Raw genomic sequence first — 71,881 nt, 5'->3', positions numbered from 1 at the left:
CTGCAGTTCTCTTTTCTCATGTACCGGCGACAACATGCCCAGATCTGACACTTGCTGAGCCGACGTCCTCCAGTCAGCGACTCGAAGGTTTCATAACTTCCATATTTATTCAGGACTGCGGTCAGTATTCTCAGCGCCTGGACAGTGAAGATGAAGAATGGTCAGAAGGCGGACGCTGGACACGCCACGTCTGCAGAACGAAGAATTCACTTTTATTTTGGACATTTCTACTAAACTGAAGCTCCAACAGAAAACAAAGTTGGGGCTGCGTCAGCGTGCGAGGTCGGGTCAGCGTGCGAGGTCGGGGCAGCGTCAGCGTGCGAGGTCGGGGCTGCGTCAGCCTGCGAGGTCGGGGCTGCGTCAGCGTGTGAGGTCGGGGCTGCGTCAGCGTGCGAGGTCGTCGGTGCGTCAGCGTGGACATCCACCAGTCGCCAGTATTTATCCAGGTTCCAGCCCAGAAGTACAAGATTTTGTATAGTGATAATGAGAGCATTCAGCCCTCGCAGCAGCTGTAAAGTGAGTTGTCTGCAGTATCCAGTGTAAGTCTTGTTCTGACCTCTATTGGCCAATATAAAATTGCAGAATTTCAGGAAACATTTCCTACACATGGTTAATATCTCTGATCCTGCACACTTGGGATTCTGGTAAGACTTGTATGCTGGGCCTGGTCCTTCTACCTACCTGGACCAGAAACTGGTTGGACGCCTGACTGTATTTGTCCAGCACGCGGAGGGGCATGGGCTCCCGATACTGGAACTGTGGGTTGTAGTTGGAGAGGAAGAATTGATTGCGTTCCTCCTCCACATTGGCGGGTCGAAGAGCGACGAGCAGGCAGGAGGTTCTCGCCACAACCTTGTCAGCAGCAGCTGCTTTACTGACGGCGGGCAGGGACCCGGCAGGGCTTATTCTCCCCCGAGCGCTGCTGCTGAGGGCGCAGGAGCTGTCACTGCGACGCATCCAGCTACACGTCGTGCCCATGTACACCGCACATTCTGAGAGCCTCCGCCGGACCATCGGACCTGACGAAAGGCTCCTGCTAGGACCACGCTGAGCAGAACCGGGAGGAGACGCATGGAAGCCGTTTATCTTTGAGGAAGATGTCTTGGAGCGCACATCCCCGCAGAGGTGGAGGACATCGTGTTACAGGCCCGGGAGCGACACCATTCTCCCCCCCTCAGAGCTGCCACAAGGTGAAGACTGGAGATGAGGACCTATGATCAGGGACCACCTGGAAGAAGAGTAATAATAGTCATTATGAGGGCAGAGATCAGCGTCTCACAGTTATACCAAAGCTGCTCATCAACCAAGATTGTGTGCTGTACTTACTGGAAACAGTCAGACCTCAATGCTACTGATCTATATACACATACATCACACTGACCCTATATATATATACACACATACATCACACTGACCCTATATATATATATATACACACACATATACTAACCCTATATACACACACACCATATATCACACTGACCCTATATATATATATATATATACACACACACGTACCGACCCTATATACACACATACATCACACTGACCCTATATATATATATATATATATACACACACATACATCACACTGACCCTATATATATATATACACACATATACTAACCCTATATACACACACACCATATATCACACTGACCCTATATATATACACACACACGTACCGACCCTATATACACACATACATCACACTGACCCTATATACACACACCACATATCACACTGACCCTATATATACACACACGTACCGACCCTATATGATAATTACCTTTAGCAGCATATTCCGTCGGCGCCGGAAACACCACGTGATGTAAGACAATCGCCGGCCCGGGCAGACAACAATTAGTAGCTCTCGACTTCCGGTTGTCTGACTTCTAGGGGGTGGAGTTTTCTCCGGGACGTCATGTATTTACGTTAGAAGGGAGGAGCTAGGTCAGTGACTTCCCTTCACACATGCGGAGAGGCGCATGCGCACTCCTATCCTCTGTGCTGCTGCTTATTCCCCGGGGAGCGCCCCTCCCCCATAGTCTTCATTCACCGGGCCGGATAGAGGTACTGCCCATAGCAACCTATCAGGCCACTGCTTTCATTTTATAAACGGATACAGTAAACTGGAATGTGATTGGTTACATAGTTACATAGTACGGCTGAAAAAAGACACACGTCCATCAAGTTCAACCAAGGGAAGGGAAAAGGGAAGGAAAAATTTCTACACATAGGAGCTAATATTTTTTTGTTCTAGGAAATTATCTAACCCTTTTTTAAAGCCATCTCCTGTCCCTGCTGTGACCAGCTCCTGTGGTGTCTCCTGTCCCTGCTGTGACGGCTCCTGCGGTGTCTACTGTCCCTGCTGTGACGGCTCCTGCGGTGTCTACTGTCCCTGCTGTGACGGCTCCTGCGGTGTCTCCTGTCCCTGCTGTGACGGCTCCTGCGGTGTCTGCTGTGACGGCTCCTGCGGTGTCTCCTGTCCCTGCTGTGACCAGCTCCTGCGGTGTCTACTGTCCCTGCTGTGACGGCTCCTGCGGTGTCTACTGTCCCTGCTGTGACGGCTCCTGCGGTGTCTACTGTCCCTGCTGTGACGGCTCCTGCGGTGTCTACTGTCCCTGCTGTGACGGCTCCTGCGGTGTCTACTGTCCCTGCTGTGACGGCTCCTGCGGTGTCTCCTGTCCCTGCTGTGACGGCTCCTGCGGTGTCTACTGTCCCTGCTGTGACGGCTCCTGCGGTGTCTACTGTCCCTGCTGTGATGGCTCCTGCGGTGTCTACTGTCCCTGCTGTGACGGCTCCTGCGGTGTCTCCTGTCCCTGCTGTGATGGCTCCTGCGGTGTCTCCTGTCCCTGCTGTGACGGCTCCTGCGGTGTCTACTGTCCCTGCTGTGACGGCTCCTGCGGTGTCTTCTGTCCCTGCTGTGACGGCTCCTGTGGTAGGCTATTCCATAGATTCACAGTTCTCACTGTAAAGAAGCCTTGTCGCCTCTGCAGCTTGAACCTGTTTTTCTCCAGACGGAGGGAGTGCCCCCTTGTTTTTTGAGGGGGTTTTACAAGGAACAGGATTTCACCATATTTTTTGTATGTGCCATTAATATATTTATATAAGTTAATCATGTCCCCCCTTAGTCTTCTTTTTTCAAGGCTAAATAGGTTTAATTCTTTCAATCTTTCCTCATAACTTAGATTCTCCATGCCCCTAATTAGCTTCGTTGCTCTTCTTTGTATTTTTTCCAACTCCAGGGCATCCTTTCTATGAACTGGAGCCCAGAACTGAACTGCATATTCTAGATGAGGCCTCACTAATGCTTTGTAAAGTGGCAATATTACATCCCTGTCCCGCGAGTCCATGCCTCTTTTAATACACGACAATATCCTGCTGGCCTTTGCAGCAGCTGATTGACACTGCATGCTGTTATTGAGTTTATGATTTACAAGAACACCCAGATCCTTCTCAACAAGTGAATCCGCCAGTGTAGCGCCCCCTAGGACATATGATGCTGCAGATTATTACCCCCAGTGTAGCGCCCCCTAGGACATATGATGCATGCAGGTTGTTGGTACCAAGATGCATAACTTTACATTTATCTACATTAAACTTCATCTGCCAAGTGGACGCCCAAACACTTAGTTTGTTTAAATCTGCCTGTAATTCATGAACATCTTCCATAGTCTGAACTATATTACATAGCTCGGTGTCATCTGCAAAAATAGAAATAGTGCCATTAATCCCTTCCTCTATATCATTAATAAATAAGTTGTGGTACCTGTTCCATTATCTCCCGCTCCCTTCATCCACACAGACGGGTCAGGATCTTCACCTTTAGCGCCATAATCTCCTCAGACCATCGTCTCCGCGTCCGTATCATGGAGGCCATAGAAGAAGTGTGACCTTCACATAAACCTGGGGAAGCCACGGCGACTACTACAACGCTGAGACTCCGGGGGCCAACATGGTGGGAGTGGTAGTTACATTGCCACAGGCATTACCCAGCTGTCTATAGACCCTGAATGTGATATCAGCCCTGACCCCGTCTTACAATGCAGCTTGAGCGTCAGTGTTCACTGTTATTCTGTCATTGTATTCATGAACCAGAAGGCTCAGGCTGAAAAGAGATTGAGGCCCCTCCAAAATAGAGGAGTGCCGGCCGCAACAAAGTGAAACTATATAGACCCTGTGATGATCCCTGTTCCGATGCTGCGGCTCTCATCTACGGGGTCCCGGAGGGCTCACCCTGTGATGATCCCTGTTCCGATGCTGCGGCCAGGGCCGCCATCAGGGGGGTACTGGGGGTACTGCAGTGAGGGGCCCGGGCATAAATTAAAAAAAAAGGGGCCCGCACTCTGCCGCTGGAATTAATATACTCACGGCAGTGTGGCTCTTACGATTTCATTTCGGTGAAAGGAACAGGTCCCATCACGAAGGAGGGGCCCGTTCATTACATCAGAATAACCGTAAGGGCCCGCTGGAGAGTGAGATGTGCCCGCCCCTCCTCCTCCGCAACAGTGTGACAGCGTGTGGGGAGGAGACAAGGGGTGGAGACATCACAGCAGCGGGAGTTATGAGCTCAGCCTCGGAGGATACGTCCAGCAGCAGCAGCAGCAGTCGTCGTCTTCTTCTTCAGACACAGTGAGTACTAAGTTATGTCTGTGTCCCGCTTCTGCTGCCCGGAGCCTGCTGAAAAGATCTCCTCCTGCCCCCATAGAAAGTAAATATCTTACCCACCTCTGTATTATGTTAACACCGCAGCATAGGATTGTATCAGCTCTGCGGCTCTTATCTCCCGTCCTGTGTAACATGTGGCAATAAACCTGTCTTCTCCCTCTGTTTACACAGGACAGGAGAAAAGAGCCGTTGTAGAGCTGAGTGATACAATCCTATGCTGCAGTGTGAACTAATACAGACGTGGGGAAGATAATGGGGGCAGGGAAATGATAATGGGGGCAGGGAGATGATAATGGGGGCAGGGAGATGATAATGGGGCAGTGAGATGATAATGGGGGCAGGGAGATGATAATGGGGCAGGGAGATGATAATGGGGCAGGGAGATGATAATGGGGGCAGGGAGATGATAATGGGGGCAGGGAGATGATAATGGGGGCAGGGAGATGATAATGGGGGCAGGGAGATGATAATGGGGGCAGGGAGATGATAATGGGGGCAGGGAGATGATAATGGGGGCAGGGAGATGATAATGGGGGCAGGGAGATGATAATGGGGGCAGGGAGATGATAATGGGGGCAGGGAGATGATAATGGGGCAGTGAGATGATAATGGGGGCAGGGAGATGATAATGGGGCAGGGAGATGATAATGGGGCAGGGAGATGATAATGGGGCAGGGAGATGATAATGGGGGCAGGGAGATGATAATGGGGGCAGGGAGATGATAATGGGGGCAGGGAGATGATAATGGGGGCAGGGAGATGATAATGGGGGCAGGGAGATGATAATGGGGGCAGGGAGATGATAATGGGGGCAGGGAGATGATAATGGGGGCAGGGAGATGATAATGGGGGCAGGGAGATGATAATGGGGGCAGGGAGATGATAATGGGGCAGTGAGATGATAATGGGGCAGGGAGATGATAATGGGGGCAGGGAGATGATAATGGGGGCAGGGAGATGATAATGGGGGCAGGGAGATGATAATGGGGGCAGGGAGATGATAATGGGGGCAGGGAGATGATAATGGGGGCAGGGAGATGATAATGGGGGCAGGGAGATGATAATGGGGGCAGGGAGATGATAATGGGGGCAGGGAGATGATAATGGGGGCAGGGAGATGATAATGGGGCAGTGAGATGATAATGGGGGCAGGGAGATGATAATGGGGGCAGGGAGATGATAATGGGGGCAGGGAGATGATAATGGGGCAGTGAGATGATAATGGGGCAGGGAGATGATAATGGGGCAGTGAGATGATAATGGGGGCAGGGAGATGATAATGGGGGCAGGGAGATGATAATGGGGCAGTGAGATGATAATGGGGGCAGGGAGATGATAATGGGGCAGGGAGATGATAATGGGGCAGTGAGATGATAATGGGGGCAGGGAGATGATAATGGGGGCAGGGAGATGATAATGGGGGCAGGGAGATGATAATGGGGCAGGGAGATGATAATGGGGGCAGGGAGATGATAATGGGGCAGGGAGATGATAATGGGGGCAGGGAGATGATAATGGGGGCAGGGAGATGATAATGGGGGCAGGGAGATGATAATGGGGGCAGGGAGATGATAATGGGGCAGGGAGATGATAATGGGGGCAGGGAGATGATAATGGGGCAGGGAGATGATAATGGGGGCAGGGAGATGATAATGGGGCAGGGAGATGATAATGGGGGCAGGGAGATGATAATGGGGGCAGGGAGATGATAATGGGGGCAGGGAGATGATAATGGGGCAGGGAGATGATAATGGGGCAGGGAGATGATAATGGGGGCAGGGAGATGATAATGGGGCAGGGAGATGATAATGGGGGCAGGGAGATGATAATGGGGGCAGGGAGATGATAATGGGGGCAGGGAGATGATAATGGGGGCAGGGAGATGATAATGGGGGCAGGGAGATGATAATGGGGGCAGGGAGATGATAATGGGGGCAGGGAGATGATAATGGGGGCAGGGAGATGATAATGGGGGCAGGGAGATGATAATGGGGCAGGGAGATGATAATGGGGGCAGGGAGATGATAATGGGGGCAGGGAGATGATAATGGGGGCAGGGAGATGATAATGGGGGCAGGGAGATGATAATGGGGGCAGGGAGATGATAATGGGGGCAGGGAGATGATAATGGGGGCAGGGAGATGATAATGGGGGCAGGGAGATGATAATGGGGGCAGGGAGATGATAATGGGGGCAGGGAGATGATAATGGGGGCAGGGAGATGATAATGGGGGCAGGGAGATGATAATGGGGGCAGGGAGATGATAATGGGGGCAGGGAGATGATAATGGGGGCAGGGAGATGATAATGGGGGCAGGGAGATGATAATGGGGCAGGGAGATGATAATGGGGGCAGGGAGATGATAATGGGGGCAGGGAGATGATAATGGGGGCAGGGAGATGATAATGGGGGCAGGGAGATGATAATGGGGGCAGGGAGATGATAATGGGGGCAGGGAGATGATAATGGGGGCAGGGAGATGATAATGGGGGCAGGGAGATGATAATGGGGGCAGGGAGATGATAATGGGGGCAGGGAGATGATAATGGGGCAGGGAGATGATAATGGGGCAGTGAGATGATAATGGGGGCAGGGAGATGATAATGGGGGCAGGGAGATGATAATGGGGGCAGGGAGATGATAATGGGGCAGGGAGATGATAATGGGGGCAGGGAGATGATAATGGGGCAGGGAGATGATAATGGGGCAGGGAGATGATAATGGGGGCAGGGAGATGATAATGGGGGCAGGGAGATGATAATGGGGGCAGGGAGATGATAATGGGGGCAGGGAGATGATAATGGGGGCAGGGAGATGATAATGGGGCAGGGAGATGATAATGGGGGCAGGGAGATGATAATGGGGGCAGGGAGATGATAATGGGGGCAGGGAGATGATAATGGGGGCAGGGAGATGATAATGGGGGCAGGGAGATGATAATGGGGGCAGGGAGATGATAATGGGGGCAGGGAGATGATAATGGGGCAGGGAGATGATAATGGGGGCAGGGAGATGATAATGGGGCAGGGAGATGATAATGGGGGCAGGGAGATGATAATGGGGGCAGGGAGATGATAATGGGGGCAGGGAGATGATAATGGGGGCAGGGAGATGATAATGGGGGCAGGGAGATGATAATGGGGGCAGGGAGATGATAATGGGGGCAGGGAGATGATAATGGGGGCAGGGAGATGATAATGGGGGCAGGGAGATGATAATGGGGGCAGGGAGATGATAATGGGGCAGGGAGATGATAATGGGGCAGTGAGATGATAATGGGGGCAGGGAGATGATAATGGGGGCAGGGAGATGATAATGGGGGCAGGGAGATGATAATGGGGCAGGGAGATGATAATGGGGGCAGGGAGATGATAATGGGGGCAGGGAGATGATAATGGGGGCAGGGAGATGATAATGGGGGCAGGGAGATGATAATGGGGCAGTGAGATGATAATGGGGGCAGGGAGATGATAATGGGGCAGTGAGATGATAATGGGGGCAGGGAGATGATAATGGGGGCAGGGAGATGATAATGGGGGCAGGGAGATGATAATGGGGCAGGGAGATGGCATTGGGTAGGGAGGGAAATGATGCTAGAGTGGGAAGGAGATAATAATGGAGGGAGGATGGCACTTGAGTAGGGATGCACGATGCATCAAAACTTTGATACGGTTTCGATACCGTGCACCCCCAAACGGTTCAATACCGTTATTTCATGTATTTCGATACTAAGCTGTGCGGCCGCACAGCTCAATATTGTAATACATGAATGTATGAGAGCGGAGCTGTGGCTGTTTGATACAGTTACGGCCCTGCTCCGGAGTCCTGACATGTGCGCGCCGCCAGGATGATGCAATGCGGCCAGCGCTGCACTAATGAGTGGCGGCACTGAAAACAGAACATGGCGGGCGCACTACAAAACATGGGGAGGGGTAGAGGAAGGAGAGAGTATACCTGGGCAGGGGGAGAAAGCTTATACTGGAGGCAAAGTTAGCAACAGTCCTGAATTTGCATGTTCTGTCTTCAGTGCCTGAACCACCGCTCATTAGTGCAGCGCTGCCCGCATCACCTCGTGCTGACCGCGTGCGGGGCGGGGCAGGGCAATGGTTGTATTACACAGCCACAGTCCCACTCTATAAAGGCAGAGATCAAAGAAACCTCTCATCTCCGCCGCTATTCCCCTGAATGCTGCGATCAAAGCTGACTGCAGCATTCAGGGGAAAATAAGAAGGGGGGATGCCCCTTGGATCGCGTCCAGGAATCCCTGTGACGCGATTGAGGGACATACCATATATGGGCAGACAGCCAGGGTCCAATGAAGGACCCCAGGACTGTCCTACCATATTTCCTGTTAGGGCATACTCAGGTCTGTCCTAACAACTGCCTGTGTACTATCCGTATATAGATATATACCAGTACATTAAAGTTTACAAAATAAAGTAAAAACATAAAGTAATGTTAAATAAAAAAAATATACACATACACCTTTTTTACAAAACACATTAAAATAAGTCTCAATACATATAATATACACACATTCAGTATTGGCGCGGCCGTAATAACCTGCACAACAATTTTTTTGCGTCATTTATGATGTGTACGCTGTAAAAAAATAAAATAAAAACTTCTTTCACTTAATAATGTGAGGCACGGGGTGTGATGAATTTAACCTCCATGTGCCTCACATTAATAGTAATTAACCCCATCATGTACCTCACACATTAACCCATTATAATTGATGAACATGATGGGGTTAATTACTATTAATGTGAGGCACATGGAGGTTAAATTTACCCTCACACCTCGCGCCTCACATAAGAAATGGAAGAACTGTTTTGTTTTTTTATTACTTTTGGCAAAGTATCGCTTTGTTATCGAAATCGCAATACTACACAAAGCATCGGTACCGAAGTCCAAATTCTGGTATCGTGACATCCCTCCACTGGAGGAGGCATTATACAATGGGGGGGGGGGGTAATAATTGGGTGAAAAGTGATGATATCTGAAGGGATGGGAGAAATTATACATGGGGAGGGGTAGAGGAAGGAGAGAGTATACCTGGGCAGGGGGAGAAAGCTTATACCGGAGGCAAAGTTAGCAACAGTCCTGAATTTGCAGGGACTGTCCTGAATCTACAGATGCAGTCCCGGCAAATTACTGTCCCAGACGTGTCTCAGCCACTGCCATATTCAGAGCAGGAAAGTATCAGCTTCCTGCTCTGCCATTCACCCATCCAGGAGCGGAATCCCCGGCCAGAGAGTTGCCGACACTCTGGCCGGGGATTCCTCTCCTAGAGGTAGCCCCTGAGGTCACTGTCCATATATGGACAGTGAGGTCAGGGTCTCCTCCTGGACTGGAATCCCCTGTAGAGAGTGCCACACACTCCCCTGTAGTTAGCGCCAAACATACTCCCTGTAGATAGCGCCACACACACACTCCCCTGTAGATAGTGCCACACACTGCCCCCTGTAGATGGCACCAGACAATCCCATGTAGATAGCGCCACACCCACCCTGTAGATAGCGGTACACCCACCCCTGCAGATAGCACCACACACACCCGCCTGTACATAGCGCCACACACACACCCCAGTACATAGTGCCACACACACCCCTGTAGATAGTGCCACACACCCCCCTGTAGATAGCGCCACACACAGCCCCCTGTAGATAGCGCCACACACAACCCCTGTAAATAGCGCTCCACACCACCTGTAGATAGCGCCACACACACCGCCCTGTAGATAGTGCCACACAACCCCCCCCCCTGTAGATAGTTCCACACACTGCCCCCTGTAGATAGCTCCAGACACAGCCCCCCTGTAGATAAAAGTCTAAATGCTAAACTCTGGCCACAGGTAGGGGTCTGGTGGAAAGGTGTCTGAATTACCTAACAGGTCTGGTCTAGGATCTGAATTTTTTTCTGGTTTGGTGTCTGAATTAATTTTGTTGTGTGGTTTTTACACAGATAACGTGTGTGCAGCGTGTGAAGAGAATGCAAAAGCATCATACAGACATGCCCGTGGCGGTGGGAGATCTTAGGGACTACATTTTGGTGAGTGACTCTCCTGTGTATAGGGCTTCAGTGCAATGATTTTTGTTTATATTGCCCTCCTACACCCTGACAGATTCTATACACACACACACACACACACACACACACACACACCTCTTCCCTGTCACTCCACAGAGCCCCTGTGAGGTTGCGTCTCCCCCCTGGCTACCACTGCTACCTTCAGTTCTCCCAGCCCTGGCACTTAGTCTCTCCCCTTTGCCCTCCGACACCCACCTCCTGTCTCTGCCCTGCTCCGCCCCTTTACATTTCACCCCCCCCCTCCTAATAACGAGGGGGGCGGGGGCCCAGACTCATTGGCAGTATGGGGCCCAGAAATTCCTGATGGCAGCCCTGGCTGCGGCTCTCATCTATGGGGTCCCGGAGGGCTCATCCTGTGAAGATCCCTGTTCCGATGCTGCGGCTCTCATCTATGGGGTCCCGGAGGGCTCACCCTGTGAAGATCCCTGTTCCGATGCTGCGGCTCTCATCTATGGGGTCCCGGAGGGCTCATCCTGTGATGATCCCTGTTCCGATGCTGCGGCGCTCATCTATGGGGTCCCGGAGGGCTCACCCTGTGATGATCCCTGTTCCGATGCTGCGGCTCTCATCTATGGGGTCCCGGAGGGCTCATCCTGTGATGATCCCTGTTCCGATGCTGCGGCGCTCATCTATGGGGTCCCGGAGGGCTCACCCTGTGATGATCCCTGTTCCGATGCTGCGGCGCCCATCTACGGGGCCCCGGAGGGCTCACCCTGTGATGATCCCTGTTCCGATGCTGCGGCTCTCATCTACGGGGTCCCGGAGGGCTCACCCTGTGATGATCCCTGTTCCGATGCTGCGGCGCTCATCTATGGGGTCCCGGAGGGCTCACCCTGTGAAGTCCTTCTATTACCGCCTCTGCCTACGTCCGGGCCCCCCTGGTCTTGTGTCCTTCCTCAGCGTTGGGGCAATAACTTATCTCCTGGTTGCGCGGCCCCCTCTTCACTGTCCTTAGGGGTGTTACAGCGGAGTAAAAACTTTCTCAATCTCCAGTCGGACTTCACATCATTCAGGGTAAGAAGGTTTATTTTGTGCCCGGAGCCCTGACTTCCTGTTCAGAAGTGACATCATCATTACAGCAGGTTCTAGCCGATATGACGGATGTGACACCGAGACGAACGCACAATAGTAGATGTTACGAAACATTGGGTGAGGGAAAAGGGGGGCAAGACTGTTATTATATTTATGTTGAGGTCGCCTTCAGTAGGCGGTGACCTCGTAATGAGAGTAGGCGGTGACCTCGTGATGAGAGTAGGCGGTGACCTCGTGATGAGAGTAGGCGGTGACCTCGTGATGAGAGTAGGCGGTGACCTCGTAATGAGAGTAGGCGGTGACCTCGTAATGAGAGTAGGCGGTGACCTCGTAATGAGAGTAGGCGGTGACCTCGCGATGAGAGTAGGCGGTGACCTCGTGATGAGAGTAGGCGGTGACCTCGTGATGAGAGTAGGCAGTGACCTCGTAATGAGAGTAGGCGGTGACCTCGTAATGAGAGTAGGCGGTGACCTCGTGATGAGAGTAGGCGGTGACCTCGTAATGAGAGTAGGCGGTGACCTCGTAATGAGAGTAGGCGGTGACCTCGTGATGAGAGTAGGCGGTGACCTCGTGATGAGAGTAGGCGGTGACCTCGTAATGAGAGTAGGCGGTGACCTCGTAATGAGAGTAGGCGGTGACCTCGTAATGAGAGTAGGCGGTGACCTCGCGATGAGAGTAGGCGGTGACCTCGCGATGAGAGTAGGCGGTGACCTCGCGATGAGAGTAGGCGGTGACCTCGTGATGAGAGTAGGCAGTGACCTCGTAATGAGAGTAGGCGGTGACCTCGTAATGAGAGTAGGCGGTGACCTCGTGATGAGAGTAGGCGGTGACCTCGTGATGAGAGTAGGCGGTGACCTCGCGATGAGAGTAGGCGGTGACCTCGTAATGAGAGTAGGCGGTGACCTCGTAATGAGAGTAGGCGGTGACCTCGTAATGAGAGTAGGCGGTGACCTCGTAATGAGAGTAGGCGGTGACCTCGTAATGAGAGTAGGCGGTGACCTCGTAATGAGAGTAGGCGGTGACCTCGTAATGAGAGTAGGCGGTGACCTCGTAATGAGAGTAGGCGGTGACCTCGTAATGAGTAGGCGGTGACCTCGTAATGAGTAGGCGGTGACCTCGTAATGAGAGTAGGCGGTGACCTCGTAATGAGAGTAGGCGGTGACCTCGTAATGAGAGTAGGCGGTGACCTCGTAATGAGAGTAGGCGGTGACCTCGTAATGAGAGTAGGCGGTGACCTCGTGATGAGAGTAGGCGGTGACCTCGTGATGAGAGTAGGCGGTGACCTCGTAATGAGAGTAGGCGGTGACCTCGTAATGAGAGTAGGCGGTGACCTCGTAATGAGAGTAGGCGGTGACCTCGTAATGAGAGTAGGCGGTGACCTCGCGATGAGAGTAGGCGGTGACCTCGTGATGAGAGTAGGCAGTGACCTCGTAATGAGAGTAGGCGGTGACCTCGTAATGAGAGTAGGCGGTGACCTCGTGATGAGAGTAGGCGGTGACCTCGTAATGAGAGTAGGCGGTGACCTCGTAATGAGAGTAGGCGGTGACCTCGTGATGAGAGTAGGCGGTGACCTCGTGATGAGAGTAGGCGGTGACCTCGTAATGAGAGTAGGCGGTGACCTCGTAATGAGAGTAGGCGGTGACCTCGTAATGAGAGTAGGCGGTGACCTCGTAATGAGAGTAGGCGGTGACCTCGCGATGAGAGTAGGCGGTGACCTCGTGATGAGAGTAGGCGGTGACCTCGTGATGAGAGTAGGCAGTGACCTCGTAATGAGAGTAGGCGGTGACCTCGTAATGAGAGTAGGCGGTGACCTCGTGATGAGAGTAGGCGGTGACCTCGTAATGAGAGTAGGCGGTGACCTCGTAATGAGAGTAGGCGGTGACCTCGTGATGAGAGTAGGCGGTGACCTCGTGATGAGAGTAGGCGGTGACCTCGTAATGAGAGTAGGCGGTGACCTCGTAATGAGAGTAGGCGGTGACCTCGTAATGAGTAGGCGGTGACCTCGTAATGAGTAGGCGGTGACCTCGTAATGAGAGTAGGCGGTGACCTCGTAATGAGAGTAGGCGGTGACCTCGTAATGAGAGTAGGCGGTGACCTCGTAATGAGAGTAGGCGGTGACCTCGTAATGAGAGTAGGCGGTGACCTCGTGATGAGAGTAGGCGGTGACCTCGTGATGAGAGTAGGCGGTGACCTCGTAATGAGAGTAGGCGGTGACCTCGTAATGAGAGTAGGCGGTGACCTCGTAATGAGAGTAGGCGGTGACCTCGTAATGAGAGTAGGCGGTGACCTCGTAATGAGAGTAGGCGGTGACCTCGTGATGAGAGTAGGCGGTGACCTCGTGATGAGAGTAGGCAGTGACCTCGTAATGAGAGTAGGCGGTGACCTCGTGATGAGAGTAGGCGGTGACCTCGTAATGAGAGTAGGCGGTGACCTCGTAATGAGAGTAGGCGGTGACCTCGTGATGAGAGTAGGCGGTGACCTCGTGATGAGAGTAGGCGGTGACCTCGTAATGAGAGTAGGCGGTGACCTCGTAATGAGAGTAGGCGGTGACCTCGTAATGAGAGTAGGCGGTGACCTCGTAATGAGAGTAGGCGGTGACCTCGCGATGAGAGTAGGCGGTGACCTCGCGATGAGAGTAGGCGGTGACCTCGTGATGAGAGTAGGCAGTGACCTCGTAATGAGAGTAGGCGGTGACCTCGTAATGAGAGTAGGCGGTGACCTCGTGATGAGAGTAGGCGGTGACCTCGTAATGAGAGTAGGCGGTGACCTCGTAATGAGAGTAGGCGGTGACCTCGTGATGAGAGTAGGCGGTGACCTCGTGATGAGAGTAGGCGGTGACCTCGTAATGAGAGTAGGCGGTGACCTCGTAATGAGAGTAGGCGGTGACCTCGTAATGAGAGTAGGCGGTGACCTCGTGATGAGAGTAGGCGGTGACCTTATACTTATAAACATTCTATATATGGTAATATCCCAACACTCCACATATGGTATAATGACAGGAAAGGTGTCGGCTTTGGTTTCAGCCAATCATCTACAATATGATAATGACTCTGATTCAGCCAATAAGAATTATTTCAATGCATTATAATAATTCTTCACCCTCCGAACCCCCGGTGGCCTGAACCTTGTCCCATGGGAAGACACACATCTCAGATACACAAGTTAATGTTCTACTTCTTATCTCACTAGAGAATGGAGACTGCAGAGAAGTGTAAATTAATTAAACAGAGGCCTGAATCCAAGGCTGAGAGATGGTAAACAGTGTCATTGTCCATCCACCAAGGTTATTTGATCTGCTCCTTACAAGAGTAATAAAACATTCAATTCAAGAACACATAACATAGAATTGCTTCAGGACGCTGCTGATATTTACTTTTTACTTATTAACCTCAAGATGGCTCCTTCAGGCCAAAAGATAGATTCCAATGATCCAAAATGGACGCCGACCATACAAGATGGAGTCCATGCAAAATGTTATCTTTGAAACCTATTCTAATCACCTTCACAAAAGCAATAAATGTTCACACATATAAAGATCATTCAAATATTTTTGACAATTGAGTAGGGAAAGGAAATCCAATGCAATGTCCCCTTTAGTTGCCATGGAAAGTTCTCTATATCTTTTATGTTCGGATATTGTTTATTGAGTCATTTTTATTTCTTTTTATTGTACTCTTAATATTTATACAAGAATAGTTGTTGTAAATTTCTTTATATATTGTATTTTCCATTCCTAGTGATTCTAGACCCCCTTCTGTGTGACGGGCTGTGTCTATATCACCAGGACTGGGGGGGGGGGGGGGGGGCGCTCAATAGAAAGGAAATGATCGTTTTTATATTTATAATTTTTGTTTTTTTATGTATTAGTTTTTGTTTTTATTATTGACAAAAAACCACATCAGGTTGCCGAGATCCACATCAGGTTGCCACTCAGAACAGTTTAAGCCAGGCAACCTGATGTGGATCTCGGCAACCTGATGTGGTTGGGACTACGACCGGTCCTGGTGAAGGCCCAATCCCTGCAACTAACTGACTAACAGGACTAAGGGATTCCCCTATACATGACTGCCGCAGAACGCAGAACCCACAGACGTTACAGAACGCAGACGCTGAAGAACCCGCAGACGTTACAGAACGCAGACGCCGCAGACGTTACAGAACGCAGACGCTGAAGAACCCGCAGAAGCTGCAGAACGCAGACGCTGACGCTGAAGAACCCGCAGACGTTACAGAACGCAGACGCAGACGCTGAAGAACCCGCAGACGTTACAGAACGCAGACGCTGAAGAACCCGCAGAAGCTGCAGAACGCAGACGCTGACGCTGAAGAACCCGCAGACGTTACAGAACGCAGACGCTGAAGAACCCGCAGACGTTACAGAACGCAGACGCTGAAGAACCCGCAGAAGCTGCAGAACGCAGACGCTGACGCTGAAGAACCCGCAGACGTTACAGAACGCAGACGCAGACGCTGAAGAACCCGCAGACGTTACAGAACGCAGACGCAGACGCTGAAGAACCCGCAGACGTTACAGAACGCAGACGCTGAAGAACCCGCAGAAGCTGCAGAACGCAGACGCTGACGCTGAAGAACCCGCAGACGTTACAGAACGCAGACGCTGAAGAACCCGCAGACGTTACAGAACGCAGACGCCGCAGACGTTACAGAACGCAGACGCTGAAGAACCCGCAGAAGCTGCAGAACGCAGACGCTGACGCTGAAGAACCCGCAGACGTTACAGAACGCAGACGTTCCAATGCAGCTCAGAAATGACTCCAGTTTTCCAGGTCGGCAGAAGCTGAGGGGGACGCCTCCATCTTTATTTGATGGCTCCGCGTGCCCCTCTCCACTTCCTGTTTACCGCACCCTCAGCTCACGTTGACCAAAGATTCTCTGCCATCTGAGCCGCTATAAATACCTGTAAACTAGGATTCTGGCCAAAGTGGATGACCTGAAATAAGACTTTAATATCCTCAACCACGATCTTCAGAAACGACGCAAAAGAACCACAGGATCCGAAAGACCTAGGGGACGCTCAGAGGCCCACACCAGATGAAATATCCACCTGGCATCACCGCTGCTCAACCGGGCAGATGACTTTGTTTAGTCAAAAGGGATTCTCAATGTCCGAATTGTGGGTCTTGTGGAAAGGGACGACCGGATCACCATCCTGGACACCCGGCTGAAAGAGAACTATTTACTCCTCTTCCTTCACCATCAACAGGGCACTTCGAGTCCCAGCATGACCAGGCCCACTAGACGACTTCTTGCCCATCTGCTACACTTTAGGGACCAGGTCACGGTCCTGAGAGCTGTCCCTATCATAGGAGACATGATCTACGCTAGCTCTAGACTGTCCTCCCATCCAGACTTTAGGAAGCAGCGCACCAGTTTTCATTTAGTTCATAGGAGAAGCGTATTGTAACGTCATGCTCTACTCTGCAGCAATGAGAGTGGTGGACGGCAACATGACAAGAATCTTCACCTCCCCCGCTGCAGCACTAGACTAAGGGTATGTGCACACACACTAATTACGTCCGTAATTGACGGACATATTTCGGCCGCAAGTCCCGGACCGAACACAGTGCAAGGAGCCGGGCTCCTAGCATCATACTTATGTCCGACGCTAGGAGTCCCTGCCTTGCTGCAGGACAACTGTCCCGTAGTATAATCATGTTTACAGTACGGGACAGTTGTCCTGCAGCGAGGCAGGGACTCCTGGCATCGTACATAAGTATGATGCTAGGAGCCCGGCTCCCTGCAATGTGTTCGGTCCGGGACTTGCGGCCGAAATACGTCCGTCAAATACGGACGTAATTAGTGTGTGTGCACATACCCTAAGTCTCCGGGCCCCTGACCTTTGGGTATATGACCATGGACCTAAACCTCTACATGGCAGCGCTCTGTAGACTTTACTGATTATTATTCCTGCCAAGGGGGAAAAAAAAAAAGCCAAAGACAGCAGGAAAAATAATGTTCTATGTCATGTCGTTATCTTACCGTGACTCTGAACCGGACGCGGGTCCCCGGGACCGCCCCGGTGTGAATCTCTCCACAATGATTAGGAACGCTTTCCTTCATATCAGTTAGTAGTTTAGGGACTAGATCTACATAATTCTCTTGCCTGATAGGGTTCTTGAGGGTGTTCTTTCTTTTATTTTACCTTTATCAATAGCTGCGTTACCCCTTCTGAATTACATTGGACGGTGATCGGGGCGCCCTCGTATCATGTGTGACAGGTCGTCAGTAACGTGTCTTGTCTTGTGTGTCAGGTCGTCAGTAACGTGTCGTGTCTTGTGTGACAGGCCGTCAGTAATGTGTCGTGTCTTGTGTGTCAGGTCGTCAGTAACGTGTCATGTCTTGTGTGACAGGCCGTCAGTAACGTGTCGTGTCTTGTGTGTCAGGTCGTCAGTAACGTGTCTTGTCTTGTGTGACAGGTCGTCAGTAACGTGTCGTGTCTTGTGTGACAAGTCGTCAGTAATGTGTCGTGTCTTGTGTGACAAGTCGTCAGTAACGTGTCGTGTCTTGTGTGACAAGTCGTCAGTAATGTGTCGTGTCTTGTGTGACAGGTCGTCAGTAACGTGTCGTGTCTTGTGTGTCAGGTCGTCAGTAACGTGTCATGTCTTGTGTGTCAGATCGTCAGTAACGTGTCGTGTCTTGTGTGTCAGGTCGTCAGTAACGTGTCGTGTCTTGTGTGTCAGGTCGTCAGTAACGTGTCGTGTCTTGTGTGTCAGGCCGTCAGTAACGTGTCGTGTCTTGTGTGACAGGTCGTCAGTAACGTGTCGTGTCTTGTGTGTCAGGTCGTCAGTAACGTGTCGTGTCTTGTGTGTCAGGTCGTCAGTAACGTGTCGTGTCTTGTGTGTCAGGTCGTCAGTAACGTGTCGTGTCTTGTGTGACAGGTCGTCAGTAACGTGTCGTGTCTTGTGTGTCAGGTCGTCAGTAACGTGTCGTGTCTTGTGTGACAGGTCGTCAGTAACGTGTCGTGTCTTGTGTGTCAGGTCGTCAGTAACGTGTCGTGTCTTGTGTGACAGGTCGTCAGTAACGTGTCGTGTCATGTGTGACAGGTCGTCAGTAACGTGTCGTGTCTTGTGTGTCATGTCGTCAGTAACGTGTCGTGTCATGTGTGACAGGTCGTCAGTAACGTGTCGTGTCTTGTGTGTCAGGTCGTCAGTAACGTGTCGTGTCTTGTGTGTCAGGTCGTCAGTAACGTGTCGTGTCTTGTGTGTCAGGTCGTCACTAACGTGTCGTGTCTTGTGTGTCAGGTCGTCAGTAATGTGTCGTGTCTTGTGTGACAGGTCGTCAGTAATGTGTCGTGTCTTGTGTGACAGGTCGTCAGTAATGTGTCGTGTCTTGTGTGACAGGTCGTCAGTAATGTGTCGTGTCTTGTGTGACAGGTCGTCAGTAATGTGTCGTGTCATGTGTGACAGGTCGTCAGTAACGTGTCTTGTCTTGTGTGTCAGGCCGTCAGTAATGTGTCGTGTCTTGTGTGTCAGGTCGTCAGTAACGTGTCGTGTCTTGTGTGTCAGGTCGTCAGTAATGTGTCGAGTAAGCCAGCGTAATGTAGGCGCAGCCGTAATGAAGGAAGCGCATGACTAGGTGTTTGGGATTTTTAGGCTGCTATGTTTTGGCTACTAAGTTTTAGACTATGTTATAGGGATTGGAGGGCTAAGGAAAAGGGGCATGGGGCAAAATGTATCTTTATGTGGTGGGTGGAGAGTAAAGTATATAAGTCCATGCGGGGAAGAGGCAGCCCTCTTTCCCGCTGGACAACAGGAGAAAAATTTGTCCTGTTATTACATTTAAAAAAAAAATATATATATATATATATATCATATTTTTCACTTACCTGATGGACGCGGCGATGGAGACCACGATGGCCAGGATCCGGCATGCAGCGATGCAGCACGGCGTGGGATGGCTGGATGCGCTGTTTGCCGGGGCTCTTCCTCCAGTTCCAGCGGCTGGAGAGGAGAGTGAGGGACGCAGCAGCAGGCGTTCCAGGCCTCAGGAGAGGCCTTCATCAGCAGAAACACCTCGGTCTGGTCGGCGCCGAGGGAACCCCTCCAGGGACCCTCCTCCTCCTGCTGGTCCGGAGCTGCACCCTGGCGACGGGCCGCGGAGGTCTGGGAGGAATCCCATCAGGCGGGCAAGACCGGAGGTGACAGGAGGGGGGGGGGGCCGCGGCGGCCATCTTCCTCCCTCCTGTCTGCAACGACAAGACCGGAAATGGAGGCGGGACCGGAAGTGCACGCTGAACCGGAAGTGCACGCTGGACCGGAAGTGCACGCTGGAACGGAAGTGCACGCTGGACCGGAAGTGACGGCTTTCTCCGGCGCCGATGTTCTTGGTGCCGGAGGAGCTCTTCAGAAGGACGTCCGGACATCAGACCCGATCCGGAGGAAGAGGCGGGCGGCCTCCAGATGGGGAGCGAGATCGCCTCCTGCTGGAGCAGGGAGGCGTGTGGCGGCGGCAGCGACCGGAAGGACCCGGGCAGCTTCGGTGAGTGACGCCGGGCCCCATCCGGACAAGGGGGGGCAGCGGTCTGCGAGACAAGTGACGAGCAGAAGATTTATTTTTGACAGCCCTGCAGAAGGACTGGATCGGCAGGGCTGTCAGTCTGAATATGTCGCGCCACCAGCGGGTGGCAGGATCGTGGACAAATATGTCGCGCCACCAGCGGGTGGCAGGACCGTGGACGGGCCGCGTTCCGCTGGGCCTAGAGCTTCACCGACCAGAAGTGCGCGGAGCTACGGGGAGCGTGGGGTGCAGGAGCACCACTCCCTAGGATCGTCACGACCGACGCCGGGCTCATCAGGAGTGGAGGACACGTCCGCTGGGAGGTCACCTCAGGGACGGCCGGGTGAGTCTACCACGGATGTGGTGCCGGGGATGTGTGGGGGGGATGTTGTCAATGTCTCAAATGCATTTGATGTTTAGAGGGATGCAGGAATATTTTATGAGAATTGTGCCAGGCGTAGAGCAGTCGCCAGCGAGGGTATGGGGCGCTGCTAGTGAGGCGTCTGCTAGTGCGGCAGGGAGTGCGGTTGCTAATGAGGCGATTTCTGGTGCAGCTGCGGCAGGGATTGCGGGTGTTAGTGAAGTGGCGCCGGTTGTGGGTGCCGTAGTGGCGGTGGAAAAAGCGGTTGACGCGGCGGCGAGTGCGGCTAAGAAAGTGGTGGAGGATGTGCGTTTGGCTGACGCGGCTAAAGGTGAGGTTTATGTGTGTTTTGAGGGCCCGCTGGGGGCACATTTGAAGGTGGAGATTAGGGAAAAGATCTGGAAAGACGAATATGTGGAGATTTTTTCTTTGCTGCCGTTAGAAAAGTTTAATTTGGACCGGTGGAAACCGGACGAAAGTAAGAAGGAGGAGGAGGAGCGGCGGCGGTATCGCTTGATTCCTCGGACTTTTGCGAATTGGCTGCAGGCCTTCGCTATCTTGGCTAGTGTGGTGGGTGAGAAGGCGTCGGAGAACTGTTCGGCGCTATTCTGTTATATGGATTCGGTAGGGGAGGCGTATCGTGTATACGGTGGTAATGCGTGGTTGCGGTATGACGAACAGTTTCGTCAGCGGAAGTCGGTGCGCCCGTCGTTGCGATGGGACCACAAAGATATCAGTTTGTGGATGTGTTTGATGTCTGCGCCAAAACAGGGGCAGCAGCCCTTTCGGGATGCGGCCGGCGGTCAGCGGTCAGCAGCGGGTCGGTCAGGATCCTCAGGAAAGGGGTGTTGCTGGCAGTATAATGAGGGGCATTGCAAGTTCGGCCCAGACTGTAGATATAAGCACGAGTGCTCCGGTTGCGGAGGCGCCCATGGTTTGTCCAGATGCTTCAAGAAGCATAAGGGCAGGCAGGGAGATGCTGAGCAGAAGAGGGGCGACGCCGGTGAGGGTGGAAAGGATGCTCCCGTTTTTAGGGGGCTATCCAAATAGGAAAGTGGCGGAGTTGTTATGGTTAGGATTTTCAGAAGGTTTTCGGATTCCTTGTACGTCGGTTGGACGTGATGGGGTAGTCCGTAATTTGTCGTCTGCTTTGGCGCGGCCTGATCTGGTTACGGATAAGCTGCTGAAGGAGGTGGCTTTGGGCCGCATGGCGGGGCCGTTTTCCTCCCCGCCTGTTCAGAGTTTGCGAGTTTCCCCGTTAGGTTTGGTTCCAAAAAAGGAGGTGAATAAATTCCGCCTTATTCATCACTTGTCTTATCCGGAAGGCGAGTCGGTGAATGACGGCATTGATCCGGCATTGTGCGCGGTCAGTTACACTTCCTTTGATGCGGCGGTGGTTTGGGTTCGGAAATACGGGAAGGGCTCTCTGTTAGCGAAAACTGACATTGAGGCCGCTTTTCGCTTATTGCCGGTGCATCCGGATAGTTTTTGTTTGCTGGGATGTTATTGGCAGGAGGAATATTTCGTGGATTGTTGCCTCCCGATGGGCTGCTCCATTTCATGCGCTTATTTTGAGATGTTTAGCACGTTTTTGGAGTGGGTTGTCCGTCGGGAGGCGCAGGTGCAATCTGCCCTGCATTATCTGGATGATTTCCTGTTTATCGGGCCGCCGGGTACCTATGTGTGTGCGGGATTGCTGCACACTATGGAGAGAGTGGCAAAGGATTTTGGGGTACCTCTGGCGCCTGAAAAAACTGAGGGACCCACGACGGTCATTAAGTTTTTGGGAATCATGATTGATTCAGATAACATGGAGTGTCGCTTGCCTGATGATAAGTTGCTGGAGATGAGAGGGTTGGTGGCGAGTGCGCTGCGCAGGAAGAAGATCCAGTTGCGGGATTTGCAATCATTGTTGGGACGTCTGAATTTTGCTTGTAGGATTATGCCCATGGGGCGGGTGTTTTGCAGGCGATTGGCAAGTGCTACCGCAGGGGTGCATTCCCCTCATCATTTCATTAGGTTGTCGGCGGAGTTGAAAGCAGATTTGTTGGTGTGGGGGGAGTTTTTGCAGAGCTATAATGGGCGGTCGGTGCTCATGTATCAGCCGGTGTCTAGTGTGGACTTGGAGCTGTATACTGATGCGTCAGGTGCTTGTGGATTTGGGGCTTATTTCCAGGGGCAGTGGTGTGCGGGAGTTTGGCCTGATACATGGCATGAATGTGGTTTTGTCCGTAACTTGGCTCTGCTGGAATTGTTCCCGATTGTGGTGGCGGCGGAGTTGTGGGGGGATTGTCTGCGGGACCGGAGAGTGCGTTTCGTATGTGACAATCTGGGTGTCGTTCAGGCTGTTAATGCGCAGACAGCTAATTCTCCGCCAGTCGTGCGGCTATTGCGACATTTAGTTTTGAGAGGTCTGATGTTGAATGCGCATTTTGTGGCAGTGCATGTTCCTGGGGTGCTGAATTCTGTGGCTGATTCCCTTTCTCGTCAACAGTGGGACAGGTTTCGTCTGCTGGCGCCGGGGGCGGAGTCTCATGGCCTGCCGTGTCCAGAGCATCTGTGGAAGGTGGTGTGACAATGGCGATGTCGCTTGTGGAAAGGTCGGTTAGTGCGGTCACGTGGCAGAGGTACAGTGCGGTATGGCAGGTATGGGAGGCGTTGTTGGATGATGCGCAGGCAGGTATTGCAGATCGGCCGGCGTGTTTGTTGTATTTTATAGGAAATGCGTACAGTGAAGGGGCGTCTGCAGCAATGGTCGCTCGCAGTTTGTCGGCCTTGGCTTTTTGGTTTAAGAAGAAAGGCGAGGAGGACGTGACTAAGTCCTTTCTGGTGCGGCAGGCAATGAAGGGTTTCAGGAGGGGTTCCGCAGTTAGGGATCTCAGGAAGCCGGTGTCATTTGAGCTGTTGGTAGCGATTTGTAATTTGTTGAGGGATGTTTGTGTCTCGGGGTTTAAAGAGCGGCTATTTACACTGGCCTTTTCTTTGGCGTTCTTTGGGGCGTTCCGGATATCGGAGTTGGTGTCGGCCAGTAAGAGTGTGGCAGGGGGCTTATTGTACGCGGATGTGGATTTGGATGGCTCCTGCCTTTCTTGTTTGCTCCGTAGATCTAAGACAGATCAGGAGGGAAGAGGTTTTGTGGTGCGTTTGTATGAGTTACCTGGGTCGCGGGTGTGCCCGGTCCGCTGTTTTCAGGAGTTTGTTGCAGTGAGGCCTGAGGGGCCGGCGTCCTTGTTGGTTCATGCAGATGGGTTGTCCTTGTCAAAATTCCGGTTTTCACAGGTGTTCAAAAAATGTCTCCTGTTGTCAGGCAGAGGTGGAGCAGGTTTTAGCTCTCACTCTTTTAGAATTGGCGCAGCTACGGAAGCAGCTCGGTGGGGTTTATCCCCGGCGATGGTTAAGAAGATCGGTAGGTGGGAGTCAGACAGATATAGGTTGTATGTGCGGCCTCACTTGCTTTGAGGTGGTGATGAGATGTGCTGGAGGTGGATATGGAGTAGTTACATTGCTGTTTTGTGTTGTTTTAGGTGCAGGTCCCTGCTTGATTTGGATCATGGGGCACTCCTACGTGCACTGGGGAGGTGTGCGTGCAGATGTTCGTTCGGCCGGACGGCAGTTGGGCCTGGATCACGCAGAGGTTCAGGTCAGATGGTTGGGTCTGCGGGGCATGCTGTGGTGTAGGTTGCTACCAGAGGTTCATTTTTATGCAGGTTTGGACAGGGCGCCGGATATTTTAGTGGTGCACCTTGGCGGCAATGATTTGGGCATTCGGTCGTCCAGGGATTTGGTGAGAGATGTCAAGATCGATCTGTTGCGGTTATGGTCGTCTTTTCCAGGAGTGGTGATCGTCTGGTCAGATATTGTGGCTCGCAAGGTGTGGCGGCAGGCACGTTCCGTCCATAGTTTGAATAAAGCGCGAGCAAAGGTGAACAAGGTGGTTGGTAGGTTTGTGGCTCGCAATGGCGGTGTTGTGGTGCGGCATAAGGAGTTGGAGGGCAGAGAGGTCGGTTTCCTCAGGCCGGATGGTGTTCATTTAAACGAGGTGGGTCTTGATATGTGGACCCTGGACATCAAGGAGGGCATGGAAAAAGCCCTGCAGTTGTGGAGGGACAATCATGTGTAAGTGGTCACACATGATTGTCGTGGCGGTAGGAGGAGGGGTCTTTGGAGGCACGTAATGGTAAGAAGGAGAAGCAACAATGGAGATTGTTGGAAGAGAACTCGGGGCGTTTAACCCTGGATAGTATTGGAGGGCTGGGGAGTGGTAACCCAGCTCATATATATTCCTGATGGGCAGGGTCCCCAGGAAGGGAGAGAGAGGTCTTGGACATGGTTGGTGCCCTCGGGTCAGGTGCAGAACGGCTGTAGGGTAAGGGGTCCAGACCTAATAAGGAAACGATGGAGTTTAATGATTGAAGTGCCTTCAAGGATCCTTTATCTGGAGTTGGGAAATAGAGCAGGATGTTATCATGGAGTTATGATGTGTTTTATGGTTATGCTCTTTTATCAGGAAAAGGTGTGTGTTTAATAAATGGCTGCTGTGGCCTTTACACCAAAATTCATGTGTGGTCTCTTATTGGGGTTTGGGGTGTAAGGTCGTAGATAGCGGAAGCATCAAACATACCTTAAGTCATGTGATGTGTGACAGGTCGTCAGTAACGTGTCGTGTCTTGTGTGTCAGGTCGTCAATAATGTGTCGTGTCTTGTGTGTCAGGTCGTCAGTAACGTGTCGTGTCTTGTGTGTCAGGTCGTCAGTAACGTGTCTTGTCTTGTGTGTCAGGCCGTCAGTAACGTGTCGTGTCTTGTGTGTCAGGTCGTCAGTAACGTGTCGTGTCTTGTGTGTCGTGTCATGTGTGACAGGTCGTCAGTAACGTGTCGTGTCTTGTGTGTCAGGTCGTCAGTAACGTGTCGTGTCTTGTGTGACAGGTCGTCAGTAACGTGTCGTGTCTTGTGTGTCAGGTCGTCAGTAACGTGTCGTGTCTTGTGTGTCAGGTCGTCAGTAACGTGTCGTGTCTTGTGTGACAGGTCGTCAGTAATGTGTCGTGTCATGTGTGACAGGTCGTCTGTAACGTGTCGTGTCTTGTGTGTCAGGTCGTCAGTAACGTGTCGTGTCTTGTGTGTCAGGCCGTCAGTAATGTGTCGTGTCTTGTGTGACAGGTCGTCAGTAACGTGTCGTGTCTTGTGTGTCATGTCGTCAGTAATGTGTCGTGTCTTGTGTGTCAGGCCGTCAGTAATGTGTCGTGTCTTGTGTGACAGGTCGTCAGTAACGTGTCGTGTCTTGTGTGTCAGGTCGTCAGTAACGTGTCATGTCTTGTGTGACAAGTCGTCAGTAATGTGTCGTGTCATGTGTGACAGGTCGTCAGTAACGTGTCGTGTCTTGTGTGTCAGGTCGTCAGTAACGTGTCGTGTCTTGTGTGTCAGGTCGTCAGTAATGTGTCGTGTCTTGTGTGTCAGGTCGTCAGTAATGTGTCGTGTCATGTGTGACAGGTCGTCAGTAACGTGTCGTGTCTTGTGTGTCATGTCGTCAGTAACGTGTCGTGTCTTGTGTGTCAGGTCGTCAGTAACGTGTCGTGTCATGTGTGACAGGTTGTCAGTAACGTGTCGTGTCTTGGGTGTCATGTCGTCAGTAACGTGTCGTGTCTTGTGTGTCAGGCCGTCAGTAATGTGTCGTGTCTTGTGTGTCAGGTCGTCAGTAACGTGTCGTGTCTTGTGTGACAGGCCGTCAGTAACGTGTCGTGTCTTGTGTGTCAGGTCGTCAGTAATGTGTCGTGTCTTGTGTGACAGGCCGTCAGTAAGGTGTCGTGTCTTGTGTGACAGGTCGTCAGTAACGTGTCGTGTCTTGTGTGTCAGGTCGTCAGTAACGTGTCGTGTCTTGTGTGTCAGGTCGTCAGTAACGTGTCTTGTCTTGTGTGTCAGGCCGTCAGTAACGTGTCGTGTCTTGTGTGTCAGGTCGTCAGTAACGTGTCGTGTCTTGTGTGTCGTGTCATGTGTGACAGGTCGTCAGTAACGTGTCGTGTCTTGTGTGTCAGGTCGTCAGTAACGTGTCGTGTCTTGTGTGACAGGTCGTCAGTAACGTGTCGTGTCTTGTGTGACAGGTCGTCAGTAACGTGTCGTGTCATGTGTGACAGGTCGTCAGTAACGTGTCGTGTCTTGTGTGACAGGTCGTCAGTAACGTGTCGTGTCTTGTGTGTCAGGTCGTCAGTAACGTGTCGTGTCTTGTGTGTCAGGTCGTCAGTAACGTGTCGTGTCTTGTGTGACAGGTCGTCAGTAATGTGTCGTGTCATGTGTGACAGGTCGTCAGTAACGTGTCGTGTCTTGTGTGTCAGGTCGTCAGTAACGTGTCGTGTCTTGTGTGTCAGGCCGTCAGTAATGTGTCGTGTCTTGTGTGACAGGTCGTCAGTAACGTGTCGTGTCTTGTGTGTCATGTCGTCAGTAATGTGTCGTGTCTTGTGTGTCAGGCCGTCAGTAATGTGTCGTGTCTTGTGTGACAGGTCGTCAGTAACGTGTCGTGTCTTGTGTGTCAGGTCGTCAGTAACGTGTCATGTCTTGTGTGACAAGTCGTCAGTAATGTGTCGTGTCATGTGTGACAGGTCGTCAGTAACGTGTCGTGTCTTGTGTGTCAGGTCGTCAGTAACGTGTCGTGTCTTGTGTGTCAGGTCGTCAGTAATGTGTCGTGTCTTGTGTGTCAGGTCGTCAGTAATGTGTCGTGTCATGTGTGACAGGTCGTCAGTAACGTGTCGTGTCTTGTGTGTCATGTCGTCAGTAACGTGTCGTGTCTTGTGTGTCAGGTCGTCAGTAACGTGTCGTGTCATGTGTGACAGGTTGTCAGTAACGTGTCGTGTCTTGGGTGTCATATCGTCAGTAACGTGTCGTGTCTTGTGTGTCAGGCCGTCAGTAATGTGTCGTGTCTTGTGTGTCAGGTCGTCAGTAACGTGTCGTGTCTTGTGTGACAGGCCGTCAGTAACGTGTCGTGTCTTGTGTGTCAGGTCGTCAGTAATGTGTCGTGTCTTGTGTGACAGGCCGTCAGTAAGGTGTCGTGTCTTGTGTGACAGGTCGTCAGTAACGTGTCGTGTCTTGTGTGTCAGGTCGTCAGTAACGTGTCGTGTCTTGTGTGTCAGGTCGTCAGTAATGTGTCGTGTCTTGTGTGACAGGTCGTCAGTAACGTGTCGTGTCTTGTGTGTCATGTCGTCAGTAATGTGTCGTGTCTTGTGTGTCAGGCCGTCAGTAATGTGTCGTGTCTTGTGTGACAGGTCGTCAGTAACGTGTCGTGTCTTGTGTGTCAGGTCGTCAGTAACGTGTCATGTCTTGTGTGACAAGTCGTCAGTAATGTGTCGTGTCATGTGTGACAGGTCGTCAGTAACGTGTCGTGTCTTGTGTGTCAGGTCGTCAGTAACGTGTCGTGTCTTGTGTGTCAGGTCGTCAGTAATGTGTCGTGTCTTGTCTTGTGTGTCAGGTCGTCAGTAATGTGTCGTGTCATGTGTGACAGGTCGTCAGTAACGTGTCGTGTCTTGTGTGTCATGTCGTCAGTAACGTGTCGTGTCTTGTGTGTCAGGTCGTCAGTAACGTGTCGTGTCATGTGTGACAGGTTGTCAGTAACGTGTCGTGTCTTGGGTGTCATGTCGTCAGTAACGTGTCGTGTCTTGTGTGTCAGGCCGTCAGTAATGTGTCGTGTCTTGTGTGTCAGGTCGTCAGTAACGTGTCGTGTCTTGTGTGACAGGCCGTCAGTAACGTGTCGTGTCTTGTGTGTCAGGTCGTCAGTAATGTGTCGTGTCTTGTGTGACAGGCCGTCAGTAAGGTGTCGTGTCTTGTGTGACAGGTCGTCAGTAACGTGTCGTGTCTTGTGTGTAAGGTCGTCAGTAACGTGTCGTGTCTTGTGTGTCAGGTCGTCAGTAATGTGTCGTGTCTTGTGTGTCAGGTCGTCAGTAATGTGTCGTGTCATGTGTGACAGGTCGTCAGTAACGTGTCTTGTCTTGTGTGTCAGGCCGTCAGTAACGTGTCGTGTCTTGTGTGTCAGGTCGTCAGTAACGTGTCGTGTCTTGTGTGTCAGGTCGTCAGTAATGTGTCGTGTCATGTGTGACAGGTCGTCAGTAACGTGTCTTGTCTTGTGTGTCAGGCCGTCAGTAACGTGTCGTGTCTTGTGTGTCAGGTCGTCAGTAACGTGTCGTGTCTTGTGTGTCAGGTCGTCAGTAACGTGTCGTGTCTTGTGTGACAGGTCGTCAGTAATGTGTCGTGTCATGTGTGACAGGTCGTCAGTAACGTGTCGTGTCTTGTGTGTCATGTCGTCAGTAACGTGTCGTGTGTGTCAGGCCGTCAGTAATGTGTCGTGTCTTGTGTGACAGGTCATCAGTAATGTGTCGTGTCATGTGTGACAGGTCGTCAGTAACGTGTCGTGTCTTGTGTGTCATGTCGTCAGTAACGTGTCGTGTCTTGTGTGTCAGGTCGTCAGTAACGTGTCGTGTCATGTGTGACAGGTCGTCAGTAACGTGTCGTGTCTTGTGTGTCATGTCGTCAGTAACGTGTCGTGTCTTGTGTGTCAGGCCGTCAGTAATGTGTCGTGTCTTGTGTGTCAAGTCGTCAGTAACGTGTCATGTCTTGTGTGACAGGCCGTCAGTAACGTGTCGTGTCTTGTGTGTCAGGTCGTCAGTAATGTGTTGTGTCTTGTGTGACAGGCCGTCAGTAATGTGTCGTGTCTTGTGTGTCAGGTCGTCAGTAATGTGTCGTGTCTTGTGTGTCAGGTCGTCAGTAATGTGTCGTGTCTTGTGTGTCAGGTCGTCAGTAATGTGTCGTGTCATGTGTGACAGCTCGTCAGTAACGTGTCTTGTCTTGTGTGTCAGGCCGTCAGTAACATGTCGTGTCTTGTGTGTCAGGTCGTCAGTAATGTGTCGTGTCTTGTGTGACAGGCCGTCAGTAAGGTGTCGTGTCTTGTGTGACAGGTCGTCAGTAACGTGTCGTGTCTTGTGTGTCAGGTCGTCAGTAACGTGTCGTGTCTTGTGTGTCAGGTCGTCAGTAAGGTGTCGTGTCTTGTGTGTCAGGTCGTCAGTAATGTGTCGTGTCATGTGTGACAGGTCGTCAGTAACGTGTCTTGTCTTGTGTGTCAGGCCGTCAGTAACGTGTCGTGTCTTGTGTGTCAGGTCGTCAGTAACGTGTCGTGTCTTGTGTGTCAGGTCGTCAGTAATGTGTCGTGTCATGTGTGACAGGTCGTCAGTAACGTGTCTTGTCTTGTGTGTCAGGCCGTCAGTAACGTGTCTTGTCTTGTGTGTCAGGTCGTCAGTAACGTGTCGTGTCTTGTGTGTCAGGTCGTCAGTAATGTGTCGTGTCATGTGTGACAGGTCGTCAGTAACGTGTCTTGTCTTGTGTGTCAGGCCGTCAGTAACGTGTCGTGTCTTGTGTGTCAGGTCGTCAGTAACGTGTCGTGTCTTGTGTGTCAGGTCGTCAGTAACGTGTCGTGTCTTGTGTGACAGGTCGTCAGTAATGTGTCGTGTCATGTGTGACAGGTCGTCAGTAACGTGTCGTGTCTTGTGTGTCATGTCGTCAGTAACGTGTCGTGTGTGACAGGTCGTCAGTAACGTGTCGTGTCTTGTGTGTCATGTCGTCAGTAACGTGTCGTGTGTGTCAGGCCGTCAGTAATGTGTCGTGTCTTGTGTGACAGGTCATCAGTAATGTGTCGTGTCATGTGTGACAGGTCGTCAGTAACGTGTCGTGTCTTGTGTGTCATGTCTTCAGTAACGTGTCAGGTCGTCAGTAACGTGTCGTGTCATGTGTGACAGGTCGTCAGTAACGTGTCGTGTCTTGTGTGTCATGTCGTCAGTAACGTGTCGTGTCTTGTGTGTCAGGCCGTCAGTAATGTGTCGTGTCTTGTGTGTCAAGTCGTCAGTAACGTGTCATGTCTTGTGTGACAGGCTGTCAGTAACGTGTCGTGTCTTGTGTGTCAGGTCGTCAGTAACGTGTCGTGTCTTGTGTGTCAGGTCGTCAGTAACGTGTCGTGTCTTGTGTGACAGGTCGTCAGTAATGTGTCGTGTCATGTGTGACAGGTCGTCAGTAACGTGTCGTGTCTTGTGTGTCATGTCGTCAGTAACGTGTCGTGTCTTGTGTGTCAGGTCGTCAGTAACGTGTCGTGTGTGACAGGTCGTCAGTAACGTGTCGTGTCTTGTGTGTCAGGTCGTCAGTAACGTGTCGTGTGTGACAGGTCGTCAGTAACGTGTCGTGTCTTGTGTGTCATGTCGTCAGTAACGTGTCGTGTGTGTCAGGCCGTCAGTAATGTGTCGTGTCTTGTGTGTCAGGCCGTCAGTAACGTGTCGTGTCTTGTGTGTCAGATCGTCAGTAACGTGTCGTGTCTTGTGTGTCAGGTCGTCAGTAACGTGTCGTGTCTTGTGTGTCAGGTCGTCAGTAACGTGTCGTGTCATGTGTGTCAGGTCGTCAGTAACGTGTCGTGTCTTGTGTGTCAGGTCGTCAGTAATGTGTCGTGTCTTGTGTGTCAGGTCGTCAGTAACGTGTCGTGTCATGTGTGTCAGGTCGTCAGTAACGTGTCGTGTCTTGTGTGTCAGGTCGTCAGTAATGTGTCGTGTCATGTGTGTCAGGTCGTCAGTAATGTGTCGTGTCTTGTGTGTCAAGTCGTCAGTAATGTGTCGTGTCTTGTGTGACAGGTCGTCAGTAATGTGTCATGTCTTGTGTGTCAGGTCGTCAGTAACGTGTCGTGTCTTGTGTGACAGGTCGTCAGTTATGTGTCGTGTCTTGTGTGTCAGGTCGTCAGTAATGTGTCGTGTCATGTGTGACAGGTCGTCAGTAACGTGTCGTGTCTTGTGTGTCAGGTCGTCAGTAATGTGTCGTGTCTTGTGTGTCAGGTCGTCAGTAACGTGTCGTGTTTTGTGTGACAGGTCGTCAGTAACGTGTTGTGTCTTGTGTAACAGGTCGTCAGTAATGTGTCGTGTCTTGTGTGTCAGGTCGTCAGTAATGTGTCGTGTCTTGTGTGTCAGGCCGTCAGTAATGTGTCGTGTCTTGTGTGTCAGGTCGTCAGTAACGTGTCGTGTTTTGTGTGACAGGTCGTCAGTAACGTGTCGTGTCTTGTGTGACAGGCCGTCAGTAACGTGTTGTGTCTTGTGTGACAGGTCGTCAGTAATGTGTCGTGTCTTGTGTGTCAGGCCGTCAGTAATGTGTCGTGTCTTGTGTGTCAGGTCGTCAGTAATGTGTCGTGTCATGTGTGTCAGGCCGTCAGTAATGTGTCGTGTCTTGTGTGTCAGGTCGTCAGTAATGTGTCGTGTCTTGTGTGTCAGGTCGTCAGTAATGTGTCGTGTCATGTGTGTCAGGCCGTCAGTAATGTGTCGTGTCTTGTGTTTCAGGTCGTCAGTAATGTGTCGTGTCTTGTGTGACAGGTCGTCAGTAACGTGTCGTGTCTTGTGTGTCAGGTCGTCAGTAATGTGTCGTGTCTTGTGTGTCAGGCCGTCAGTAATGTGTCGTGTCTTGTGTGTCAGGTCGTCAGTAATGTGTCGTGTCATGTGTGTCAGGCCGTCAGTAATGTGTCGTGTCTTGTGTGTCAGGTCGTCAGTAATGTGTCGTGTCTTGTGTGTCAGGTCGTCAGTAATGTGTCGTGTCATGTGTGTCAGGCCGTCAGTAATGTGTCGTGTCTTGTGTTTCAGGTCGTCAGTAATGTGTCGTGTCTTGTGTGACAGGTCGTCAGTAATGTGTCGTGTCTTGTGTGACAGGTCGTCAGTAATGTGTCGTGTCATGTGTGACAGGTCGTCAGTAAGGTGTCGTGTCTTGTGTGACAGGTCGTCAGTAACGTGTCGTGTCTTGTGTGACAGGTCGTCAGTAACGTGTCGTGTCTTGTGTGTCAGGTCGTCAGTAATGTGTCGTTTCTTGTGTGACAGGTCGTCAGTAACGTGTCGTGTCTTGTGTGTCAGGCCGTCAGTAACGTGTCGTGTCTTGTGTGACAGGTCGTCAGTATTGTGTCGTGTCTTGTGTGTCAGGTCGTCAGTAATGTGTCGTGTCATGTGTGACAGGTCGTCAGTAACGTGTCGTGTCATGTGTGACAGGTCGTCAGTAACGTGTCGTGTCTTGTGTGTCAGGTCGTCAGTAATGTGTCGTGTCTTGTGTGTCAGGTCGTCAGTAACGTGTCATGTCATGTGTGACAGGTCGTCAGTAATGTGTCGTGTCTTTGTGCGTGGCGCTTGCATCCCCCTCCGTTCCTTTTGGCAGGTATGCTAGGTTTAGGTGCAGCATTGTAGGGTCATCTGTAGCAGCTCCGTTTCAGGGGTCTCTTATAAACTAGCTGAATCTCCCGCTGCTTCCATTTTTGTAGTGAGTGACTTTAAAGAGGTTTTCGGAATTCCATTTTTATGTTGTCACTAATTCTAAAGTCTCCTCCACGCGAACTTTCTAATGTTCGCACTAATACCACAGTGCCCCGTTCTCAGCCGTGTCCGGTGGCATCTAGTGATGTACCGCATACCCGTCACATGGACTAGGATCGGATCGTGCTCGCCCAGTATACAGTAGGTCACTTGTCATGTGTACTCTCATAGCGGGGAACGTGCCTGTTCGCTGCACTCTCTGTGGACCAGCCACGCGTGGTTGTTGCCCCAGCACTTGACTTGCTGGCTGATTAATTGAATGAGTGGGGGCAGAGAGCTACACCAGAAAAAAGAGCATGCAAGGCCTCATGGGAAATCTGGCCTCTGCAGAAAGCGGAGTAAACAAAAATGGCCCTCAAGTCATGTCAACAAACAGGCGCGCCGGGAATAACGAGCGGAACGGTAAATCCCAATACTTTTATTAGGAATATTGTCATCAGATTGGCTGCAGTTGGGGAAATGGATTTCTCGATGGTCCTTTTTTGGGGGGGAAACTTGGCAAACCCCTTTAATGCCGTACTGGACCCTGCACTACATCATATGGGGTCGCCTGACCGTGCCAGCGCTGCCTCTTCCTCTTTGTGCCCAGCCTTCAGCTATGTAGATATTTGGCGCTGGAAGTTTCCATGTGAGCGGTTTTCTCCGGTGACTCGGCTGCACATTAGACCGGATCACGCATACATCTTATTGCCGTTGGACTCCCAGGGACTCATCACTCTGCGATACTTCTAACCCTAAAAAAAGAGTACAGCACCAAAAGCTGCTGCACCAGCACCCGGCGTGACTGCAATCTCCCAGTGTCCGATACTCTGACTATAATTCTGCTCATCCTCATAGGTTGGGTGCTTGTAAAGCCGCAGTTATAGCCCTTTTAGGGCAACGTTCACACGGGATATATGTCAAGCAGAAAACCCAGAATGACGAGCGGAGCAGAGAGCTACCCCAGAAAAACAGCGTGCACGGCCTGATGGGAAGTCTGGCCGCTCGTCAAGAGGAATCTAGCTCCAGCCCGGCTTTTTCTAGCTCATTTTCAAAGCACATTTGATTTTTTCAAGTGTTTTCGTGGCGTTTTCTGTGGCGTCCGTGGAATTTTGGCTTGTATGAACTTTACAGTGTATTTCAAGGGTTCGTCTAAGCGCAATACAAGCGCTTTACACGGGCCAATGATCAGGTAAACATTCGTTCATTGGCTGATCTGCTCTCTATGCGGCCAATAAAACGGTGGCTATTCGGCAGCCCCTCTGTGTAATCCAGGAGACGTGCTGCCGACACCATGGAATAATCATAGGAGGCCGTCCCCGTACATAACCGATCACTGCTCCTTGTGAAAGGAGTGAACAAGCGACAAATCAATGATCAGCGCTCGTTTTCACTTTGTAAAAGGACCTGTACTACGAGAAGAAAGTCGTCACTTTTTCATCTGCTCTCTTCAAAATGGGAGATACAGATGGGAAGTTGTTGGGTTACCTGACTAGGCGCCGGCGCCTCTATTCCCCATATACTGGATGGCGCAGGATCGCTGCACGCATTAATGATGGTTTTTAGGAATATTACTCTGACTTTCATACCTTTCCATGTAATCCTGATACCGGTGAGACACCTTTTTAGGTGGTGGTCTCCTATGGGATCGGTCAGATGAGCTGTCTCCGAAATTGCACAGGTCGTCCGCTCTTTCTCTGGGTAAAACTCTGGGCATGGATAGTTTACGCAATGACTGGTATAACATGTATGCAGCAGAGTTATCCCCGCGGGGTCTTGAGACTTTTCTATCAGCACAGGAGCAGGGTGTTCTCCCCCCGGTGGTAGCCTCTACCCAGCTGAGCGGATTGAAGGCAGTGAAAGGGTTAAACCTGGGGTGTAGCTGCGGTTCTAAACACAATGATAAGAAGTCGGCCATTTCCCTGCGTCACATGGCTGCTATACGTGGAGGAGGGGGTGGCATGGGGGGCTGCACATGCACTGGAAGGTCTCGGTCACGTCGCATTTTTTCCACCACGTTTATCCTGCGCGCTCCACGTGTCCAGGGGGCTGAGAGAGAAAAAAAATGTATAAGTATGGAATAGTGTACAAGACTGCGCTAATCCAACCTACGGGAAACCTTAAGCGTCGGCTTTACTGTTGGTTTTCACCTCGGACCCTCGGCTGACGGCACCCCCGGGTACATGGACCTCTGCTGGGAGTCTCATCCGCAACTTCTACATTTAAGATCGCTGACGTTCTAATCATTGTGGACCGCCGTGTCGCTGTCCCTTCCTTCCGTACATTAGGATTTACTGCTGGACTTCCAACAAAATGAGCGCGCTCGCTGTGCAGACAAAACGTAGACCACCTCACGCCGGGCCCGCCACCTAAACCCTGCAGCGCATGCACTAGCACGAGAGTGGAAGAAACATGGCTGCCTCCAAAGTGACCTATTAACCACATTGACGTGATACAGGACAAAACCGGAAACAGGAGGCGTTGGTGGGGGTTGCGTTTGTTTGGATTCTATGTTCAGCGCTTTCTCCTAAGAAACGCTGCAGCTACGTGACCCGCACAGGTTTTCAGGTTCCAGTCACTGACAGTAAGCAAAGATTTTGAAATTGGTGAGGAAGTGAAAACACAAACTGTATTAGAAAGTTGCAGCGCGGTTCACTATTCAATGATGAAGCTTTATTGACAGAACTTTGGACCATTCCTTTACATTTCAGCTTCCATTCAGTTTATCGTTGCGGCTCGATGAGCAGAAAAATGGCTGCAATCCGGACTGTGCGTGGGATAGAATCTACCACCGCGGGGCGCAGGGTAGAAGCTACCACCGGGGGGTGCAGGGTAGAAGCTACCACCGCGGGGCGCAGGGTAGAAGCTACCACCGCGGGGCGCAGGGTAGAAGCTACCACCGGGGGGCGCAGGGTAGAAGCTACCACCGCGGGGCGCAGGGTAGAAGTTACCACCGCGGGGCGCAGGGTAGAAGTTACCACCGCGGGGCGCAGGGTAGAAGCTACCACCGCGGGGCGCAGGGTTGAAGCTTCCACCGGGGGGTGCAGGATAGAGTCTACCATCGGGGGGCGCAGGATAGAAGCTACCACCAAGGGGCGCAGGGTAGAAGCTACCACCGGGGGGCGCAGGGTAGAAGCTACCACCACCAAGGGGCGCAGGGTAGAAGCTACCACCGGGGGGCGCAGGGTAGAAGCTTTCACCGGGGGGCGCAGGGTAGAAGCTACCACCGGGGGGCGCAGGGTAGAAGCTTCCACCGGGGGGCGCAGGGTAGAAGCTACCACCGGGGGGCGCAGGGTAGAAGCTACCACCACCAAGGGGCGCAGGGTAGAAGCTACCACCGGGGGGCGCAGGGTAGAAATAGCAGAACAAGTCATGGGAACAATAGTCACACCTCAGGCACATGAACTTGGGTGGAGGCAGAATGGAGGCGCACGAGCAGGAGCGGCAATACTTATAAAAATGGGCCGGTAGTCGTCTGGAAGAGTCAGAGCTTGACGGTGCATGGTGCTGAGGACAGTGTGACGGAGATCCCGGGTCATATCACCCCGCAGCTCCAACAGCGCCAACACGTGATCATCACTGGAGAGAGAGAGAGGAGACGCCATTATTTCTACCACCTCAGTGTGAAGCGCCATCTGAGCCCGGGCCGTGTCTGCTCCGCCCTCCCATCATCCTCATCATGGCTTCCCCTTCATGAGACCAGTACACCAAGTGGGCGCTGGCCAAGTCTGCCATCATGGACGCAAACACCCCATTTACCTGATATCGGGGAACGCCGCCATTAGTCCCGACACCTCCAGGCTCAGTAGTGAGGGGTCCTTCAGGGCAAACAGTTCCTGGAGTGAGTGAATGAGGGGGACGCAGAGTGCCGACTCCTCCAGACCCTACAACGATGGCAGAAAATATTGTCAATACCAACACAATGCACCGAGGCGTCCACCCCGCGTACCGTGACCCAACAACGATGGCAGCTTCTAGGCTCTTACCTGCACTGCATTTTTGTTATTACACCCATCGGCCATGCTGAGACGACAAGAGCTTCTCCCTGCACCCGGTCTACGCGCTGCACTACATGCCGCTCATTTCAAAACCAATCCTAATACAACTTTGTTGATAAAAACTGTCTCACAGCAACCAATCAGAGCTCAGCTTTCATTTCTGAGACTGCTCTGGTGAAATGAAAGCTGAGCTCGGATTGGTTGCTATGAGCTAAAAAGACCGTTTTACCGTTAGACAATTTTATAAGAGGCCTCTAGTGGTTTACTATCCACCTCATGTACCTGCAGCACTACATCCTACTCCCCTGCACCCCAGTGGTGGACACAGACCGCTCTGCAAGATTAACACCATATCAGTAATTGTTATCCATGAAATGATTACGCTCGGGAATAGTGGACAGATGATGTCTGCTTTATGGTGACACTGGGGCCCCCTGATCTACTGGGCCCCTGTGCAGCTGCCCAGGCATCACCAATGGTATGTCCGCCCCTGCTGCCCCCGTCTGCTATAGTACATCGCTCTCTACACCTTACTTATACTACACTACATCCCACTCCACCTGCACCTCCTGTATCGACTGCATTACATCCTTTCCCACATTATATACTGAAATACATTCTACTACCCTAACCCAGAATTCTGCCGCACGGAGCCAAAATGCGGAAATCTCGTGTGCCACTTTTCTGGAGTGTTTTAAGCACTTTGTATCTCATGAGGAGCGGGTACAACGCTGAGGAAACGTGGACGTGGCTTAGAGGAAAGGGGGCGGCTTAAAATGTGAGAAATTCAGGCAAAAATTGTCTGAAGTAAATGAACCAAAATAAAGTTACACAAGTGTCGAACACGTCTCATCAGATGCCTCATCCAGCGGGCGCCACCGGGACAAGTGTGACGCATTTTCTGTCTGCTCTAAATTTAACACCGTAATAATAAAATCAGTAATATTGTATCTGCTACATTACATCCCACTCCACCTGTACATGATGTATCTGCTACATTACACCCTTCTACATACTACACTACATCCCACTCCACCTGTACATCCTTCTAGTCCATTAGATCATCTCACCCTGTAACTTGTGTACCTCATGCTTCCTCTCAATCACATTCCATTAATGCTTTACTTAATATCTACACTACGTTCCCCTCGATCTGCGTAAGATGATGTATCACCTTACCATCGTGTGCAGCGCTGTGCCGAGCTCCTCTGCATCCAGGGCCATCCTGTGGGCCAAGAGTTGCCTCTCCTCAGGGCTTCGGCAAACAAACTTGCTGTTTATAAGAGCCCGAACATACTCGATCGTCACCATCCTCTCAGTCTGCTCCAGAAGATACTAAGAAGACAGGTCAGCACCAAGAAGAGGACAGGTCATCGCCAAGAAGAGGACAGGTCATCACCAAGAAGAGAGCAGGTCCGCCAAGAAGAGTACAGGTCATCGCGAAGAAGAGGACAGGTCGGCGCCAAGAAGAGTACAGGTCATCGCGAAGAAGAGGACAGGTCGGCGCCAAGAAGAGGACAGGTCGGCGCCAAGAAGAGGACAGGTCATCGCCAAGAAGAGGACAGGTCGGCGCCAAGAAGAGGACAGGTCGGCGCCAAGAAGAGGACAGGTCGGCGCCAAGAAGAGGACAGGTCGGCGCCAAGAAGAGGACAGGTCGGCGCCAAGAAGAGGACAGGTCGGCGCCAAGAAGAGGACAGGTCGGCGCCAAGAAGAGGACAGGTCGGCGCCAAGAAGAGGACAGGTCGGCGCCAAGAAGAGGACAGGTCATCGCCAAGAAGAGGACAGGTCATCGCCAAGAAGAGGACAGGTCATCGCCAAGAAGAGGACATGTCGGCGCCAAGAAGAGGACAGGTCGGCGCCAAGATGAGGGCAGGTCGGCGCCAAGAAGAGGACAGGTCGGCGCCAAGAAGAGGGCAGGTCGGCACCAAGAAGAGGGCAGGTCGGCACCAAGAAAAGGGCAGGTCGGCACCAAAAAAATTAAAGGGCAGGTCGGCACCAAAAAAAACTGGACAGGTTGGCACCAAAAAGAGGACAGGTTAGAACTAAGGACAGGTTAGCCCTGGATCAAATCACAGTGGACTGCTGCTAGGACACCAAGCTCTTCAGGACAGACGCAGAGCGACGCATCCGCTCTACCAGCTCGTTGTCCTCTTCCTATGACAGACAGCGCTTAGTTACTTTATTTTCCATCAAATCTTTCGGAATCTGGAATGGAGCCCCCAGTTGCGAGCACAGCCTAATACTTCTCCGTGCCACTGGATGTGATTCTCAGGCTGTGTTGTTAGGAGTCTCCATCGCAGATTCCGCCAAAAATCTTGGACAAAATAGTGCCGCATGCAACAATATTTTGTCTGGTAAATGACGGAAACCCTTAAAGTGAACAGGTTCCATTGGCCGCAGTTGGTGCCCGTCATGTGATGGATCTGGCGCTTCCGTTATTTTTTGTTATTCTGTTCCTATGATGGAACATAAATAATGAGGCAGATGTGAACAGAGCCTTATCCAGATGCTGGCAGGGGGCGATGTAACATGGGAGGGGTCTGCTCACCTGGAATACTGGGGCTCTGGCCTTGCACAAGTATTGGCTGAAGTCCTCCATCTTGTCACATATGAAACGCACAGTATCAGCGCCGGTTAGCCAGGATCGGGAGGGGATGTCCCTGAATAGAGGCTGCACAGAAATATACAGCAAATAACCCAATTCAAACGTGAAACTTCCCATTAAGTGTCCAGAGCATTTCCCTCCACACGATCACCCATTACTGGTCCCTTACGGTGCTATTAAACGTGCGGCCGAGCCGCCGTGACCGCACATGGATAACCGCTAATCAGCGCGCTGCACCTGTACGTGGCGAGATCTGAAGTGTTAAGAACGGAAGTTAGTGTCAATCCGTGTGCGGTTCAAGGGTGTTGCTAGATCAGGGGCACAAGACATATGTTTACCCTCCCCCTGAAAAAAAAGGTGTATAATATATATAAATATATATATATCTCGGGGATAGCATATCTATAAGACTACGGCCCCTATAGCTACACAACTGGATAGAATTGGATACATTATCTCAGCAGACATCAGACATGAAAGGATTAGAAAGAAAGGCAAAGAAATGGATCCAGCGCTGTGTCCTCCGTGTCGTTAAAATAGGAAACTATTTCCAAGTTTTATTATACAATGAAAAAATAAAAACAACAGCAATGCAGGTAGATATTCCCGGATAAATGGAGGGATTGTGGCAGTGTGAGCGGTGCCTACGCGTCCTTAGTCATGGCTTCTCTCCTGTCTCATTGTCAGTCTAAGACTTTATAGCCAGTCTATTTTTAGCAACAATTGATTGCGGGTCAAAATGGGAGACTCCCAGGTATGCCGTGGAACGCAGATCACTCCCTGCTAGACGAAAACAAGATGATAATGGGCAGGTAAATGAGATCTCTCTAGACCATTTCATAAGTTAACTACTTACGTCCTCCTATACAATTATCATGTCAATTTGTAAGAGTGTAACTGTCCGTGTACCGTCCGCATATATGATGAGTGCGATGTTTATAGAAAAATGGAATAAATGTGAAGTACTTTATTGTTGCAAACTGATTTGGGAAATATTTGCTTAATAAAAGACTGACTGAGAGTGTGTTTATGTAAGAATAAAAAATGATAAGTTCAAAAATTATTATCAATTCGGAAGGAGAATTTATTGGAAATGACTATTTCACTACATTGGGAAACATAATTGGAGTTGGTTTGTATGGAAGGAATCTATACAGTATCATTTATTTTGTGTCCATGGATTTGGTACTTGATACATTTCATTGTGTGTTCCTGTTTGTCCGGAGGCCGCTATAATCAACCAATGCTGCCATTAAATGCCAAACTAATAGGTTGTTCATCATACTTTGATTCTATCTCTATTTATTTCCTTTATAAAGGTATCCCATCCGACGGCCCCGCCAAACTCGGCACTTGGTATGAATAGCGATTTCATTCCAAACATGGAGAACAGTATGAACGGGAGAGAGCGCAGGATATTTGTCATTTATATGAGATCAAGGATGTAGAAAATAACAATAATACAAATCTGAAGTTTGAAATGGAGTTAAATATTATATGTTTGTTTGTACATATCGATCGATCCTTGAACTCACTATAGATCAATCAATCAATCAATCCTGGGTCTGTATACTGAATTTCTGTATTAGATTGTTGGCTGTCAAAGCCATGGTCGTTCAAAGACATGACCTTTTAGAAAAAAGCTCATAAAGGCCATTGGATTTGTTTATTACATTTAATGTATTTGAAATTGATCTCTATTCATTGACTTTATTGGTTTATAATGATATTTTGCAGAGACGTCCCGTCCGACGGCCCCGAGGAGCCCGGTGGACCATGTAAGTAACAATTTTGTTTTGATATAAAAAACATCAAAAACGCAAGATCATAGAATATCTGTGATTTATTGAAAATGTGAACTATACAAGTAATTCCATGTGTTGCTGTATATTTATTTGCATATATCCGTCAATCTTCTGACGACCTCTGAATGAATACAGAGCCTATTTTCTGATAATTGGGACTGTTCATTATCAACCTATTTTTGTTATGCCGAAAAATTCCTTTAGAGAAGTGTTAGAAATAAGTCATATTTTATCATTAATCGATCTCTATAGAATAAATACATTTCAAGTATATTTAAGAAAAAAGTCAATTCTTAAATGGAGCCAGGACCGCTTATTTGGTGAAATATTGGGATGAACTCCTGTTTGTTGTGCAGTTATGAGATATTGAATTGTTGTTTTAGAATTAGGGTTTTTTATTCAATATGTTTGTTCAATAGTGGAACATCAAATCTTTCCTTAGATTAAGGCCATTAGGTGCCCGTGTTCGTAGCCTGTATATCCAGAAGGCCTCTCCGGTGTGTCACATGTTTAATGTCCCCTCCTCCGGTGTGTGTCACATGTTTAATGTCCCCTCCTCCGGTGTGTGTCACATGTTTAATGTCCCCTCCTCCGCTGTGTGTCACATGTTTAATGTCCCCTCCTCCGGTGTGTGTCACATGTTTAATGTCCCCTCCTCCGGTGTGTGTCACATGTTTAATGTCCCCTCCTCCGGTGTGTGTCACATGTTTAATGTCCCCTCCTCCGGTGTGTGTCACATGTTTAATGTCCCCTCCTCCGGTGTGTGTCACATGTTTAATGTCCCCTCCTCCGGTGTGTGTCACATGTTTAATGTCCCCTCCTCCGGTGTGTGTCACATGTTTAATGTCCCCTCCTCCGGTGTGTGTCACATGTTTAATGTCCCCTCCTCCGGTGTGTGTCACATGTTTAATGTCCCCTCCTCCGGTGTGTGTCACATGTTTAATGTCCCCTCCTCCGGTGTGTGTCACATGTTTAATGTCCCCTCCTCCGGTGTGTGTCACATGTTTAATGTCCCCTCCTCCGGTGTGTGTCACATGTTTAATGTCCCCTCCTCGTTTGGGGGTGTGGATTTTTTCAATAGCATATAAAGCTGTTAGTTGATCTATTGTGGGGGTGAACAAAATGTTTTGCCGCATTTGATATGTGTAATATGTTTGGGTTACGAATGTAACCTAGATGTTCAAGTATTCTGGTTTTTAGTTTACGATTGGTGCATCCGATATATTTAAGATCGCATTGTGTGCACTCTACAATATATATTACAGACTCTGAATTGCAATTTATGTCGTTTTTGATGATAAAAGTGTCGGTATTTGTAGAATTCAAAAACACTGTAGTTGGAGTTGCGAACTGGCAAACTTTACAAGGCTTGTTACCACATTTATAAAACCCTTTATGTTCTAACCATGTTGATTTGGGAACATTAGAGCTAAAGAACGAAGGGGAAAGAGAGCTACTGAGTGAGGGGGCTTTGCGTGCCACAAATCTACAGCTTTCCTTGAGAATGTCCGCTAAGATCTCATCTTCCATTAGCATGGGGAGGCGTTTGTTGACAATCTTTTTTATATCGTTGAATTGGTTGCTTTGACCCAAGACCAAGGTGGGTTTATTTGATTCTGGAACGAAGTGTGCGTGTTTTTGTGATAGAAGGAAGTTTCTGGTTTTAAACATGTGACACACCGGAGAGGCCTTCTGGATATACAGGCTACGAACACGGGCACCTAATGGCCTTAATCTAAGGAAAGATTTGATGTTCCACTATTGAACAAACATATTGAAAAAAAAACCCTAATTCTAAAACAACAATTCAATATCTCATAACTGCACAACAAACAGGAGTTCATCCCAATATTTCACCAAATAAGCGGTCCTGGCTCCATTTAAGAATTGACTTTTTTCTTAAATATACTTGAAATGTATTTATTCTATAGAGATCGATTAATGATAAAATATGACTTATTTCTAACACTTCTCTAAAGGAATTTTTCGGCATAACAAAAATAGGTTGATAATGAACAGTCCCAATTATCAGAAAATAGGCTCTGTATTCATTCAGAGGTCGTCAGAAGATTGACGGATATATGCAAATAAATATACAGCAACACATGGAATTACTTGTATAGTTCACATTTTCAATAAATCACAGATATTCTATGATCTTGCGTTTTTGATGTTTTTTATATCAAAACAAAATTGTTACTTACATGGTCCACCGGGCTCCTCGGGGCCGTCGGACGGGACGTCTCTGCAAAATATCATTATAAACCAATAAAGTCAATGAATAGAGATCAATTTCAAATACATTAAATGTAATAAACAAATCCAATGGCCTTTATGAGCTTTTTTCTAAAAGGTCATGTCTTTGAACGACCATGGCTTTGACAGCCAACAATCTAATACAGAAATTCAGTATACAGACCCAGGATTGATTGATTGATTGATCTATAGTGAGTTCAAGGATCGATCGATATGTACAAACAAACATATAATATTTAACTCCATTTCAAACTTCAGATTTGTATTATTGTTATTTTCTACATCCTTGATCTCATATAAATGACAAATATCCTGCGCTCTCTCCCGTTCATACTGTTCTCCATGTTTGGAATGAAATCGCTATTCATACCAAGTGCCGAGTTTGGCGGGGCCGTCGGATGGGATACCTTTATAAAGGAAATAAATAGAGATAGAATCAAAGTATGATGAACAACCTATTAGTTTGGCATTTAATGGCAGCATTGGTTGATTATAGCGGCCTCCGGACAAACAGGAACACACAATGAAATGTATCAAGTACCAAATCCATGGACACAAAATAAATGATACTGTATAGATTCCTTCCATACAAACCAACTCCAATTATGTTTCCCAATGTAGTGAAATAGTCATTTCCAATAAATTCTCCTTCCGAATTGATAATAATTTTTGAACTTATCATTTTTTATTCTTACATAAACACACTCTCAGTCAGTCTTTTATTAAGCAAATATTTCCCAAATCAGTTTGCAACAATAAAGTACTTCACATTTATTCCATTTTTCTATAAACATCGCACTCATCATATATGCGGACGGTACACGGACAGTTACACTCTTACAAATTGACATGATAATTGTATAGGAGGACGTAAGTAGTTAACTTATGAAATGGTCTAGAGAGATCTCATTTACCTGCCCATTATCATCTTGTTTTCGTCTAGCAGGGAGTGATCTGCGTTCCACGGCATACCTGGGAGTCTCCCATTTTGACCCGCAATCAATTGTTGCTAAAAATAGACTGGCTATAAAGTCTTAGACTGACAATGAGACAGGAGAGAAGCCATGACTAAGGACGCGTAGGCACCGCTCACACTGCCACAATCCCTCCATTTATCCGGGAATATCTACCTGCATTGCTGTTGTTTTTATTTTTTCATTGTATAATAAAACTTGGAAATAGTTTCCTATTTTAACGACACGGAGGACACAGCGCTGGATCCATTTCTTTGCCTTTCTTTGTATTCTATACGTGTGCCGACACGAGGACCCGTGCGCGATTCTACACAACTGCGATAAGGTGAGCTGGAGGAACCCTCCCAATACTTTCTCTATGAAAGGATTAGATACAGCGGCTCAGCAGACAGTATCACACATGATAGGCTTAGATACACAGCTCAGCAGACAGTATCACACATGATAGGATTAGATACACAGCTCAGCAGACAGTATCACACATGATGGGATTAGATACACAGCTCAGCAGACAGTATCACACATGATAGGATTAGATACACAGCTCAGCAGACAGTATCACACATGATAGGATTAGATACACAGCTCAGCAGACAGTATCACACATGATGGGATTAGATACACAGCTCAGCAGGCAGTATCACACATGATAGGATTAGATACATCGACTCAGCAGACAGTATCACACATGACAAGATTAGATACAGGGTCCCAGCAGTAAGTATCCCTGTAGTTACCCTCAGGGGCAATGTTGGCATTTCTGGTGCCCCAAGCAAAGTTATGTCTGGGGGCTCTAATCAAAAGCAACACCTGAAGATCGTGCCACCCAGCACCACCTCCCTGCATATACTGCCCAGATGCCCCCCCAAAAATAAAAAGCTTACACTCAACCAGCCCTGTACCCGCGATGAACGGAGCTCCACAGACTCCTCAGCACTGCCGCCTATGAGGTGCTGAGACGTGATCCTTGCGTAAGGCGGGTGCGATCCAGTGATGTCATCACGCCGGCCTCCGCAGGGATCCTGTCCTAGCGTTTTATAGGCTGTAGCCTAGTGAATGGCAGAGCAGGGAGCCGATAGTTTCCTGCTCCACCATAGTATTCAACTATATCTGCGTCCTGAGGAATGTGACAGTCGACAGGGGATCCGGGCCAAATATGTGGGGCTTGGGCCCCGGATGCCTGGTGCTAGCGACGCCGCTTCTGTGGTTATTGCGGCTCGGCTACTAACCTCTGACTACACCCTTAGGCCTAATTCACACCAGCGTATTTCACGTCAATGTTACGCGCATGAAAATCACGCACGAAACACGGACCTACGCAAGTCAATGGGGCCATTCAGACATTCCGTATTTTTCACGCAGCGTGTCTGTGTGTCCAATGTGTGAATCTCACTGCATGTCCTATACTTGTGGGTTTTTTGTGCATCACGCACCCATTGAAGTCAATGGGTGCGTGAAAATCACGGACATCACACGGACGCACATCCATGCGCTGAAAAACACCTCCTTCAGTTTATTTTGCTGATGTGATACGTGTGACATACGCGCGTAAAAACCGCTGACAAGCACCATACACTGATGTCACACGGGACTGCGATGCAGGAAAAATGCTGCGTTTTTTACGTGCGCAAAACGAACACGTCCGTGTGAATAAGGCCTAAGGCTGGGTACACAGTGTGAATTTTTGTTCTGCTTTCAAACTCACCAAGAGAAACACGTCCGAGGAACGCATAATCCGAGGAGCGCATCGCCTGCGCTTTCAAATGCTGCCAAAAGAAACGCAACAAAAAAACGCAATGTGAACGGAGTCTTAGGGCTTATTCATGCGGTGCCGTTTTGGAGCTACAATCAGGAGTGGATTAAAAATAAATAGAAAAGTTGAATCTTTCCGTGATACTTCCGCTGCCTGGTTGTGGCTTCAAAAACTGCACCAAAACGGCACTGTGTGAATCTGCTCTTTCACACATGCAGTTTTGGCCTCAGATCACACATCACAATGCATTTATTTGCCGCGACTTTGCTTAAGTCATGGCAAAATGTTACGTTTTTGCTGCGGTTCGAGGCAAGAGACGGGAGGTCACAGCCTTGGTGCGTCTTTTTCATTAATTGGTTTTTATTACGTTATTGAGAAAACCTACCGATGATGCGTCTTAATAAGGCGGCTTTCACACGTGCAGTTTTGGTGCAGTATTTTATGCAGGTTTTGAAGCCAAAGGAATCTTTCCTCTTTCCTTCCCCTCCTTCTACTATCCACCCAGTAAGGGTTCATTCACACCATGCGGTTGAGCTGTGGTTAGAAAGCGCATAATTCCTTGGATGGTGGATGATGGAAGGTGTAGTCCCCTTACAGTCAGATGATAGTAAAGTAACACCACCATCATTTACCACCCATTATTTCCACTGACCAATTTTCAAATCATTGTGATTATAACAATTAACCAGGGTGGGTGCGGGGACAGGTCCTGGGCGAGGCAGAACGTAATAAATCCTGAACAATAAGGCAAATCCGACCCATATTTACTGCAGGATGCGCGGAGAAATCGCATTTCTGCCACAGATTTGCAGTTTGATGCGCTGCGGATCTGCCCCATTCAATGTGCGCATGGATATCGGCCGGCTTCGCCGTGTCAATAAGTGACGTCACTTATTAATGCAACATCTGTACAAACACGTGAATTACCTGATGAAATAAGTAAAAGGAGAATTTCATGCAGATTTCAGCACGTAAATCCGTGTGAACACAACCCACTACCACAGACCGGATTATTGGTAGAATCATTCAGATCACTAACGAGGATTGGCTAATGTAATATACAGAATAGTACCTGCATGTGTGTGAATGGTCATCAGGCGACGCCATCATAGACCAGAAGTAAATATTATTCATTCTCATTGCCAAGATCTGTGCAGTACGGAGCAGTGGAGATAAGAGAACTGTGATGTGTGATGTCCTGTACTACAGGGAGGAGGAGAGCAGGGAGCAGTGGAGATAAGATACATGTGATGTGTGATGTCCTGTACTACAGGGAGGAGGAGAGCAGGGAGCAGTGGAGATAAGAGACATGTGATGTGTGATGTCCTGTACTACAGGGAGGAGGAGAGCAGGGAGCAGTGGAGATAAGATACATGTGATGTGTGATGTCCTGTACTACAGGGAGGAGGAGAGCAGGGAGCAGTGGAGATAAGAGACATGTGATGTGTGATGTCCTGTACTACAGAGAGGAGGAGAGCAGGGAGCAGTGGAGATAAGATACATGTGATGTGTGATGTCCTGTACTACAGGGAGGAGGAGAGCAGGGAGCAGTGGAGATAAGCGACATGTAATGTGTGATGTCCTGTACTACATGGAGGAGGAGAGCAGGGAGCAGTGGAGATAAGAGACATGTGATGTCCTGTACTACAGGGAGGAGAGCAGGAAGCAGTGGAGATAAGAGACATGTGATGTGTGATGTTCTGTACTACAGGGAGGAGGAAAGCAGGGAGCAGTGGAGATAAGAGACATGTGATGTGTGATGTCCTGTACTGCAGGGAGGAGGAGAGCAGGGAGCAGTGGAGATAAGAGACATGTGATGTGTGATGTTCTGTACTACAGGGAGGAGGAGAGCAGGGAGCAGTGGAGATAAGAGACATGTGATGTGTGATGTCCTGTACTACAGGGAGGAGGAGAGCAGGGAGCAGTGTGGATAAGAGACATGTGATGTGTGATGTCCTGTACTGCAGGGAGGAGGAGAGCAGGGAGCAGTGGAGATAAGATACATGTGATGTGTGATGTCCTGTACTACAGGGAGGAGGAGAGCAGGGAGCAGTGGAGATAAGAGACATGTGATGTCCTGTACTACAGGGAGGAGAGCAGGAAGCAGTGGAGATAAGAGACATGTGATGTGTGATGTTCTGTACTACAGGGAGGAGGAAAGCAGGGAGCAGTGGAGATAAGAGACATGTGATGTGTGATGTCCTGTACTGCAGGGAGGAGGAGAGCAGGGAGCAGTGGAGATAAGATACATGTGATGTGTGATGTCCTGTACTACAGGGAGGAGGAGAGCAGGGAGCAGTGGAGATAAGAGACATGTGATGTGTGATGTTCTGTACTACAGGGAGGAGGAGAGCAGGGAGCAGTGGAGATAAGAGACATGTGATGTGTGATGTCCTGTACTACAGGGAGGAGGGGAGCAGTGGAGATAAGGGACATGTGATGTCCTGTACTACAGGGAGGAGGAGAGCAGGGAGCAGTGTGGATAAGAGACATGTGATGTGTGATGTCCTATGCTGCATGGAGGAGGAGAGCAGGGAGCAGTGGAGATAAGATACATGTGATGTGTGATGTCCTGTACTACAGGGAGGAGGAGAGCAGGGAGCAGTGGAGATAAGGGACATGTGATGTCCTGTACTACAGGGAGGAGGAGAGCAGGGAGCAGTGGAGATAAGGGACATGTGATGTCCTGTACTACAGGGAGGAGGAGAGCAGGGAGCAGTGGAGATAAGGGACATGTGATATGTGATGTCCTATGCTGCATGGAGGAGGAGAGCAGGGAGCAGTGGAGATAAGGGACATGTGATGTGTGATGTCCTATGCTGCATGGAGGAGGAGAGCAGGGAGCAGTGGAGATAAGGGACATGTGATGTCCTATGCTGCATGGAGGGGGAGAGCAGGGAGCAGTGGAGATAAGAGACATGTGATGTGTGATGTCCTGTACTGCAGGGAGGAGGAGAACAGGGAGCAGTGGAGATAAGGGACATGTGATGTGTGATGTCCTATGCTGCATGGAGGGGGAGAGCAGGGAGCAGTGGAGATAAGAGACATGTGATTAGTGATCATTAGTAAGTGATAAATCTTCCAGCGTCTAAACATCTTCACATCATTGTTAAAAACTGGATAACCCCTTGAGGATAAGCACCAATTGTTTGTGCAGATATTCTTCCTCTCAAAATGCAGAGATCAAATGCCCAGACTGGTATAGGACTGGTGGCCCTGCCAACTTTGTGCACAGAGCAGACAGTCCGCTGGGGCAGGACACACACAGACAGGCCGATACTTCCCACCCACTGCCCAGCGTCACCCGTCATGTCAGTCAGTCACCTGGAGATCCGTCTGCAGCTCATCTAGGAGGAGATGACAGGCCTTCCTCTTGGTCTTGTCCAGTGACGTCTGTAAGCAGGGGGTTGCTTTTCTGTACATGGGACCACTGCACTCTTCAGGCTGCAGGAGTGAGATTGTAGAGCTGGAGACAGAAGGGGGTTAACATACCTTAAAATATTGTTTGGCACCTTATGAAATTGGAAAACTCAAAAGGTTAAAATGGCATGGTGTTTGTGCTGTGATGTGTAGGCTACGGGCACAGTAATGGGCAGGGCTGGCTTTAGGTTAGACGGCACCTTGTGTGAAGTTTTCTTTTAGCGCCCCCCACCTGTCATACGGAAAAAAGAGAAGCCTCCTTGACTAAGTAGAGCCGACAAAAGTCGATCACAAGCCTTTAGTTTTTTCACTTATCCACTGGATAGCAGAAAAATGCTAGGGGAACCTGACAGATCGCCAGACTTGGGAGACCCTGGTCACTCGTCCCCCCCACCCGCAAGACGGCGGCTGGGAGGCATTTAAATGGAGCGGAGGCCGCCGGGCGCGGTGGGGTGTAGGCCGCCGGGTGCGGTGGGGTGTAGGCCGCCGGGCACGGTCAGTTGTCGGCCGCCGGGAGCGGTCGGGTGTAGACTAGTTTGTGTTTATCATTTGTCTTAATCAGACCCTTTGAGTCCTCCTTCGGATAATACCTTAAGTCACAGCATCCATTGACGATGGCCAGCAGGTAGAGTGTGTAGTAGGTGGGATATGTCCTGTCCTTCATGTGCTCAATACCATATTTCACGAGCGCCTCTCGCAGCCTATAGAAAACACAATATTCAGGGTCAGATCCAGGACGGTCCATATTTGATCATCTAGTGGTCCCTCATCCGCTCGGACCAGTCTGACTCAGCAGTGACGTCCTGGCTATGCTGCCACCACTCACCAGACCAGAGAGTTCTCCATCTCATGCAGCGCGGCGTTCCTCACCCGATTCACCAGACTCTTCCCCAGAGCGGCCGCCAGCTGCACATTTTCTGTCAGCATCTGTCATAAGCAACAAATCTTTATGCAAAATATTTCACAAGACGTTAAAGGGAAGGTGTCACGAAAATTTTATTTTTTTATATAATATTGCTTTTAGTATTTTATTCAAGTTTTACTTTTTTCTTTTACTTCTCGATGGGCTGCCATTTTTTTTTCATCTCTGTATCTGTCGATTAACAACACATGCAGAGATGGAATACGGCACATACAGCCCCATAGAGAATGCGAACGGGAGCCGTTCCATTCACTGCAGCGTACGCCGTCTGTGTGGGAACGGTGCATGCACCGCTCCCACACAGACTAAAAGGAAGGTCTTTGGCAGAGCGAAATCCGGCACCATTTTCATGTGGACCAGAAGCCGCGGCCGGACAGTAAGATGACGACTTCCGATCGCGGCTTCCGGCCATATGTTCAAGGCAGCGCAGATGCAAGTACTAGGATTGGCGGCAGCAGGAGCAGGTAAGTTATGTTTGTGTATGTGATGTGTATATGTTCGTGTTATACTGTCTGATTACCACTGTATCTAATCCTCCTACACTGTGCATTCGCTCAAAAAATGGTGGCACACAGTGTAGGAGGTTTGAACATTCAACCCCCTCCTTTCTCCCGGCACTAGCCAAAATAAAGGAGGGGGGATTGTGTGAGGACACTAGAGCGAGTGCGTCTACACCAAATTTGCAGCATAAAGCAATGAGGTTGCTTTACCACATGCCAATGCTGCAATTTTGGGAATTGCTCCCTCTAGTGACCAGCACATGGAAATGTTATAAATTAGAATCTAATTTATAATATTTCCTAACTTGTGAAAAAATTAAAACAATGTGTAATCACTTATACACTAACAGTTTAACTGAACAAAATAAATAATTTTCTAGCGACACATTCCCTTTAAACCTCCTCAGATGTGGCCGATGTCGGCTACTGAACCGGCTGAAATAAGGAGCCGCCCGCCATCTTCCTGGTGCCATCAGCATATGAAGTGATAGTGGTGTCAGCCCAGCAGAATATCTCCCAATACTTCATGTATCAGGGTGCAATGGAAGCAAAGCCAAGAAATCCGGTATGGAGACAGATCTGTCCTCTGGAGAGTCAATGAAAATACACAACAAAAAGCTTAAAGGACAATTAAGAGGAAAATATGGAGGAGAAGGCAAGAGAAGAAGTCCTATCTACTAAAGCCCAAATATGCCCCTCAAAAACACACAAATAAACGGCCATAGTGCTGGCTTCTAAGACAGTGGCAGATGTAAAGGTGGCGGCGGAGGCCAGACCTGTTGGAGATCCCATTCCTTAACCATGGACATTATTATGGAGTTGGCCCCTTTTCCGGGTGTTACAGCCCCCACTCTGTTGGAAAAGCTTTCCACAACATTTTGGGGCGTCGGTGGGACATTGTGGAGGTCAGACGCTGGTGTTAGTGAGCCAGACCTTCTCCCCCCATCAGTTTCTAATTCATCTCAAAGGTGTTGTATGGGGTTGAGCTCTGGGCTTTACGCAGCCACTCGAGTGCCTCCACCCCAAACTCCTCACCCCATGTCTATATGGAGCTCATAGTGTACAAAAGGGCCAGAGTCATGCTGAAATAGGAAAGGCCTGCACCGCAATGTCTGAAGCTACGATCTTTGTATGCTGCGGTGTTAACCCTTCAACAGACCCTTCTCCCCAAAAGTTACAGAAGTCACTATGCATTCCCATAGGTAGCGTTCTCCTGTCATCTGCCTAACCCAGAGTCCTCCATCAGATAGCGAGCTGTGATCGATAACTTCAGAGAACGCGCTGCTCCAGAGTCCAGTGACGACGTGCTTTACACTACTCCAGAAGCCACTTGGCATTGTGTATGGGGATCTTAGGCTCGCTCGTAGCGACCAGAGAAACCCATTTCATGAAGCTCAGGACACACGGTTCTGGTGTCATTTTCGGAGGCAGTTTGGGTCCCTGTAATGAGTAATACAACAGATGGTAGGCGATTTTTAAACTCCACGCGCTTCAGCACTTGGCGGCCCCGATTTGTGGCTGAGCGGTTATCACTCCCAGACACTTCCACATAATAGTATTTACAGCGGAGCGGGGAAGGTCAGAAAATGGTATGACCGTGCCACGAGTAAAGTCACTGAGCTGTTCAGGACACTACAATGCGGGTCTGTGGCTGAAACACCTGAACTCCATAGATAGGAGGGGGGTTCACATACTTTTGGCCATACAGTGTATTACACGGCTTGTGCCACCTTGCACATGGACTATAAACATTTAAAAGAGAAGTTTTTGGCTGCACTGTAAAAAATGCATATAAAATATTAAAAATAAATAAAAAAAAAAAGGCTGCAAAAATGTACGCCGTTTGCAATCCAGTTTGTCTGTGCGGATTAAACACATTTCTTTCACAGTTTTCTCGGTATTGGTGGCGTTGTGGTGAGCCGCGGCGTTCCTGACCTCTTGCGTCTGAACTATGGCTTACGTCTGTCTGGAGTTATACTAGGATATTACCCTGGATCTACGACTTGGCAAAGATTGGCCTCAAGGAGGAGCCGCCGCCGGGAATGTTACAGCGGAGCCGCGCAGCAATCACCTACTCACCATTGTGATGCACGGCCGCCTTCCTTCCTTTTCCTCCTGTCAGAGCAATAAGCAACGAGAGACAAGCAGCGCCCGATAAGGTCGTATTTGGTCTTTCTCCTTCTCTCCCTTTTGTTACATAAGATGCAGTGACTTATTTGAATGCCGTGCGGCTGGAGCTCCCCTCATTCAGTAACTAGTTTGTTGGCTATAGCTCCTGATTGAGTCCTGTGATAGAGATCCACTCTGACTGAGCCACGTGCGAGTGAGAAGAGCAACGATATACAAACAAAACCAAAAGACCCGACGCCGAGGGCAATACCCCACATGAAACGCAAAATAAAATAGAAAACAAAATAAGGTAGAACAGGGGAAAATAAACTATGTGCAATAGAAATAATCACAAGGTCACATGTCGGAGTACAAAAGTAATGTAATAGCTCGACAGGTACAAGAAGGTACAATCCGGAGTACGGTCAAACAGTAAAAGGAGTTGGGAGGATGAAAACCATCAATAAAGCTAGAAAACGCTACAGGGACAATCCCTTAAAACGCTATAAAGAGTTAAATAATATGAGAGATCAGAGGAGTGGGAGGAGAGAATCCAAGGTTGTCACCCCATCATATTGGACAGCCTCCAGTTTTCATATATGGCTATTTTATCCGCTCTATTCTTGACCTCGGAAAGGTTTGCGGTCTTCCATTTAGAAGCAATGTGGATACGGGAAGCCAAAAGTATAAATTGAGCTAACTTAAAGGGGGCAGAGCGTAACCCTATGGGCTTGTCTCCTAATAAGCACCTTATGAACGTTGAAGCCTAAAACATCAGAAATGAGTTGACGCATGGAGTCCCAGAATGAACTCACGATGGGACATCCCCACCACGTACGGTACATGGAACCCACAGAGCTACAGAAAGGGGAGGTCGCAGGATAGATCGAGTGAAGCCGCTCAGGTACTAAATAGGTTCTATGGAGAATCTTCAGACGTCTCCGATAAGTTAACTTGCCAACAACCTTCATGTAGAAATCCACAACCGTTTCTCCACTTCTCTAGAGAGTTGACGTTGGACATAGTCCTCCTACTTCATATAAGGTCATTTTTGCCCCTCTGATGGAGAATTTAACAAAGAGTATACACAAGAGACAAAACCACAAAAGTATACACAAGAGACAAGGCCCAATCCTCCCGGAGAATCTAGAATAAAGCGTTCCAGAACAGAGCATGAAATGGATGGTACATTCCCTATCGTAGAACGCCAAAACGAAAGGAGCTGTACTAGTCTGAACTCCTCGCTCAGAGGTGGTTAGAGGAGAGGAGATTACCTTTGGATTTAAAAAAATTGCCAATTTAGTAAGATTGTGGGAACGCCACTCAGAAAGTGGGATTTTTTAATAGGGTGGGGGGGGGGATGTGGGGATATTGTAGATTGCAAATTATGTTTAAAACGTACAGCCCTCCACAACAGTAGAGAGTAGTCCAGGAAAGTGGAGCGAGGAGTTCAGATTCCAAACCCACCCATTGAGGAACGTCTCGAGAAGTATCAACAAAAGTTGTGCCAACCTAGCAGCCCTAGAATATTTAATACAATACGGTAAAGAGAAACCCACCACAAACATGATTGGGGCTCGGATTCTAGGTCTTTTTCCCACCCAAACAAAGCGCGACATATCTTGTTAAAGTTTCTGGAGTACAGACATTGGGATGGGAATGGATAAAGTTCTAAACAAAGAGAGTAAACGTGGGAGCATTACCATCATGACAGAGTGTCCGTCCAAATCATGGCAGCAGGTAAGAATCCCATGTTCGGAAATCTTGCTGAATGGAATACTGGGAAGTTGGCAACATATAAATCCTCCAATCGAGGAGTCAAAGCCCCCCCAAGATAATGCAATCGCTTGGAAAAGTTACAGAACAGAACCTCGGATTTGGATGCATTGACAGTATAATGCCCCCATAGCTGCCCTCCACACAGTATAATGCCCCCATAGCTGCCCCCACACAGTATAATGCCCCCATAGCTGTCTCCACACAGTATAATGCCCCCATAGCTGCCCCCACACAGTATAATGCCCCCATAGCTGCCTCCACACAGTATAATGCCCCCATAGCTGCCCCCACACAGTATAATGCCCCCATAGCTGTCTCCACACAGTATAATGCCCCCATAGCTGCCCCCACACAGTATAATGCCCCCATAGCTGCCTCCACACAGTATAATGCCCCCATAGCTGTCTCCACACAGTATAATGCCCCCATAGCTGCCTCCACACAGTATAATGCCCCCATAGCTGCCTCCCACACAGTATAATGTCCCCATAGCTGCCCCCACACAGTATAATACCCCCATAGCTGCCTCCACACAGTATAATGCCCCCATAGCTGCCCCCACACAGTATAATGCCCCCATAGCTGCCTCCACACAGTATAATGCCCCCATAGCTGCCTCCACACAGTATAATGCCCCCATAGCTGCCCCCACACAGTATAATGCCCCCATAGCTGCCCTCCACACAGTATAATGTCCCCATAGCTGCCCTCCACACAGTATAATGTCCCCATAGCTGCCCTCCACACAGTATAATGTCCCCATAGCTGCCCTCCACACAGTATAATGTCCCCATAGCTGCCCCCACACAGTATAATGTCCCCATAGCTGCCTCCACACAGTATAATGCCCCCATAGCTACCTCCACACAGTATAATGCCCCCATAGCTGTCTCCACACAGTATAATGTCCCCATAGCTGCCTCCACACAGTATAATGTCCCCATAGCTGCCTCCACACAGTATAATGTCCCCATAGCTGCCTCCACACAGTATAATGTCCCCATAGCTGCCCCCACACAGTATAATGCCCCCATAGCTGCCTCCACACAGTATAATGTCCCCATAGCTGCCTCCACACAGTATAATGCCCCCATAGCTGCCTCCACACAGTATAATGTCCCCATAGCTGCCCCCACACAGTATAATGCCCCCATAGCTGCCTCCACACAGTATAATGTCCCCATAGCTGCCTCCACACAGTATAATGCCCCCATAGCTGCCTCCACACAGTATAATGCCCCCATAGCTGCCTCCACACAGTATAATGTCCCCATAGCTGCCTCCACACAGTATAATGCCCCCATAGCTACCTCCACACAGTATAATGTCCCCATAGCTGCCTCCACACAGTATAATGCCCCCATAGCTGCCCCCACACAGTATAATGCCCCCATAGCTACCTCCACACAGTATAATGCCCCCATAGCTGTCTCCACACAGTATAATGCCCCCATAGCTGCCTCCACACAGTATAATGTCCCCATAGCTGCCCCCACACAGTATAATGTCCCCATAGCTGCCCCCACACAGTATAATGCCCCCATAGCTGCCTCCACACAGTATAATGCCCCATAGCTGCCTCCACACAGTATAATGTCCCCATAGCTGCCCCCACACAGTATAATGCCCCCATAGCTGCCTCCACACAGTATAATGTCCCCATAGCTGCCTCCACACAGTATAATGCCCCCATAGCTGCCCCCACACAGTATAATGCCCCCATAGCTACCTCCACACAGTATAATGCCCCCATAGCTGTCTCCACACAGTATAATGTCCCCATAGCTGCCTCCACACAGTATAATGCCCCCATAGCTACCTCCACACAGTATAATGTCCTCATAGCTGCCCCCACACAGTATAATGTCCCCATAGCTGCCCCCACACAGTATAATGCCCCCATAGCTGCCTCCACACAGTATAATGCCCCCATAGCTGCCTCCACACAGTATAATATCCCCATAGCTGCCTCCACACAGTATAATGTCCCCATAGCTGCCTCCACACAGTATAATGTCCCCATAGCTGCCTCCACACAGTATAATGTCCCCCATAGCTGCCTCCACACAGTATAATGCCCCCATAGCTGCCTCCACACAGTATAATGTCCCCATAGCTGCCTCCACACAGTATAATGCCCCATAGCTGCCCCCACACAGTATAATGTCCTCATAGCTGCCCCCACACAGTATAATGTCCCCATAGCTGCCTCCACACAGTATAATGTCCCCATAGCTGCCTCCACACAGTATAATGTCCCCATAGCTGCCTCCACACAGTATAATGTCCCCATAGTTGCCTCCACACAGTATAATGTCCCCATAGCTGCCTCCACACAGTATAATGTCCCCATAGCTGCCTCCACACAGTATAATGCCCCCATAGCTGCCTCCACACAGTATAATGTCCCCATAGCTGCCTCCACACAGTATAATGTCCCCATAGCTGCCTCCACACAGTATAATGCCCCATAGCTGCCTCCACACAGTATAATGTCCTCATAGCTGCCCCCACACAGTATAATGTCCCCATAGCTGCCTCCACACAGTATAATGCCCCATAGCTGCCTCCACACAGTATAATGTCCTCATAGCTGCCCCCACACAGTATAATGTCCCCATAGCTGCCTCCACACAGTATAATGCCCCCATAGCTGCCTCCACACAGTATAATGCCCCATAGCTGCCTCCACACAGTATAATGCCCCCATAGCTGCCCCCACACAGTATAATGTCCCCATAGCTGCCTCCACACAGTATAATGCCCCATAGCTGCCTCCACACAGTATAATGTCCTCATAGCTGCCCCCACACAGTATAATGTCCCCATAGCTGCCTCCACACAGTATAATGCCCCCATAGCTGCCTCCACACAGTATAATGTCCCCATAGCTGCCCCCACACAGTATAATGCCCCCATAGCTGCCCCCACACAGTATAATGCCCCCATAGCTGCCTCCACACAGTATAATGTCCCCATAGCTGCCCCACACAGTATAATGCCCCATAGCTGCCTCCACACAGTATAATGTCCCCATAGCTGCCTCCACACAGTATAATGCCCCATAGCTGCCTCCACACAGTATAATGTCCCCATAGCTGCCTCCACACAGTATAATGTCCCCATAGCTGCCCCCACACAGTATAATGTCCCCATAACTGCCTCCACACAGTATAATGTCCCCATAGCTGCCCCCACACAGTATAATTGTGTGGGGGCAGTATAAAAGTGTTATTAGGGGTATCGAGGGATATTGAATCTCTTTTCTTTTGTACTTTTTAATTACATTTTTAATTTTTATGAAGATATTAGTAATACAGATTTAAAAACGAACCAAAAAAAAAGTCTCCTATAAATGCCGCCACACACTGGTCAATAATAGGGGGGTGGACAGCAACCAAAGCCAAGATAACGGTATACGCGGTGCAGGTCCAAACAGGGCCGTCCTACTGTGGCAACAGCAAAACAGAAAGTTCTGGACAGCGCCGCGTATGAACGACATTATGCCGAAACGTTACACGACGGATTATAAAGGTCACTTTTTTGCATTAAGTCGTGAGTGTTCTCCAGAACTTTCTTCATTAGGATTTGTCCACATTTAATGGAATTGCTGCAGAAAATGGTGCATTTTGCGGGGTGTTTTTCTCAATGCTGGGGGATGGGGACATCTCCTCTGAAAAATGCCGCAATCCAGTCACTTTCCGCAGCTGGAATTTACATGATGCGGAACGAAAAATACGCACCGAAGGTCAATTTCTGGACGGAAAATACGCAGCAATTCCGTTATGTGTGGCAAGCCCCTACTGTATTACACTGGTTGTACGGCTGCCCGGTTCCTGCGCTCCCGTATTACACCCTTAGGATACATTCACACGATAGTGAAAAACGGCCGTGCGACACCCGTTTTGGAAACGGCCGCCACATGGCCATTTCAAAACAATGTTCTATAGGTGTAATGACCCGCGAATATCGGACATGTCCTACGGCCCCCATAGAAGTCAATGGATCAGTTTTTAACGGCTGTCAATACATGTAACAATTAAAACCATTAAAAACGCATCTGTGACATGGGGATTGGCAAGGGTACTACTAGTTCCCTTGCTGGCTATCGGCGACATACTCACCGATGCAGCGCCGCCCTCTTCAGGTGTGGTCTTTGTTAAATGTAGTGTATTTTGCGCTCACTATAAGGGTAACGTGGCGTTAGTACAGGGGGCATTGTACATAGTGGTCAACTGTAGTGAATTTTCCGGGACTGTCCAGAATTTACAGAGACAGTCCCTGAAAATTCCTTCAGCGAGGGTGGGTGTGTGTGTGTGGCATCATCTACAGGGGGGCGGCGTGGCATCATCTACAGGGGGTCGGCGTGGCATCATCTACAGGGGGTCGGCATGGCATCATCTACAGGGGGTCGGCGTGGCATCATCTACAGGGGGTCGGCGTGGCATCATCTACAGGGGTCGGCGTGGCATCATCTACAGGGGGTCGGCGTGGCATCATCTACAGGGGGTCGGCGTGGCATTACCTACAGGGGGCTGTGTGGCATTATCTACAGGGGGCTGTGTGGGATTATCTACAAGAAGCTGTGTGGTATCTACAGGGGGGCTGTGGCATCATCTACAGGGGGCTGTGGCATCATCTACAGGGGGGGCTGTGTGGCTCTATCTACAGGGGGGGCTGTGTGGCATCATCTACAGGGGGGGCTGTGTGGCATCATCTACAGGGGGGTCTGTGTGGCATCATCTACAGGGGGGTCTGTGTGGCATCATCTACAGGGGGGGTCTGTGTGGCATCATCTACGGGGGGCTGTGTGGCATCATCTACGGGGGGGCTGTGTGGCATCATCTACGGGGGGGCTGTGTGGCATCATCTACGGGGGGGCTGTGTGGCATCATCTACAGGGGGGTCTGTGTGGCATCATCTACAGGGGGGGCTGTGTGGCATCATCTACGGGGGGCTGTGTGGCTCTATCTACAGGGGGCTGTGTGGCATCTACAGGGGGGCTGTGTAGCATCATCTACAGGGGGCTGTGTGGCATCATCTACAGGGGGGCTGTGTGGCATCATCTACAGGGGGGCTGTGTAGCATCATCTACAGGGGGGCTGTGTGGCTCTATCTACAGGGGGTCTGTGTGACATTATCTACAGGGGGGCTGTGTGGCATCATCTACAGGGGGGGCTGTGTGGCATCATCTACAGGGGGGTCTGTGTGGCATCATCTACAGGGGGGTCTGTGTGGCATCATCTACAGGGGGGTCTGTGTGGCATCATCTACAGGGGGGGTCTGTGTGGCATCATCTACGGGGGGCTGTGTGGCATCATCTACGGGGGGGCTGTGTGGCATCATCTACGGGGGGGCTGTGTGGCATCATCTACAGGGGGGTCTGTGTGGCATCATCTACGGGGGGCTGTGTGGCTCTATCTACAGGGGGCTGTGTGGCATCTACAGGGGGGCTGTGTAGCATCATCTACAGGGGGCTGTGTGGCATCATCTACAGGGGGGCTGTGTAGCATCATCTACAGGGGGGCTGTGTGGCATCATCTACAGGGGGGCTGTGTAGCATCATCTACAGGGGGGCTGTGTGGCTCTATCTACAGGGGGTCTGTGTGACATTATCTACAGGGGGGCTGTGTGGCATCATCTACAGGGGGTCTGTGTGGCATCATCTACAGGGGGCTGTAGAAATACAAATAGGTCCAGAGAAAATAGTGTCTAGGTGAACATGTGACCTTCCTTTGGGTGTTTTAAGGGGGTTGGGACAAAAAAGCCACAAATTAAATTCATCAGTTTTTTTAACGGCCATTAAAAACGGACAGACGGACCGGAAATGGATGAGAATTTGGAGACACTGATACAAATCGGCCGTGAGATTCTGACCGATGATCCGTTTTAATGGCCATTTTTTTTGTCGTGTGAATGTCGCCTTACAGTTGCGCCGTGTTTGAATTGTTGTTCTGTAACTGGTTTCTCTAGTACTTCTGCCCGTACGAAGGAGGAATATAAATGGCACCAATACGTCATTTTCTAGACGTACATTTCATCTTTGCCAGTTCTAGGTTGAGATCCTGCCACATTCAATTTCTGACCTCGACACAAGATCCGTTACTGTACAAGTTGTGCTCTATGGTGAGCGCCGGACCGGCTCCGGTAATTCGATTCCCACCTGCATAACGATCTGCTGGAAACTGGAAAGATAGAAGCCGTCCTGGTCCTTATCCGGCTCCTGATCCCTCAACCACTCGGAGGACTCCACTTCCAGCGCTTTGTGTATCCACTGACTGAGACAGACCTGGAACACAGGGGCAGAGACGTCACTACAACAACTCAGCCGGACACAAAGCTGAAAGTGAATATTCCGGAACCAAAAACAGACATTAACATTTGCAGGCCAGGACAACAGGGTGGTCCCAAGAATAAACCGCAAAGGGTTCCAGGGGTTTTGCACATGCCCCATGTAATTGTATACAACGGTTTGGAACAGGACGGGTGGTTTTGCATCACTAGGACTATCCTGAGAAGGGACTTTTGCATGTTTTGTACAATGACCGGCTGTTTACGGACCTGCTCCACGGCCCACGATAGCGGTCAGATATAGGAGGCCGCACTCTGCACTTCCACAACTTGCTTGGTAATTTATGAAATGGATGCTGTTAATCATAAAGCCTGGAAGGGCGATGAACCAGATGACAAATCTGCCTCATTTTTGCGTTGCGTTCTATTGAGATTTTTGGAAGTGCAGACTGGGGGCTACAGAAGATGTAAAGTCCTCCTGGAGAGAGTCCTCCTACCATCTGCAGAACGTTGTCCATACTCCATACAGCCGGTGATATGGGGAGGGTCACGCAGCTTCTGGGACACTTCCTACACGGCCCGACAATGAACTTTCTAGAGATGTTCAATCAGCCAAGAATATTTCTGGTCACCACTCAGACCCAAGGAAGAGAAAACATCTCCAGAAAGGGACGTTCTTGAAAAATGGACAATTAGTCTAACTATGAAGGTCCCCTCAACCAGGACTCGTTTCCACAATTGGACGTTGAACTAATGACCCGGCACAATGACGCAGCATCAGTCTAGAGATCAGTGTCCCCTGAAGCAACGGACCCATTACTGTCCCCCAGATGGACGGGTTATGGGTCAGGCCACAAAAGCCCAGAATTATAGCAGGAAAACCCATAGTCTTTTTATGTACCCATGCCTGGAGGGTTCAGACATTACCTACATTGTACATTATATTCCTACTATGCAAATCTGCCATGGACACCAGTTCAGCAGTCTGTATGAAGGCCTCACCCGCATATTACGTGTATAACGACTTAAATGTTCCTCCATCATTTCTGGGGGGATGAGGGGTCCCAGTTCAGAAACTTCAATCTCCGATGAGAAGTTGGGGTGTCCCATCATACCCTCACTGGGGGGAAAAAATAAGAACATTTATAAACCCATTTTCAGGGAATTCTTGGGCCTCCCACTTCTGACCTCGCTAGATATCTCGACAGTCATAAAAAGGAAGGTGAGAATGATCAGCACAGAAATGGGAAGAGGGATTAATAGATAAACGGAAATTGTGAGGAGGTTAAATGCAGTAAATAATGCAGAACCAATGCAAAGTGCACGATTAATAATCCTAGAAATGAGCGACTGTGCCCGAAACCGCACCGAATAAATGATAAAACCATCTCCGACACAAAGACACGACAACTACCCATCTGCCGGGGATTACCTGGGATAAATAGTCGTTATCCAGTTTAGAACGTGGTACAGGGCAGGATGAGGAAGGTCGTGACGAAGGATATCCCGAAGGTGACGAGCAATGCCATGGTGGCACATCAAGGCCACACCGCGAGCCAGGTCATAGTGCGGAGGGACACAGGGCGCCAGAACGGAGCACACAGACTGAAGCTCGTCCACCACTCCACCTTGAAGCTCCTTTAAGTGCTTTGCCAGATCTGTTACCGTGATGGTATCCCACAGTGGCCCCGGCTCCATCACTCGGTCACAGACGCCTCTCTCTAAAGCATGAAAGAAGTGCTCTCTCCAATGTTTGGGTCGTCCCGGTGGTTTCCAGAGCTGCTGACCTTTGGACTCTTCAGCATCCAGGAATTCTTCTCGTTCAATGATACGGACGGCAGAAACTAAAAGAGAAGGGTCAGAGCAGGCTACCCCTAATGCGGATCTGGCCAGTGAAGACAGAGTGCGACCCAGCTCCTCACTCACACCCTGGACACCTGCAAAAAACTGTTGGACTAAATCTGCCGCCTCTGCATTGGGTCGATCGCTCGAATCTACAAAGGGTCCAACCTTCTGTAACCTGTACAAGACGTCATCTCTCAGACTTTCCAGCTCTCGAAGGTTGACGTGGGCCTCGAGAAGACGCTGGTTTTTAAGAAGGTCTCGAGTCTGAGCAATCAGATGGGGCACTATGTGGAAGAAAGGTCAGGGACAATCAGACTGGTGTAACCCGAACCGTTGGCTCATTACTGTACAAGGACTTAGGAACCCCAAATATGTCTATGGCAGCTTTAACCCGTGCTTCATGTGTGTGAGACCAGTGTGTCACCTATGTGGACAATTAGGGACAGAGCCCTGTCATTTTATTATTATCCAGGTCTACGAAATCAAAAACCATCTGCTGTTTTGGGCCATGCAGCTGTAGTTGCGCGCTTACCGGCATAGATGTACGGCAGGCTTTGTATCACCACAGAGAGTTGGACGTGCTCCATTACCAGCTGTCCAATGGGTTGGAGCGTGATGAGAGACCCTTCACCCTCCTGCCAGATTTCCTGCACCTCCCGTAGGGCCTGCTGGACACGGCGAACCTCTGAGAGCGCCACTCGAAGCTGCGATAATCCATGGTCCACGCCTTCCAGGTACGAGTGCAGTGCAGACTAGGAACACAACGGTTAGGAGTAGATGTCATGCTGGATTATCTAACTGCTTGTGAAGGAGAATTATTAGATACAGATGTCGGTGAACGGACAATCGTGGTGGAATTATTATGATTGTGGATGAAGAGCTAAACAGTCACACACCGGGAAGACTCATTCCAGCACCGCATGGGGACACACGAGATCCATTCTGGAGAAATTAGAGGAAAGTTAAATACTTGTGTGACAAAAAAGACAAAGGTATAGAAGGTTTAGTTCTATAGAACTTTTATGGTCAGCCAATAAACGGATCAGTCACTCCTGCTATACTTTTGTCTTTGACACATAAGTATTTAACATTTCATATTGTTTCTGGCTAACACGGCACTTCACTGTTTTTTACTGTACTTCGGAGAAATAAGAGGAAAGTTTCATCAGTCCAGGTGTTTGCTGTCGGGTGCTGTGACATTCCGTGTTTTCTGCTGGTGATCACACCAATGGTCACACACCCGGCGGAGTGATCGAGATACTAAAGTCTATGCAGGATCAACCCCATTTTATACAAAGGTGCAGATTGAACACTTACAACTTCTAATCTATTGGGCAAATGAAAGACACAGAAGACGACTGACTCAGGATAGGACTGACTCAGGATAGGACTGACTCAGGATAGGACTGACTCAGGATAGGACTGACTCAGGATAGGACTGACCCAGGATAGGACTGACTCAGGATAGGACTGACTCAGGATAGGACTGACTCAGGATAGGACTGACCCAGGATAGGACTGACTCAGGATAGGACTGACTCAGGATAGGACTGACCCAGGATAGGACTGACCCAGGATAGGACTGACTCAGGATATGACTGACCCAGGATAGGACTGACCCAGGATAGGACTGACCCAGGATAGGACTGACCCAGGATAGGACTGACCCAGGATAGGACTGACCCAGGATAGGACTGACCATGTTCACCTAGTAGGAACCCGCCTCAGATCCGCAGTGAATAGAAGGGCAGCAGATCCTCATTCCACCAGAGCACGCTCTGCCTCTTATTAACCAGACAAACAAGGATTACACCAAAGTCTTCCAGCAGGGTAATGGCCTGTGTGCCAGCCGCATAGCCCGCGCCGTCCTCCGACAGGATCCTCACCCGCTTTCTGCACGGATATGTGGCGGTCACACACACCGTTCATCCCGTCACTACCTTCCAGCTGGTGTACAAGAAAGAAAAAGCCTCTCCCTAGCACAAGTCACTCCTCCCCGGCTGGCATAGATTGTGCTCCCGGAATAGAATGTTAGACAACCCTGGTTAATGCCGCAGCTGTAGGACAATTCATCCATCAGTCCGGATCAAGTCTGATCTATGGGGTTGCCAAGCAGCTTCTCCCCAGCGATCAGAACCACCTCTGAACCGGGGCAGCCCAGGATCAGGGGCCGTCTAGTCCAGGAGGATTGGCAGGACCAGAACAAGATCTTTACTTTCCTCAGTAATGTAAATTCCGGTTTTAGGGGACAACGAGCCAATTAATGATTTTGCTCCAGCGCTGATCATTTGTAGAAGGAATTTGCATGTGCGCCCCTTCAGGACCAGAGAGGACACAATCTCCTGTCAGCGCTTCTACACATATTCAGACGGACAGACTGAAACTTGTGCACATCCAGCACTTACCTTCAGCCGGGACTGTATGGAGTTAATACGCTGCGTCTCCCGCCTCCGATACCGGCCGAGGTGGGTCAGCTGGTCAGGACGACAGAAAATACCAGAGGCCCATTTCAGGGCTGCCCCTCGTGCCAAACTTTCTGCCTTCTCAAGAGCCAAAGTCTCGTCTGTATCACACAAGACACAAATGATGGAGGGCTGGGGGTGAGGTGCAGCGACATTTATACTACCGTTCAAAAGTTTAGGGTCACTTAGAAATGTCCTTATTTTTTAAAGAAAAGCCCAGTTTTTTTCAATGAAGATAACATGAAATGAATCAGAAATCCACTCTATACATTGTTAATGTGCTAAATGACTATTCTAGCTGCAAACGTCTGGTGTTTAATGCAATATCTACATAGGTGTATAGAGGCCATTTCCAGCAACCATCACTCCAGTGTTCTAATGGTACATTGTGTTTGCTAACTGTGTTAGAAGGCTAATGGACGATTAGAAAACACTTGTGCAATTATGTTAGCACCGCAGTAAACAGTTTTGCTGTTTAGAGGAGCTATAAAACTGACCTTCCTTTGAGCTAGTTGAGAATGTGGAGCATTACATTTGTGGGTTCGATTAAACTCTCAAAATGGCTAGAAAAAGAGAGCTTTCATGTGAAACTCGTCAGTCTATTCTTGTTCTTAGAAATGAAGGCTATTCCATGCGAGAAATTGCCAAGAAACTGAAGATTTCCTACAACGGTGTGTACTACTCCCTTCAGAGGACAGCACACACAGGCTCTAACCAGAGTAGTAAGAGAAGTGGGAGGCCCCGCTGCACAACTGAGCAACAAGACAAGTACATTAGAGTCTCTAGTGTGAGAAATAGACGCCTCACAGGTCCTCAACTGGCAGCTTCATTAAATAGTACCCGCAAAACGCCAGTGTCAACGTCTACAGTGAAGAGGCGACTCCGGGATGCCGGCCTTCAGGGCAGAGTGGCAAAGAAAAAGCCATATCTGAGACTGGCTAATAAAAGGAAAAGATTAATATGGGCAAAAGCTCAGACATTGGACAGAGGAAGATTGGAAAAAAGTGTTCTGGACAGACGAATGGAAGTTTGAGGTGTTTGGATCACAGAAGAACATTTGTGAGACGCAGAACAACTGAAAAGATGCTGGAAGAGCGCCGGACGCCATCTGTCCAGCATGGTGGAGGTCATGTGATGGTCTGGGGTAAAGTGGGAGATTTGTACAAGGTAAAAGGGATTGTGAATAAGGAAGGCGATCACTCCGCAACGCCATGCCATACCCTGTGGACAGCGCTTGATTGGAGCCAATTTCATCCTAACACAGGACAATGACCCAAAGCACCTCCAAATGATGCAAGAACTATTTATGGAAGAAGCCGGCAGCTGGTATTCTATCTGTAATGGAGTGGCCAGCGCAGTCACCAGATCTCAACCCCATAGAGCTGTTGTGGGAGGAGCTTGACCGTACGGTACGCAAGAAGTGCCCATCAAGCCAATCCAACTTGTGGGAGGGGCTTCTGGAAGCATGGGGGGGGGAAATGTCTCCCGATGACCTCAGCAAATTAACAGCTCGAATGCCAAAGGTCTGCAATGCTGGAATTGCTGCAAATGGAGCGACCAAAGCAAAGTCTGAAGGAGAAAATCATTATTTCTAACCTTGTCAATGTCTGGACTGGATTTTCTAGTCATTTTGCAACTCATTTGATAAATATAAGTGTGAGATTTCATGGAAAACACGAAATTGTCTGGTGACCCCCAAACTTTTGAACGGTAGTGTATACCACAGCCCCCCAGGTTATTACATGTAGACACTCAGTACTGCTCATTTCACTAGAGTAACACAGCGGTCCCCACGCTCAGCACTTCGTACTCTTACATGTCAGTATCCCGGGAACAGCCCCAGACAGAATATCATGGAGGAAAGAAACTCACCGTCTGTAGACATGTTCAGCCCGGCTCTTCAGTCACCGAGGAAAGGGCACAAACATCCTCTCCAGATCCTGACAGAAGCCGGATGAGGGAGGGGGGGGGTCCCACAGGATGAGACACTTATTACAGGACATGAGGGGGGGGGGTCACTATGTACATTACAGGATGAGAGAGAACAACACTGCAGTTATTATATAAAGGAGGAGCGGGGGCTGCAGTTATTATATAATGGAGGAGCGGGGGCTGCAGTTATTATATAATGGAGGAGCGGGGGCTGCAGTTATTATAGAGGGGCGGGCGCTGCAGTTATTATATAATGGAGGAGCGGGGGCTGCAGTTATTATATAAAGGAGGAGCGGGCGCTGCAGTTATTATATAATGGAGGAGCGGGCGCTGCAGTTATTATATAAAGGAGGAGCGGGCGCTGCAGTTATTATAGAGGAGCGGGGGCTGCAGTTATTATAGAGGAGCGGGGGCTGCAGTTATTATAGAGGAGCGGGCGCTGCAGTTATTATAGAGGAGCGGGGGCTGCAGTTATTATAGAGGAGCGGGGGCTGCAGTTATTATAGAGGGGCGGGCGCTGCAGTTATTATATAATGGAGGAGCGGGCGCTGCAGTTATTATATAATGGAGGAGCGGGCGCTGCAGTTATTATAGAGGGGCGGGCGCTGCAGTTATTATATAATGGAGGAGCGGGCGCTGCAGTTATTATATAATGGAGGAGCGGGCGCTGCAGTTATTATATAAAGGAGGAGCGGGGGCTGCAGTTATTATAGAGGAGCGGGCGCTGCAGTTATTATATAATGGAGGAGCGGGGGCTGCAGTTATTATATAAAGGAGGAGCGGGCGCTGCAGTTATTATATAAAGGAGGAGCGGGGGCTGCAGTTATTATATAAAGGAGGAGCGGGGGCTGCAGTTATTATATAAAGGAGGAGCGGGCGCTGCAGTTATATAATGGAGGAGCGGGCGCTGCAGTTATTATAGAGGAGCGGGGGCTGCAGTTATTATAGAGGGGCGGGGGCTGCAGTTATTATAGAGGAGCGGGGGCTGCAGTTATTATAGAGGGGCGGGCGCTGCAGTTATTATAGAGGAGCGGGGGCTGCAGTTATTATATAATGGAGGAGCGGGCGCTGCAGTTATTATATAATGGAGGAGCGGGCGCTGCAGTTATTATATAATGGAGGAGCGGGCGCTGCAGTTATTATATAATGGAGGAGCGGGGGCTGCAGTTATTATATAAAGGAGGAGCGGGCGCTGCAGTTATTATATAAAGGAGGAGCGGGCGCTGCAGTTATTATAGAGGAGCGGGGGCTGCAGTTATATAAAGGAGGAGCGGGGGCTGCAGTTATTATATAAAGGAGGAGCGGGCGCTGCAGTTATTATATAATGGAGGAGCGGGCGCTGCAGTTATTATATAATGGAGGAGCGGGCGCTGCAGTTATTATATAAAGGAGGAGCGGGCGCTGCAGTTATTATATAATGGAGGAGCGGGCGCTGCAGTTATTATAGAGGAGCGGGCGCTACAGTTATTATATAAAGGAGGAGCGGGAGCTGCAGTTATTATAGAGGAGCGGGGGCTGCAGTTATTATAGAGGGGCGGGCGCTGCAGTTATTATATAATGGAGGAGCGGGCGCTGCAGTTATTATATAATGGAGGAGCGGGGGCTGCAGTTATTATATAAAGGAGGAGCGGGCGCTGCAGTTATTATATAAAGGAGGAGCGGGGGCTGCAGTTATTATATAAAGGAGGAGCGGGCGCTGCAGTTATATAATGGAGGAGCGGGCGCTGCAGTTATTATAGAGGAGCGGGGGCTGCAGTTATTATAGAGGAGCGGGGGCTGCAGTTATTATAGAGGAGCGGGGGCTGCAGTTATTATAGAGGGGCGGGGGCTGCAGTTATTATAGAGGGGCGGGGGCTGCAGTTATTATAGAGGAGCGGGGGCTGCAGTTATTATAGAGGAGCGGGGGCTGCAGTTATTATAGAGGAGCGGGGGCTGCAGTTATTATAGAGGAGCGGGGGCTGCAGTTATTATAGAGGAGCGGGGGCTGCAGTTATTATATCATGGAGGAGCGGGGGCTGCAGTTATTATATAATGGAGGAGCGGGGGCTGCAGTTATTATATAATGGAGGAGCGGGCGCTGCAGTTATTATATAATGGAGGAGCGGGGGCTGCAGTTATTATATAAAGGAGGAGCGGGCGCTGCAGTTATTATATAATGGAGGAGCGGGGGCTGCAGTTATTATATAAAGGAGGAGCGGGCGCTGCAGTTATTATATAAAGGAGGAGCGGGCGCTGCAGTTATTATATAATGGAGGAGCGGGGGCTGCAGTTATTATATAAAGGAGGAGCGGGCGCTGCAGTTATTATATAATGGAGGAGCGGGCGCTGCAGTTATTATATAAAGGAGGAGCGGGCGCTGCAGTTATTATATAATGGAGGAGCGGGCGCTGCAGTTATTATATAAAGGAGGAGCGGGCGCTGCAGTTATTATATAATGGAGGAGCGGGCGCTGCAGTTATTATATAATGGAGGAGCGGGCGCTGCAGTTATTATATAAAGGAGGAGCGGGGGCTGCAGTTATTATAGAGGAGCGGGGGCTGCAGTTATTATATAAAGGAGGAGCGGGGGCTGCAGTTATTATATAATGGAGGAGCGGGCGCTGCAGTTATTATATAAAGGAGGAGCGGGCGCTGCAGTTATTATATAATGGAGGAGCGGGGGCTGCAGTTATTATAGAGGAGCGGGGGCTGCAGTTATTATATAATGGAGGAGCGGGGGCTGCAGTTATTATATAATGGAGGAGCGGGCGCTGCAGTTATTATATAAAGGAGGAGCGGGGGCTGCAGTTATTATAGAGGAGCGGGCGCTGCAGTTATTATATAAAGGATGAGCGGGGGCTGCAGTTATTATATAAAGGAGGAGCGGGGGCTGCAGTTATTATAGAGGAGCGGGCGCTGCAGTTATTATATAAAGGAGGAGCGGGGGCTGCAGTTATTATATAAAGGAGGAGCGGGCGCTGCAGTTATTATATAATGGAGGAGCGGGCGCTGCAGTTATTATATAAAGGAGGAGCGGGGGCTGCAGTTATTATATAAAGGAGGAGCGGGCGCTGCAGTTATTATATAATGGAGGAGCGGGGGCTGCAGTTATTATAGAGGAGCGGGCGCTGCAGTTATTATATAAAGGAGGAGCGGGTGCTGCAGTTATTATATAAAGGAGGAGCGGGGGCTGCAGTTATTATATAAAGGAGGAGCGGGGGCTGCAGTTATTATATAAAGGAGGAGCGGGGGCTGCAGTTATTATATAAAGGAGGAGCGGGTGCTGCAGTTATTATATAATGGAGGAGCGTGTGCTGCAGTTATTATATAATGGAGGAGCGTGTGCTGCAGTTATTATATAAAGGAGGAGCGGGCGCTGCAGTTATTATAGAGGAGCGGGGGCTGCAGTTATTATATAATGGAGGAGCGGGGGCTGCAGTTATTATATAAAGGAGGAGCGGGCGCTGCAGTTATTATAGAGGAGCGGGGGCTGCAGTTATTATATAATGGAGGAGCGGGCGCTGCAGTTATTATAGAGGAGCGGGGGCTGCAGTTATTATATAATGGAGGAGCGGGGGCTGCAGTTATTATATAAAGGAGGAGCGGGCGCTGCAGTTATTATAGAGGAGCGGGGGCTGCAGTTATTATATAATGGAGGAGCGGGGGCTGCAGTTATTATATAAAGGAGGAGCGGGGGCTGCAGTTATTATATAAAGGAGGAGCGGGCGCTGCAGTTATTATATAAAGGAGGAGCGGGGGCTGCAGTTATTATATAAAGGAGGAGCGGGCGCTGCAGTTATTATATAAAGGAGGAGCGGGGGCTGCAGTTATTATATAATGGAGGAGCGGGCGCTGCAGTTATTATATAAAGGAGGAGCGGGGGCTGCAGTTATTATATAAAGGAGGAGCGGGGGCTGCAGTTATTATATAAAGGAGGAGCGGGGGCTGCAGTTATTATATAATGGAGGAGCGGGCGTTGCAGTTATTATATAAAGGAGGAGCGGGCGCTGCAGTTATTATATAAAGGAGGAGCGGGGGCTGCAGTTATTATATAAAGGAGGAGCGGGGGCTGCAGTTATTATATAAAGGAGGAGCGGGGGCTGCAGTTATTATAGAGGAGCGGGGGCTGCAGTTATTATATAATGGAGGAGCGGGCGCTGCAGTTATTATATAAAGGAGGAGCGGGGGCTGCAGTTATTATATAAAGGAGGAGCGGGGGCTGCAGTTATTATATAAAGGAGGAGCGGGGGCTGC

At 49.7% G+C, this 71,881-nt stretch overlaps 2 protein-coding genes across 2 annotated transcripts in view; both read right to left on the bottom strand.

Moving 5' to 3' along the window:
* LOC142660213 (microtubule-associated tyrosine carboxypeptidase 1-like) overlaps positions 1-1,801 on the bottom strand; it is a 7,566-nt gene extending 5,765 nt beyond the window's left edge. The window contains 4 exon segments of the mRNA XM_075836796.1: positions 1-137; positions 682-1,118; positions 1,121-1,211; positions 1,790-1,801. The exon segment at positions 1-137 is cut by the window's left edge and continues 7 nt beyond it. Of these exon segments, the coding sequence (XP_075692911.1) occupies positions 1-137; positions 682-1,118; positions 1,121-1,211; positions 1,790-1,801 (677 nt within the window).
* A 34,580-nt stretch (positions 1,802-36,381) lies between these two features.
* On the bottom strand, positions 36,382-67,643 carry LOC142661036 (exocyst complex component 3-like protein). Its single transcript, XM_075838231.1, has 13 exons — positions 67,590-67,643; positions 65,661-65,818; positions 63,788-64,007; positions 62,843-63,539; positions 62,413-62,530; positions 61,283-61,408; positions 50,636-50,736; positions 50,400-50,510; positions 49,714-49,855; positions 39,545-39,667; positions 38,176-38,331; positions 36,758-36,882; positions 36,382-36,577 (listed from the first exon to the last, which is right to left on the bottom strand). The coding sequence occupies exons 1-13, from the start codon at positions 67,600-67,602 to the stop codon at positions 36,391-36,393; spliced, it is 2,277 nt and encodes a 758-aa protein (XP_075694346.1). The 5' UTR covers positions 67,603-67,643; the 3' UTR covers positions 36,382-36,390.
* Between the last annotated feature and the right edge of the window lie 4,238 nt (positions 67,644-71,881).

The sequence above is a fragment of the Rhinoderma darwinii genome, chromosome 9 (genome assembly GCF_050947455.1).
Source record: "Rhinoderma darwinii isolate aRhiDar2 chromosome 9, aRhiDar2.hap1, whole genome shotgun sequence".
Lineage (NCBI taxonomy): Eukaryota > Metazoa > Chordata > Amphibia > Anura > Rhinodermatidae > Rhinoderma > Rhinoderma darwinii.
Note: the sequence above shows the minus strand (reverse complement) of the source record. Positions and strands in the feature narration are given on the sequence as shown.

Bases quoted from the DNA above. Each gene is read 5' to 3' on its own strand.
- LOC142661036 (XM_075838231.1), bottom strand. The intron at 50,511-50,635 runs GTGAGTGGTGGC...TGTTTTCTATAG, and splicing joins ATGGAGAACTCTCTGGTCTG to GCTGCGAGAGGCGCTCGTGA. The intron at 38,332-39,544 runs GTGAGCAGACCC...CTGTCTTCTTAG, and splicing joins CCAGAGCCCCAGTATTCCAG to TATCTTCTGGAGCAGACTGA.